General features: G+C 51.7%; 2 protein-coding genes and 2 non-coding genes across 14 annotated transcripts in view; 3 read left to right on the top strand and 1 right to left on the bottom strand.

Annotated features, from left to right (window-relative positions):
- Positions 1–823, bottom strand: part of SIRT4 (sirtuin 4) — a 12,680-nt gene extending 11,857 nt beyond the window's left edge. For 2 of the 3 annotated variants that reach the window (XM_035017140.1, XM_035017138.1), the window contains exon 1: positions 796–823. The gene's annotated coding sequence lies outside the window, so the exon portion shown is untranslated. The other variant, XM_035017139.1, reaches the window with a different exon arrangement.
- A 3,476-nt stretch (positions 824–4,299) lies between these two features.
- On the top strand, positions 4,300–4,440 carry LOC118018709. Its single transcript, XR_004681460.1, has one exon. It is a non-coding gene; the product is annotated as a U4 spliceosomal RNA (small nuclear RNA).
- A 610-nt stretch (positions 4,441–5,050) lies between these two features.
- Positions 5,051–5,191, top strand: LOC118018708. Its single transcript, XR_004681459.1, has one exon. It is a non-coding gene; the product is annotated as a U4 spliceosomal RNA (small nuclear RNA).
- Positions 5,192–20,998: 15,807 nt separating this feature from the next.
- Positions 20,999–68,717, top strand: PXN (paxillin). Of its 9 annotated transcripts, none has more exons than XM_035017132.1 (16): positions 20,999–21,140; positions 53,836–53,862; positions 56,377–56,603; positions 56,912–57,027; positions 57,386–57,522; positions 57,611–57,812; positions 58,664–58,799; positions 60,493–61,368; positions 62,527–62,802; positions 63,050–63,364; positions 63,994–64,092; positions 64,406–64,576; positions 64,701–64,874; positions 65,460–65,541; positions 65,685–65,833; positions 66,568–68,717. In XM_035017132.1, the coding sequence occupies exons 1-16, from the start codon at positions 21,128–21,130 to the stop codon at positions 66,832–66,834; spliced, it is 3,267 nt and encodes a 1,088-aa protein (XP_034873023.1). In that variant the 5' UTR covers positions 20,999–21,127; the 3' UTR covers positions 66,835–68,717. The 9 variants fall into 9 exon arrangements, with proteins under 9 accessions (XP_034873023.1, XP_034873021.1, XP_034873024.1 ...); XM_035017130.1 differs by having other exon boundaries at positions 53,836–53,928; XM_035017133.1 differs by lacking the exon at positions 53,836–53,862.
- The last annotated feature ends 658 nt before the right edge of the window (positions 68,718–69,375 follow it).

Raw genomic sequence — 69,375 nt, 5'->3', positions numbered from 1 at the left:
TAAAATATTTTTAAAAAATAAATCAAAAAATCAAAAATTTCTTATAAAATTCAAAATATTAATGGTCTACTCCCAGTATCTTTTAAATCCCTTAATAGCTCATTGTTATTCTATGACTACATCTATTGACGTCTCCATTGGAGGACTGCCTTTATAATTTTAGTTACTACCATCCCTTGGGAGACCGTGTGTTCCATAAACCTACTTCCCATTTTATAAATCAGAAGTATTTCTTCATAAACTGAAGAGCACATTTGAATTCTGGTATGCCAGGTGTTGATGAAGTCGTTGCTCAGACATTTCAGACTTATGATTTTTATGGCTTTTTATTTATTAATGTAACTAAGCACATGCACATCTTTTATTCTATCTTTCCCATATTCTTTTAGTTTACCCTCAATCGCAAACACTGCTACTTGGACACAGCAGAAGAGGCCTGATACAACATTCTACCCCAGCTTTCTAGCTGTAAAAACAAGGCTTTGCCATATTACTTAACATAACGCAGAAATTCTCTAGTGATACGCACCCCTTATGTAAACATTATCTTATGCTTGGCTTTCCAGATCTAGGTTAGGACCCCGATGTCTCTAGACCTTTCACAGCAACACCTGAACCGCTAAAAATAGACTGGACTCCTGAGACAAAAGGGCTAGGGACACCCCGCTGAAAACACGCTCTATTGGAACAGCAGCTCTCTGCCAGGTACCACCAAACGGTAAAGAGTTAATACGCTATCTCTTACAGCAAATCCACAACTTCTAGAAACCCCGCAGCCCACACAGAGCAACTCACCTGTCACAGCTTAAACGACACTTTACGACTGACGGTGCAACCGACTGGCTGCTTTTGCATTTTGGGAAATGTAGTTCACGAGGCTGAAATGATGCATGAAAAACTACAAGTCCCACAATCCTCTGGGCTTCACAGTTGAGGGGCCCAGATTGTCTGGTAGCGCCACCTGTTTGCCTTTCATGGTCAGAAGTTTTGAACCTTGGTTGGAGATGGGTCGCTGTCTTCTAAACTCACATGCCCTGTCCATTTGAGAGAAGTGGTTGGAGTTTCCACACCAGTGTGCTCAGTGCAAATAGTACATCCAAACAGCACTAAGTTAGGAATTCATTGTTAAGAGAGAAGCTTTAATAATGGATCTAGAATAGGCTCATACTCAACTTCACTGATTATGATCCTTTGCACTCACCATGAGGAAATCAAGTTCCCACCTTGCAGTGGGTTGTGAACAAACATCTGAAATATTGATGTTTTTGGAGTTTATGTGAACAACTAACGCCACATATAATATACAGGGAATAATGTGTTTACCCACTTGGCTTCTCCAATTTTATTTCTCATTTTGTGTTTTTATTAAATTAACCAACACAATGCCTTCCCAGACATTCTGACTTAATTGGTCTGGGAAGATGCCTGGGCATCAAGTCGGTTTACAAACTTCCCAGTTGTTTCTAATATGTAGTCAAAGAGAAACTTTGCTCTCTAGCCTCATCTAAATAAGATATCAATTTGTGTTTAGAACATAACCAAAGGCCAGCTAACCCAGACCTTGAAGAACACCTAAGGAACCACTTCCCCCATTTTAAGATAAACTGAAGACCAGAAGTACTGTAGTATAGAAGCTGGAGTCAAAGTTGGACTCCTGGTCCTCTCATTGAATGTGTGGAGGTAAATATTGGTAAAGTCACCCAGTTTAGTAGTTGTGGGTAGGACACCCAGCAACAGCTCAGATAGGGCACCCTGCTGGGATAATCACCTAACATGATAGCTTTTTGTGCCTTAGTTAACCTGACCACACTGGCCGAAAGAAAGGACCAAAATGTAGACTGGAAATTTTTACTAAGTCAAAAGAATTGTAATCAGGAACATTTTCTGCACTTATGGGTATTTGACCAAAACCTATTAAAACGACAAAACATTGACATTCCCCAGCCAAATTTTATTATGAAAAATATCCAGCCTGTATTGTTTTTTCAGTTTGCCAAGTGGAATGAGCATCATTAATTGAGAGACTGCCTAATACAGGGCTATTGTGCTTTTAGGCCCCAAAGAATCTCATGTTCCGGGGAGAAGTTAGCTGACTTTTCAATTTTTCTTAGTGCTGGAAAGTCATCCGTGGAGAATGAAGTCATCCAAGGCAGTTAGTGAAACACACAATTTCACCACACCAGGAATCAATGACTAAGTCTTTGATTGGACCAAAGTAAAATAATCTAAAATAAATCAAGTTGCTAATCTTTTTTTCCGCTAATTTTTCTTACCCTGTGGGAAAAAAATTAGCTACACATCAGCATCAAACAGGACTTTTAAAGATGTCATTTTTGCATCTAGATGATGACTATGTTCACTGAATAACACTTTGAACATTTTTGAATTTTTTGAAATTTTGAAAAAATTTTTTTAAAGATTTTATTTTTAGGGGTGCCTGGGTGGCTCGGTCGGTTAAGTGGCCAACTCTTGATCTCAGCTCAGGTCTTGATCTCAGGGTTGTGGGTTTAAGCCCTGTGTTGGGCTCCATGCTGGGCGTGGAGCCTACTTTAAAAAAAGGGTGGGGGATGCCTGGGTGGCTCAGTACTTAAGTGTCTGCCTTCAGCTCAGGTCATGATCCCAGAGTCCTGGGATCGAGTCCTAGGATTGAGTTCTGCATTGGGCACTCTGCTCAGCGGGAAGCCTGCTTCTCCTTCTCCCACTCCCCCTGCTTGTGTTCCCTCTCTCGCTGTCTCTCTCTGTATCAAATAAATAAATAAATAAAATCTTTAATAAAAGGGGCACCTGGGTGGCTCAGTCGTTAAGCATCTGCCTTAGGCTCAGGTCATGATCCTAGGGTCCTGGGATAGAGCCCCGCATCAGGCTCCCTGCTGGGGGTGGGGGCTGCTTCTCCCTCTCCCACTCCCCCTGCTTGTGTTCCCTCTCTCGCTGTGTCTCTCTGTCAAATAAATAAATAAAATCTTTAAAAAAAACAAAACTTGCTTTAAAAAAATCTTAAAAAAAAAAGTCTCATGCTACAGCAACTGAGCCAACCAGGCACCTCTCATATTTGAAATTTTTTATAATAAAACGTTCGGGAGCGCCTGGGTGGCTCAGTCAGTGAAACATCTGCCTTCGGCTTGGGTCATGATCTCAGGGTCCTGGGCATGGGAAGAACATGCAACTCTTGATCTTGAGGTCAGGAATTCGAGCCCCACATTGGGTGTAGAGATTACTTAAATAAATAAACTTAAAAAAAAAAAAAAGCCAGGGTCACCTGAGTCACTCAGTTGATTAAGTCTCTGCCTTTGGCTCGGGTCATGATTCTGGGGTCCTGGGATCGAGCCCCATGTCGGGCTCCCTGCTCAGCTGGGAGCCTGCTTCTCCCTCTCTCTTGCCCCCCCAACCCCCCTCTTGTGCTCTCTCGCGGGTGCTCTTTCTCTCAAATAAATAAATAAAATCTTCAAAAAAAAAAAGAAGCCAGACACAAAATATTATATGATTCTGCTTATATGAGGTACTGAGAGGAGTCAAATTCGTAGAAACAGAAAGTAGAATAGAAGTTGCCAGGGGCTGGGAGAGGGAGGAATGGGGAAGGGGAGTTAGTGTTTAATGGGTACAGAGTTTCAGTTTGGGATGATGAAAAAGTTTTGGAGAGGTAGAAGTGATGATGGTTCCAAAGAATAAATGTACTTAATGCTACTGAACTGTATAGTTAAAAATGGTTAAAAGGAGGGGCACCTGGGTGGCTCAGTTGGTTAAGCGACTGCCTTCGGCTCAGGTCATGATCCCGGAGTCCCAGGATCGAGTCCCGCATCGGGCTCCCTGCTCAGCAGGGAGTCTGCTTCTCCCTCTGACCCTCTACCCTCTCATGTGCTCTCTCTTTCTCTCATTCTCGCTCTCTCAAATGAATAAATAAATAAAATCTTAAAAAAATGGTTAAAAGGTAAATCTTATGTTATATATAGTTTATTCCAATTAAAAAAAAACTATTTTGGAGATAATAGTTACGCTGTGAATCAGCAGCCAAGTGAACAGCATGCTGACACAGCCCACTTTTCATCGGCCCCAATCACTCTATGAATGAAGTATTAGCATGTTCCCTCCCATAATGCTTTGCTTCATTCTCCATCCAAATTTAGTTAAGGAAATCAAGAAACAAACCTTCAGAAATAGCTTATGCATCTTCGAGAGATCTTCATACGTTAGTATAATTTTCAACCAAAGAATAATTGATGGTTTTTCCATGAGACTCAAACTCGCCTTTCTGTAATAGGAACCTTGCCTATTGGGGATGATGAATAGGGGGCGTTGGTGTTTAGCTTTGCGCAGTGGCAGTATCGTAGCCAATGAGGTTTATCCGAGGCGCGATTATTGCTAATTGAAAACTTTTCCCAATACCCCGCCGTGACGACTTGAAATATAGTCGGCATTGGCAATTTTTGACAGTCTCTACGGAGACTGATGTATCTTGGTTCTGAAGGAAAGATTCTTATTCTAGCTTTGTTTACATAGTTTAGGTGTAAATGTTAAAGTCTGAAATCACTGCTGACCGCGTTCTTTGAAAAAATTGTGCTTTTCCTTATTTGCTAAGAGTCGGGCTTAGGTAACAGATTTTTTTCTACAATACGTTTTTCTTTATTGCTTTTTATCCCGGTGACGTTGACCGGTGTACAAATATACCTGCTGTCGGTGGCCTTTGTCCAGTTGGTCATTTGCACCTCCGCCCGCAGCTACTCGTCTTCCTTCGGATGGTTCACACTCGCTTTCCCTGCTTTCCCGCCGCTCAGGTTTTTTAGTCAAAATTCAAGTGTACGCCGGTCATCTCTGTGATGTCATCAATATTTGCATAAGATTACCCAGCATGCCCAGCGAATGTACTCTCGTTTCCAAAATCTGAATGTTCGACTCGAGATGATCCAACAGCAAGAAGCCTCCCGTGCAGGCGGATCTTAAGTATAACGGCTGGAAGCAGAACGCGTCATATCCACGAACTCGGTGGCAGTCGCTCACCCTCACTGAAAAGGTAGTTGTCATACGTGGGGGAGCAGGGTGCGTGCTCACGTTCTTCAGCTTTGCGCAGTGGCAGTATCGTAGCCAATGAGGTTTATCCGAGGCGCGATTATTGCTAATTGAAAACTTTTCCCAATACCCCGCCATGACGACTTGAAATATAGTCGGCATTGGCAATTTTTGACAGTCTCTACGGAGACTGAGTTTTGTTGTGTTAAAAAGAAAGTGTGTTATTTGTGGAGTAGCGTTTTAGTGGTTGTTTTCCGTGCTTTTTATGGAGTTGTTTTGTCTTTTTTTGGTTATAGGTTGGGCTTAATTTAGGTGCGAAGCTCTTGGGCGGGGTTCTCCTAAAACTTGAAAAGGATCTAATCTTCCGTTACAAAAATGGGAGAAAATATGAAGGTTTTTCTATCCAGATGGTTTTTAAAGCAACCGGGAGACAAACGGACACATAGTACACTTAGTTATTCAGGTTCCATTGTGGAGTACCAGGCAGAGCTGTGCTTGAAACCAAGTCCCCTTATCTCTAGCATCGGCTGCCTCTAGTCTCGTTCTATGTTAAGCAGGCCATGAGTGTCCCCGGACAGAAGCCTTCGGAAGTCCTACCCTTGAGCATGGCAGATCCAGCTGGACATGCATGGGCCACCACCCATCAAACACTTCTCTGGTCTGTAAACAAAAGGATGTGGTTATTCAGGGCGAAGGTGGTGAACAGTCATCTATTGCTTCAAGGCGGCCCTGGGGAAAACCGCCCTGGAGGTAAATTTAGACCCGGTCCCTGCTTCAGGGAGCTCACAGTATTGAGACAGACCACAAACAAGTAAACGAACAGATAAGCTCGAAAATTACAGATTATTTCAGTGCAATGAAGGAAATAAGCAGGGAGATGTGATGGAGCCATCCAGAAGATCAGCCAAGTTCCAACAGCAGCTATTGAGCACTTAACTGTGTACCAGACTACACAAAAAGTGCATAATATGCTTCGTTTCATTTAGTTCTCACAGAAACATTCTCCCATTCCTTTTTTTTTTTTTTTACAAACAGCTCTATTTAGTTATAATTGACATTCAGTAAACCACACATATTCAAAGCACACAATTTTATGTTTTGAGACATGTACACCCATAACACCATTACTGCAATCCAGATAGTGAACACATTCATCACTCCCCCCAAATTTCTGGTGTTCCTTTGTAATCCATCCCCACCTCCTATCTTTTCCCACTCCTTTGTGTCAGTATAATTTGCATTTTCCAGAGCTCTACATAAATGGAATCATAGGGTATGTGATTTTTTGAGATTGACTTTTTCACCAAATATAATGTCCTTGAGGTCCACCCAGGTTGTTGCATGTATCAATAGTTCATTCCTTTCTCTCGCTGAGTAGTATTCTTTTATGGAAGTACCAGAGTTTGTTCAACCATTCACCCATTGAAGGACATGTGGGGTGCTGTCACCAGTAAAGCTCCTAAGAAAATTCCTGTTATCCTTAGTTTTGGTGAGCAAGGGCCCCTGGCCTATCCAAGTTTTGGTGAGCAAGGGCCCCTGGCTGGCTCAGTAGAGCATGTGACTCTGGATCTCGGGGTTGTGAGTTCAAGCCCCAAGTTGGGCATAGAACTTCCTAAAGAAGAAGAAAAAGAAGAAGAAGGAAAAAACAACTCCAAGGTCTGTGTGAGCATAAATTTTTAATTCTCTGGGCCATCTGGGAAATTGCATGTTTAGTTTTGTAACAAATTGCCAGATTTTTTTCCAGGGTGGCTGCATCACTTTACTTTCCATGTGCAGTCTTTTAAAATCTAGACAAGCCTCCCAGCCTTTTCTCTTTCCTTCATGACACTGATTTGTTTTTTGAAGAGCCCAAGACAGGCATCTTGTAGAAGTCCCACATTCTGACTTCATCTGATTGTGTCCCAAGGAGGTGTTTTGTTTTGTTTTGTTTAAAGATTTTATTTATTTATTTGGCAGAGAGAGACACAGCAAGAGAGGGAACATAAGCAGGGGGAGAGGAAGAAGGGGAAGCAAGCTTCCCGCGGAGCAGGGAGCCTGATGTGGGGCTCGATCCCAGGGCCCCGGGATCATGACCTGAGCCGAAGGCAGACGCCCAACGACTAAGCCACCCAGGCACCCCCCAAGGAGGTGTTGACAAACATATTCCTTTGTCACCCTATATTTCCTGTAACCAGGACTTCCCAGCTTGATTAGATTCAAGAGAAGTTCAAGGGCGGCTCTGTGAACTTTGTACTGCATCTTCCACTGTCAGTGATGCTGAATTTAAGCACCTGGTTAAGGCAGTAACTGCTCTGTCTCTAGTGTAAAAATAATAAGTAATCTGTGGAATGAACACTTGCTATAGGAACCATTTGAGACTAAAAGCCCTTTGCTTTCCATGACCACCCTCTTAAACTACCTCCTGATCAGTCATCCAATCTGGCTAAGATAAATTAATGTCACTCCTTCTTTGGAACCCCAAATCGGTTTCCTGGGACTGGGGGATGCCCTGCAATCAGGACCTGTGGTCCCAGGAAGTCAAGATTCCCCTAAGAAGCCAATGTATCAGCACTGAGCAAACATGATGGAAAGAAGAGGTCAGTGAACATTGCTCAAAGGGGCATTCTGGGGACAAAAAGGGGGGGTGGGGTGCCTGGATGGCTCAGTCGGTTAAGTGTCTGCCCTCGGCTCAGGTCATGATCCCAGTGGCATCGGGCTCCCTGCTCAGCGGGAAGCCTGTTTCTCTTTCTTCCTCTGCCTGCAGCTCCCCCTACTTGGGCTCGCTCACTCTCTCCCTCTCTGTCAGATAAATAAGATCTTAAAAAAAAAAGTACATACCTTAAATAAAAAAATACTTTGGAAAAAAAGAAAAAGGGGGGTATCCTGGAGACCCCACATTGATTAAGAACTTCAAGAGGAGCTAGGCATGCTACCCAGAGGCTGAAATGTCAATATAAATATACTTGATGGTGTGGTCTGGAAATGCACCCCCAACCATTTCTTTCCTTCTTAGCTGGTTGCCAAGATGGCTAATCAGGGTATTGAACCAGGTCTGGAGGAAATAGAAGATGGTGCTCCCATGGCAAATTTTGTATTGATCAGAATGTCAGCTGACGCTCTGGTAAACACTGACCTATGTGATGTTGGGTGTGTGTGTGTGTGTGTGTATGTGGGTATGTGATTTTCTTAGAATTTCTAATAGCAAGTAAGTGAAATAATGACTAATTTGTGGGTAAACAAGACAAAAGCATGGGAAAACCACTGAAAAGATGAACAAATAACTTAAGGAAAACAAAATAATGTTTTTATTTTATTTTATTTTATTTATTTTTTAAGATTTTATTTATTTATTTGACAGAGAGACAGATAGTGAGAGCAGGAACAGAAGCAGGGGCAGTGGGAGAGGGAGAAGCAGGCTTCCTGCCAAGCAGGGAGCCCGATGCGGGTTTGATCCCAGGACCCTGGGACCATGACACGAGCCGAAGGCAGACGCCTAACGACTGAGCCACCCAGGCGCCCCTGTCAACATTATTACTAACATACATTGGATTATACTATACTTACAGTTCTATTTCCTTTTTCTTTCTGCTAAATACTATAATGGTGGCATATTACCCATGTCAGTACATAGCTCCCTTCTTCCTGCATGGATATATCTCACTTCAGGTAACCAATCCCCTGTGGATGGACATTTCAGATATTTTCAGTTTTTCCTGATTATAAGCAACGCTCCGATGAACATTCTTGGTTGTGAATCTTTGCCTATTCGTGGGGTATTTCTAGGGAAAATTTCTGTAGATCTGATTGCCTGCACAAAGGCCATGCTTATTTTGCATTTGAGAGGTGCCCCCAAGTCAGGTCCCCCAAGGCTCTTCCAGTGTATTTGCCCACAAAGCTATGTAGGGAGAGCACCTGGAGAATGTTTGATGTCTATGTTTGGACATGCCCTGCAGCTTTCTCAGGACTCTACCCGGTTAGGGAAGGGAAGAAGGAGGGGTGTGAATTCACACCCAGTTCCCACACTCGTTTGTTCTCCAGCTCCTTTCCAGACAGAGAGCAAGAAGAGGCTGGGTTGGGTGAAGTAATCCTGACCCTCTCCCCCTCCACCATGTAGGGAAATATCTTTGGAAACATCGACTCCCCATGGAGCCAACAGTCACTCCACCCTCCCATCCTGTTGCCCCAGCCAACCTGGACTCTTAGCTCCAGGTGACAGAGAGCCTGAGGACTATCTCAGCAAGGAAATGACCCACCAACCCCCAAATTATCTTCTTAGTGTTCAAGTCACTTCAGGATGTCTGCAAGAATCCGCTGGGAGCTTTTAAAATTTCTGGTGCCCAGGCTGCATTCTAAGCCAATTAAATCAGAATTTCTGAGGGTTAGTTCTGGGTATATATATATATATAAGTTTCCCAAATGATTCTGATGTGCCACCAAGGATGAGACTCACTGCCATAGAGTTCTTGTGAGTCTTAAATGATATAGGAAAAGTGCTTCTGATGGTGCCTGACACAGAGTTAAATGCTTTGGTGGGGGTTATGGGACCAATTATCCAAGCCTGGGCAGTGGTCAGGGAAGGCTTCCTGGAGGAGGGGGTAGCTGAGCTGTGAAGTAAAAGAGAGCGGTTAACCAGGACAGAGAGGAGAGGATGAATTTTTGCAGTAGTAACAGCACCTACAGGGGTCTGGAGCCAGAGGAATTGAAAGTCATCCCCTGTGACTGGAGCTGAGAAGGGAGAAAGTAGCCACACTGGGTCTTCTAATGGGGTTAGAGGTTGTGGAAAACCACTGGGTTTTGTTCTGGTGTTCTGAAGGATTTCAGCCGGACAGTGGGAGACCCAGACCATGCCTTCCTTCCCAACTCAGAGGCAGCAAGGCCTTCCTAAGGCCCTGTGTCCAAGCCAGCTGGGGAGCTCCAACTTGCCAAGAAGTGGCAACACGACCCCCATGCTCCCATTCATGAGCCAGGCCGTGGACTCTCAAGTCAGACAGTCCTGGCTTTGAATCCTGACTTCACACTTTGTACCCGTGTGGCCTCCGGCTGGTACCTTTATTCATGAGCCTCAGTTTCCTGGCCTATAAAATAGGCATGAACCTCCCCCTTGGATCGCAAGGATTAAATGAGATAATGCAAAAGACTTAACATGGTGCATCCCACACTTCAAACAATAAATGTTCCGAATAATAATTATTATTCTAATAATGATTATATAATGATGATAACTATTCATATACTAGTTATAATAGATAATAATATATATAGATAATAGTCACGATCTTTTTTTTTTTTTTTAAAGATTTTGTTTATTTATTTGACAGAGAACACAAGCAGGGGGAGTGGGAGAGGGAGAAGCAGGCTTCCCGCAGAGCAGGGAGCCCGATGCGGGGCTTGATCCCAGGACCCCAGGATCATGACCTGAGCCGAAGGCAGACGCTTAACGACTGAGCCACCCAGGCGCCACCAATAGTCACGATCTTGATTCTGCAACCCTTTGGTAACTGGATAGATCCCTAAATCTTTTTCTCTCCCAGCCCTAAAGTCCCACTCCAGTCCTCCCATGATAATTAAAGCTTCAAATTCTCAGCCCCTTTCCTGCATTTTTCTTGATGTTAAATCCACATAACAACCTTAGGAGGCATATGTTTTAGTATCCAGATTTTACTTATGGTAACAGAGGCTCAGAGGATCCACAGAGGTGACTCGTGAAGTGAGATCTCAATGATAAGCAGGAACAGCAGTGCCAAGATCTGGGAAGAACCCACCCAGGCGCCCCTGCAGTGTCATTTTTACAATGTAATTGTATTTTATTTTAAAAATATCAATTCATTGGGGCGCCTGGGTGGCTCAGTTGGTTAAGCAACTGCCTTTGGCTCAGGTCATGATCCTGGAGTCCCGGAATCGAGTCCCGCATCGGGCTCCCTGCTCGGCGGGGAGTCTGCTTCTCCCTCTGACCCTCCCCCTCTCATGCTCTCTGTCTCCCATTCTCTCTCTCAGATAAATAAATAAAAAATCTTAAAAAAAAAAAATCAATTCATTATGGGAATAGGTAAAATGGCATATGTGGTTTAAAATTCAAAAGATTCGGGGCACCTGGGTGGCTCAGTCATTAAGCGTCTGCCTTCGGCTCAGGTCATGATCCCAGGGTCCTGGGATAGAGCCCCACATTGGGCTCCCTGCTCGGCAGGAAGCCTGCTTCTCCCTCTCCCGTCCCCCTGCTTGTGTTCCCTCTCTCACTGTCTCTCTCTGTCAAATAAATAAATAAAATCTTTAAAAAATAAATAAATAAAGTTCAAAAGATTCAAAGGGGTATTTAGTAAAATCGCCTTCCCACTCCTGACCCCCAGCCACTTTGCTGAGGGGTATTTAGTAAAATCGCCTTCCCACTCCTGACCCCCACCCCCTGGAGTTAACAGGAGTGTTTATGTATTCTTCCAGATCTCTCCAGCATATAGGAGCATCTCATAAACAAATATATTGTTTTCCACTTTTCCCCACAAATGATACACATGTTACACATACTGTTCAGTTTTGGTTTTTTTTAGATCTTGGAGACTGTTTCATATTAGTACATAATGATCTTCCTGGATCTCTTCTGTGGCTACACAGTTTTCCATTGTAGGATATTTTGTAGTTTATTTAACCATTACTCTGTCCATGGACATTTGGGTTGTTTCCAGTCTTTTGCTCTTAAAAACAGCACTGCAGGGGCGTCTGCCTGTCTCAGTCCATAGAGCGTGTGACTCTTGACCTTGGGGTCATGTGTTTGAGCCCCAAGTGGGGTGTAGAGATTATTTAACAATAAAATCTTAAAACAAAACAAAACAGCAGTGCAGCTAAGGCCCGGGTACTTGAGACTTTGTTGTCAGTCCTGGGAAAGCCTGTGAATGGTCTGTGATGAAGGAGAGAGGCTGGGCCCGGGGTTCTCAGCCTGATCATGCAACTAACCCCACAGCCCAGGCAACATATCTCTTTATGCCTCAGTGTCCCAGCCTTTCCTTCTTTCAAATAATATTTACCAAACACTGTCATTCTAGACACTGGTGGAGAAGAGAAGCCCAGCCCCTCTTCTCATAGTGCTGACATTTTAGTGCGGGAGGGAGGGAAAGACAAATAATCAACAGGTAAACAAATAAATACAGAACATAATGTTAAAAGGTGCAAGTAAATAAAATACACCGGCATAAAGGGTTATAGGGTCTGATGAGGGGGTTGGGGGGGTTGTGAATAATATGCCCAGGATCCGCAGAGGTGACTCGTGAAATGAGATCTCAATGATAAGCAGGAACAGCAGTGCCAAGATCTGGGAAGAACATTCCAGGAAGAGGCTCGCAACTTCGAGAGCTCCAAAGTCAGAACGAGTTTGCTGCGTTCGAGGGACATAAATGGAGGCCAGTGTGGCCAGAGTGAAAAGAACAGGGGAGACTGGAAGACAACGAGATCCGGGCTGTGGCCTTGGAGATCCTCTTGAGGATTCTGGATTTATTCTCAGTGCAACAGGAAACCACTGAACTGGTGAAGTTGGTGAAGGATAATGGGACAACGTACATTTTTTGAACATTACTTTGTGACCCGGCCATTCCACTCCTAGGTATTTACCTAAGAGAGATGAAAACATATGTCTGCACAAAGACTTCTCTCTGAATATTCATAGCAGCTTTATTCACAGTCTCCCAAACCGGGGGAACAACCCAAATATCCATCAACGGAACAGTAGAGAACCAAAGTGTGCTACATCCATACACAAGAGTTCTACTCAGCAATAAAAAGGATCAAACTCTTGATGCACATGACGTGGATGAATCTCATGAACATGCTGGGGCCAAGAAGCCAGATGTCCCCACACCCTGCAAAAAAAGAGAGAGAATACGTATTGTATGGTTCCATTTATATAAATGCATTATAAAGAAAATGCAGGGGCACCTGGGTGGCTCAGTTGGTTAAGTGTCTGCCTTGGGCTCAGGTCATGACCCCGGGGGCTCCCTGCTCAGCCGGGAATCTGCTTCTCCCTCTTCCTCTGCCCCTTCCTACCCCCCGACTTGTTATCTCTCTCGCTCACTCTCTCAAATAAATAAAATCTTAAAAAAAAAAGAAAGAAAGAAAGAAAGAAAATGCAAAGTAATCTATAGTCACAGAAAGCAAATCAGTGGTTACCTGGGGCCAGCAGTCAGGGGACAGGGGATCAAAAATAAGAACAGTGGAGTGTTCTGTATCTTGATTGAGGTGGGGGTTACATGGGTATATCCATCTGTCAAAGCCCATTGAACTTTTTTTTTTAAAATATTTTATTTAGGGGCGCCTGGGTGGCTCAGTTGGTTAAGCAACTGCCTTCGGCTCAGGTCATGATCCTGGAGTCCCGGGATCGAGTCCCGCATCGGGCTACCTGCTCAGCGAGGAGCCTGCTTCTCCCTCTGACCCTCCTCCCTCTCATGCTCTCTGTCTCTCATTCTCTCTCTCTCAAATAAATAAATAAAATCTTTAAAAAATATATTTTATTTATTTATTTGAGAGAGAGAGAGAGCCCACATGAGCAGGGGAGGGACAGAGGGAGAGAGAGAGAATCTCAAGCAGACTTCCTGCTGAGCAGGGAGCCTGACACGGGACTCGATTCTAGGACCTGACAACATGAACTGAGCCGAAGGCAGAAGTTTAACCAACTGAGCCACCCAGGTGTCCCTAGCACACTTGAAATAGGTATGTCTTATTAGGTATAAAGGAGGACAGAGAGGACTGGGAATGACTTCCCAGTGTGCCCCTGTCAACATGTGGGCCCTAGCTGACATCAGGACACTGAGGGTGGAGCAGCTTTGGAGGAAAATCCTTCACCCACAGAAGGACCGGACAGTCTCTTGAGATCCTTTCTGCCCCTACAATTCTTGGTATAAAATGGTAAAATCCCTCCCTTCCCAGGCAGGTGTGGAGTGTCAGTCACCGAGAAGAATCCTCACCATTGCCACCTTATGGAGGAGACTGGTAACAGTAAGTTCGGGATTCCAGCTGAGGTCTCACATTCTGCTCTATTGTCCGGTTTTTCCTGAGTGCTTCTCTGCCCCAGCTCAACTCCTTCAACCACACAGTGCCCTTGAGCAGCGGCTGTGCATCAGGAAGTGTCACAGTTTTGTTTTTTTCTTTTCTTTTTTTTTTTTAAAGAGAGAATCTTTTTTTTTTTTTTTTAAGATTTTTATTTATTTATTCATGAGAGACAGAGAGCGAGGCAGAGGGAGAAGCAGGCTCCCAAGGAGCAGAGAGCCCGATGCGGGACTCGATCCCAGGACCCTGGGATCATGACCTGAGCCGAAGGCAGACGCTCAACCATCTGAGCCACCCAGGCGCCCTTGTTTTTTTCTTTTAAAGATTTTATTTATTTGTTTGACAGAGAGAAACACAGCGAGAGAGGGAACACAAGCAGTGGGAGTGGCAGAGGGAGAAGCAGGCTTCCCGCTGGGCAGGGAGCCCGATGCGGGGCTGGATCCCAGGACCCTGGGATCATGACCTGAGCTGAAGGCAGACACTTAACGACTGAGCCACCCAGGCTCCCCTCCATCGCGAGTTTTGCTGTCACTGAGAACCCACTGGGCTGTAACTTACTACATATTTCTCTGTAAATGACCCGCTTTTTAATTTAATTTAGCCTCATCCTAATTTATAATATTGTATTTATTCAAAAACATCCACATGTCAGTGCACCTGCCCACTGCAAACCTGTGTTGTTCAAGAGTCAACTGTATTGTTTTTATGGGCTGATTAGGTATTTTTCTAACACACGTGAGTACATAACTATTAAAATAAGGAATCTCTGGGGCGCCTGGGTGGCTCAGTTGGTTAAGCGACTGCCTTCGTCTCAGGTCATGATCCTGGAGTCCCAGGATCGAGTCCCATATCGGGCTCCCTGCTCGGCAGGGAGTCTGCTTCTCCCTCTGACCCTCCTCCCTCTCATGCTCTCTGTCTCTCATTCTCTCTGTCTCAAATAAATGAATAAAATCTTAAAAAAAATAAATAAATAAAAAATAAGGAATCTCTGCATATGTACCATTTACACATTTTCTCATTCCACTTGTGGTACTTGTACCACATCTGGGGTAGATTTCTTCATGGGGTCACCGTAAAGTATTGTGTGCAAGTTGGTGCTCATGAAATATCAGTTATCCATTTATCTGGACACAGCTGGGTGCGAGCTGTGGGGCAGCTTGTCAACACCCAGCAAAAGAACTGACAACAACAGTGAACTTAACCTCTGATACAAGGCTTCCACTCCAGGAACTGATCTTCGGGAAATAACTAAGAATGCACTCCAGGGGTCCCTGGGTGGCTCAGTCGTTTAAGTGTCTGCCTTCAGCTCAGGTCATGATCTTAGGGTCCTGGGATCAAGCCCCACATCGGGCTCCCTGCTCAGTGGGGAGACTGATTCTCCCTCTGCCTCTCCCCCTGCTCATGCTCTCTCTTGCTCTCACTCTCTCTCGAATAGATAAGTAAAATTAAAAAAAAAAAAAAAAGATGCACGCTAAGATTTTTTTTTTTTTTTTTTTGGATTATGGACACTCAATTTTAATCTTTTAGTTGATCTGTTTTTTTCTAAATTTCTTCCTACTGTGAACAACTACTGTAAAGAAAACTTCCAGGGGCGCCTGGGTGGCTCAGATGGTTAAGTGTTTGCCTTCAACTCAGCTCATGGTCTCGGGGTCCTGAGATTGAGCCCCACATGGGGCTCCTGGCTCAGCGGGGAGCCTGCTTCTCCCTCTCTCTCTGCCTCTCCCCCTGCTCATGCTCTCTATCTCTCTGTATCTCTGTGTCTCAAATGAATAAATAAAATCTTAAAAAAAAAAAGAAAACGTCCACATCTATATTGTAAGCTCTGGAATTTACTCTTTTAAATATTTTTTCCCCCTTCATCCCTTCTTTCTTGCCAAAGTCAATCAGTGCACTGTTAAGACATGGTCTGCCTTCCTGAAGTCTAGAGTCTAGTAGGAGACAGAGAGTTGCAAACGAGTGCACAGGAACTGTTTAATTATAATTGTCAGGAGTGTATTCCAGGGTGCTAAAAAAAGATCTTAATAACAGGGGTCCTGCAGGTCAGGGCATGGTTTTCTAAGGAAATGGCTTTTAGGTTGAAATCCCCAAAAATAATGATGCCAACTCCCATTTAAAGCTGCATTGTCCCTTAGGTAGCCACTGACCACATGTGGCTGCTGAGCACTTGAAATGTGGCTGGTCAAACGGAGACGTGTTCTACGTGTAAAATAGACACTGGATTTCACAGACTTCATATAGAAAAAAAGTAAGAAATTTCTGATACTTTTCATACTGATTAAAAGTTGAGGGCGCCTGGGTGGCTCAGTTGGTTAAGCGACTGCCTTCGGCTCAGGTCATGATCCTGGAGTCCCGGGATCGAGTCCCGCATCGGGCTCCCTGCTCGGTGGGGAGTCTGCTTCTCCCTCTCCCACTCTCCGTTTGTGTTCCCTCTCTCGCTGTGTCTTTCTCTGTCAAATAAATAAATAAAATCTTTAAAAAAAAAAAAAAAGTTGAAATGAGAGGGGCACCTGGGTGGCTCAGTTGGTTAAGCGACTGCCTTCGGCTCAGGTCGTGATCCTGGAGTCCCGGGATCGAGTCCCACATGGGGCTCCCTGCTCGGCAGGGAGTCTGCTTCTCCCTCTGACCCTCCCCCTTCTCATGCTCTCTCTCTCATTCTCTCTCTCTCAAATGAATAAATAAAATCTTTAATAATAAAAAAAAAAAAGTTGAAATGAGAGGGGTGCCTGGGTGGCTCAGTCGGTTCGGCTTCTGACCCTTGGTTTTGGCTCAGGTCATGATCTCAGGGTCCAGATCTCAGGGCTGTGAGATCCAGCCCCATGGGGGCTGCACACTGTGCTGGGTCTGCTTAATACTCTCTCTCCCTCTGCCCCTCCCCTTGTGCAGTCTCCCTCTCTCTCTCTCTCTCAGATTAGTAAGTAAATAAATAAATAAAATAAAGTTTGAAATGAGAACATTTAGGATATATTGGATTAGATTAAGTATATTAAGATTCATTTTACCTGTTGTTTTCTACCTGTTCATTTATTTATTTATTTTTAAAGATTTTATTTATTCATTTGAGACACAGAGATACAGAGAGAGAGCACACGTAGGGGGAGAGGCAGGGGGAGAGGCAGAGGGAAAGGGAGAAGCAGGCCTCCCACAGAGCAGGGAGCCCAACGCGGGGCTCCATCCCAGGACCCTGGGATCATGACCCGAGCCGAAGGCAGACGCTTAACGACTGAGCCACCCAGGCGCCCCTGTTCATTTATTTAAAAAAAAAAAAAGATTTCATTTGTTTATTTGAGAGAGAGAGAGCACAAGCTGAGGGAAGAGCAGAGGGAGAGGGACAAGCAGGTTCTGCGCTGAGCGTGGAGCCTGATGGGGGGCTTGATACCAGGACCCTGAGATTGTGACCTGAGCGGAAATCAAGAGTCTGAGGCTTAACTGATTGAGCCACCCAGGCATCCCTCTACCTTTTTAAATGTGGCTATTAAAAAGTCTTAAATTACGTATGTGGCTTGTATTTTGTTTCTAGTGGGTAGGGCTGGGCCAGAGCGCTTATTGATAGTAAGGATCATTCCAAGTGCTAAATGTGTAGTATCTCATTTAATCCTACAATGACTCTGAGATGTGGCTAGTAATCATCTTTTTGCAGAGGTGGAAATCTGAGGTGCAGAGAGTAAATGGCCAGAGATTCACCACCAGCAAGGAGCATAGTGGGGGTTTGAACCTGGGTGGAGTCCCTCTGCCTAACCAATGAGCACTTAATCTCTACCCCACACTACTGAGCGCAGGCACCGCTGTGCTGGGGCATCCATAGCCATCAGGGCAGAAGGAGCAACACAGAGATATTCCAGGGACTAGATGGGCTTATGTGCATTTGGCCATGGGGTGACCCCACCAGAGGATCTGCTTTCTCGGTGGCTGTTTCCTTACCCTGGGGACTCTGAATTCAGTTTTAGCAGGGCTGTCTGTCTGCCTTGTCAATGCAAGTTAATCTTTAGGAAGCATACTTAATAACGGTCCACTAAGCACTCTCTGACCCAGCCCTGGATTCCACTAGAAACAAAATGCAAGCCATGTATGTAATTTACAATTTTCTAGTAACCACATTTAAGAAAAGGTAAAAAGAGGGGCACCTGGGTGGCTCAGTTGGTTGGGCGTCTGCCTTCAGCTTAAGTCATGATCCCAGGGTCCTGGGATTGAACCCTGCTTCTCTCTCTCCCTCTGTTGCTCCCCCTGCTTGTGCTCTCTCACTCTCCCTGTCAAATAAATAAATAAAATCTTTTTTAAAAATAAAAAAAATTAAATTAAATTAAAAAGGTAAAAAGAAACAAGTAAAATTAATGTTTTATCTACTCCAGTATATCTTAAATGTTACTGTATCAACCTGTAATCAATATAAGAAAATATGGCCTTGCTGACCCTTTTGCCTCCCCATTTTCATTCCCCACCTCATATTTCATGCTGCAAATTCCTTCCAGTCCTTCCAGTGCACCATGGCTTCTGTCTTGCCCATAGGCCTTTGCATATGCTGTTCTAGGCAGCTGGGAATGGTGTGAGGCTATTCATTCTTCATACAGGCCTATTTGCTCTTCTGCCTGCTCTTTTGGACTGTAACCCCGAAGAAGGCAGGCACCATATCAGTTTTATTCATCATTGTACGTCCAGTCTGAGCACGGCTCTTGGTACAGCACAGGCACTGTTAAATATCTCACCGAGTGAATTAATGAGTGACTTCACTACTTCTCTTCTGCGTCTTCAATTAAACCATGAACTTTCTGAGGAAAGGGACTATGGTTTGCTTCATTCCAAGTGTTGGGCATAATGCCCACCAGTCATTCAGCAAATATATATTGAGCAACACCTTCTATATGCTGCGCACATAGCAATGGACATGGTTCCTGCCCTCATGTGCTTTTCCTCTAATAGGATGAGGGACATTTATCAAATAATCCTACCACTACATGTAAATTGCAGGAGTAAGAAGTGCCTACAAAACAGAGGTACATTAAAGGTGTTGGAAGGGCATGAGATAGCGTGACTGCCTGGCTGGGGAGCAGTCTTGACTCCTTGAGTTTTAATATAGGCAGCCAAAGGTGAGGCACGTGGTTCTGCCTTCAAAAAAGAGCTTGTCACCGAGATCAAGAAATGGCGGCTTCCAGATGCAGGGTTTTCAGGGCAAGACTGAGCTCTTCTTCCAGGGCATCCCATAGCCAGTGGCTAAACATGGTGGGGGGGACTGGGGCCAGAACACTTCTGCCCAGTGGGGCTCCTCCAATGAGTTTTTGTTCTGGCGCTTCCTGTTAGGTTATTTATCTTTGTCAGATCTGAGTCCTTGCGGGATCCTGCTTCTTCCCCTTTCTTTCATGGGCGTTACACCCCCACCCCCACCCCCAACCCCCAACTCCATCTCAGCATCTGCTTCCTGGAGGACCTGACTTGACCCAGAGGGTCTTGGGGGCTGGATTCTGATGGGCAAGGGAACTCAAAGTTATGCTTACAGGGCATTTTTATATAGAATCGACAAACTACCCTTGCCCTTTGCAAAGAGTAGGGAAGGGCTGATAGTCATAGGAGCCTCTATGAGAATTAACTTCAGTAGTAGCTACATAGTATCCGGCACTCAATGAATGGCAGCTGTTACTATTACCTGGTTTCTTTTTTTTCTTTTTTAATTTAATTTTATTATGTTATGTTAATCACCATACATTACATCATTAGTTTTTGATGTAGTGTTCCATGATTCATTGTTTGCATATAACACCCAGTGCTCCATGCAATACGTGCCCTCCTTAATACCCATCACTGGGCTAGCCCATCCCCCCACCCCCCTCCCCTCTAAAACCCTCAGTTTGTTTCTCAGAGTACATAGTCTCTCATGGTTTGTCTCCCCCTCCGATTCCCCCCCTTTCATTTTTCCCTTCCTACTATCTTTTTTTTTTAAACATAAAATGTATTATTTGTTTCAGAGGTACAGGTCTGTGATTCATCAGTCTTACACAATTCACAGCACTCAGCATAGCACATACCCTCCCCAATGTCCATCACCCAGCCACCCCATCCCTCCCACCCCCTCCCCTCCAGCAACCCTCAGTTTCTTTCCTGAGATTAAGAATTCCTCATATCAGTGAGATCATATGATACATGTCTTTCTCTGATGGACTTATTTTGCTTAGCATAATACCCTCTAGTTCCATCCATGTCATTGCAAATGGCAAGATTTTGGGGTTTTTTTGATGGCTGCATAATAATTCCATTGTGTATATATACCACATCTTCTTTATCCATTCATCTGTACCTGGTTTCTACTCATTTCCTCTGGGCTCTGGGGTGGCAGTGGGTGTTTCAGGAAACTATGCCTGGCACTGGGTGTAATCTTGAAGTTTTTCCTTTAATGTCTAAGTTGGGGTCCCCTCTGCTCCATGCAGAGTTTTGGAAAAGTCTCCCTTTAGGGAGGGTAGACATGTGGAAGATTAAGGGATATATAACCACGGAAGTACTGAATCTGGCCCCAAAGTCCGGATTGCAAGCTGCACTGCCATCGGTCCAGAGGACGACCCTAAGAAAGGCCCTCCAAATGTTCCCTGCTTTGCCTGGTACTGATTTAGGGTCCTCCTGGGAGATGACCTACTGGGAGACAGACAGACGGGTGGACAAATCTGACTCTCCAGTGGATGGACATCTGATGAGTGAGTGACTGATGGATTGTCAGACGCAGGTCAGACTGTGAGATGTCAACACAGGAGATGGATCTGTCAGCCAGACGGTCAGGCATGTGACTTTGAGACCGACTGACCGCAGGGCCTGAAGGCCTGGGAGCCTGACACTTGCCGACTCGGCCGCGAGGGGGCGCCGCCACCCTGTCCGGCGTGGCCCACCGCTGCCTGGGCGCGCGCTCGCGGCCCGGCGGCGGGGCGGGGCTAGCGTGCGCACGGGGCGGGGCCAGCTTGCTCCCGGGGGCGACCGCGGGCGGGGGCGGGGCGCGCGTGCTCGCGGGGGCGGGGCGCGCGCGGCGGCGGCGCGTTCTGTTCCCGGCGGAGGCTCGCGGCGGAAAAGTTGTGGGGCTGAGAGGAGCGGCCCCGGGACGGGCGGAGAGCGGGACGCCGAGCCGGCTCCCGGCGCCCGCGGTCCCGCCATGGACGACCTCGGTGAGTGAGCGGGAGGCCGAGGGAGGAGGCTGCGAGGGGCGCGCGGCCCCGGGCCGGGCGGGCGCGAGCGAGCGGCGGGGGCCGCGGGATCCCGCCCCCGGCGACCCGGGTCCCGGCTTTGCTCGTTGAATACTGGGGTTCCGCGGGGCCGGGATCCCCGGCTGGGCCTGAGTCCCGGGCCAGGCCGGCCTCGCCGCCGTCCTCACAGCCGCCAGCCCCCGCCTCGGGGACGGCCCCACCTCCGGACCCCGGACCTCGGGGACCCACCCCCATCTCCCAGACCAGCCGTAGGGGCCAGCTTGCACCTCAGGGACCCGCCCGTCCGCCCCAGGGACGGACCCCCCACTGCCTGCACCACATCGCCTCCCCCACTGTGGGACCCTCCCCTCACAGACGGCTCCCCCAACCCCCCCACCTCACTGATCGGCCGCCCAACTCGGGGAACAACAGCTGCCGAAACTCGGTTGGTCCCTCTTTTCCAGGACCTGCTCCCACCCCTTTAAGGACCTCCGCTTCAGGGATAGCCCCTCCAAGGCCACCCCTTTCATTTCACAAGTTAAAGATGAGCCTCCAATGACCACACCCCACAAAGCCCAGTTTCCCTCTGGTCTCCCCCCCCCCCCCCCCCCCGCCCAACCCAGGTCTGGGCACCCTGTTCCATGGGCTGGTCACTCCACTTCCCGACTGCCCTGTCCACTCTGTGGACCAGCCCCTCCCCTTTCCTATCACAGATGAGCCTAATCCTCGAAGAGTAATTTGGGGAGACATGATTCTTCCCCCGCTCCCAGAGTCTGGTGCAGTGCCAGGGGAATGAGGTGGGAAGTGGGCCCCAAGGTATGGCCATCTCTGGACTTGTCCGGGCTGGCAGAGTTCCTCCCACCCCCCAGCATCCAGCCTTGCTGGAGGCCACACAGGTAAGGAGGACAGGATGCCCATAACAGAGTTTTACTGTTTTCATGTTATCAGAGCTCCCAAACTACTCTTTTCAGTCCAGTCTTGACCTGGTGTTAGGACAGGGAAAAGTATCTCCTGAAACCCGACACTAAACCCAAGGGGGTTCATGCCAGGGTTCTAGGAATGCCTTCAGTGACCTGAACCCTGGAGTGAGAGGATTCACTCTTCACTCCTCTCTCCCTCCCCTTCATGCCTGTAGCCAGAGGGCCTCTGAGCTGGGGAGGTATTGGGGGGGGGGGGTTAGTTTCTTCTCTGTAGGAGCCTTGTCTTCCCTCTCTGGACTGTGGGTGGCTTGTGTGACCACTGATGCTTTCTCTGTCCCAGGCTCTGAGGAGCAGATTCATCAGACAGCTCTGACTGGCCGCCCCCAAGCGCACAGGGCGCTAAGTTAAGACTGGCTATTTGTAGGTGCTGGACTTCCAAGGGGTCAGGGAGGAGGACCGCCAGCTTCCTTTTGCAAAAGATCAGGGCGCCGCCGAGAGATCCTGGTGCTGGGGATGGTGTGCAGTCCTGCCTGTTTTGCAGTGTGGTGGCTGCCAAGCATAGTTCTGCCTTTGGGTCAGCCTTGGCACCCATTTTTCTAACACACTTACGATTGGCGTGGCTTGCAGGCAGGTATTTTTTTCACATAAAAAATAAGCTGAGAGGAGACTGGGGGATGTTTTTTGAACCAGGATCTGAAAGTCTTGATGCTTTCCCAGCAGGAACTGAGGAGCAGAGTTACGGTTTCTAAAATGCTGATGTGTTTCTGTTGCTTTTCTACAGTCCCTTCCACACAGTAGTGTTTGAAGGTCTGAGAGAGTTTTGTAGAGTTTGCTGTTGGAGTCCAGAATTCCTCTTCTCTGACAGTCTTCCATTTAGGGCCAGGAAACTGAGTGAGTCTCGGGAAAAGAGTATACTGGCAGAGGGGACTGCAGGAATTGAAATTTGCTGTTTATGGAGTGCTTCCCCATACCTCAACTTGTCCCATCCTCCCTCACAGCAACCCTTTGTAAGAGCCCCTTACTTAGGGCCACTGCTCTCATTACTACCTGCCTTTTACAAATGGAGAAAACAGACTCAGAGAGGTTGATTCACTTGCCCAAGGCTGCACTGCCACGGAATGACCAAACCATGACTAGAAGCCCAGTCCTTGGCTCCTAGATCTGCAGCTCTCATGTACCAAGAGGTCTTTCTTCCCGAGGAGGGGGTGAGCAGCACGTGAAGGAGGGGTCGCAGGGGGTTGGTGGCTGCCGCCTGTAACTTCTGCCACCTTCCAGCACAGACTCTCCAGTTGTTCTGGGCTGCCTGACTTCCTTGGACCAAGCTCCCAGGAGGCCAGCCACGCCTGGCTGCCCCGGAGCCCCTGGGTGGGAGCAGTGGGGTGAGCAGGAAGGGGAGAGGAATTTGCCTCTGTGCTCAGGCCCCATCAGCTGCCTGGTTGGCTGCACCTCAGCTGTTTTCCTTAGTTAGGGTGGACACAAAGGCCAGGCCTCTTGTTTTTATTTTTCTCCTGAGAGTGCTCTCAGCTGTGAGCCTCCTGGTCCCTGAAACAGGGGAGAGTTTATGGTCTGTCCTGTGGCAAGGCTAGAGGCGGCAGAGTCTCTGCTGTGGCTTGGTTTTGGTTTTTTTTTTTTGGTCTTAAAAATTGGGGAACTCTTCCCTCCCCAAAGCGGCTAGTGACAGCCTCACTATGTGCTGTTTAATGAGTTACAAATTTATAGCTCTTTGGGCAGAAAAACAGAAACACTGCCCTTCTCTGTGTGTTCTCTCCTCTTTGTGCTGCAGGGGTGGTTGCTGGTGGCTTTTCCCATTACTGTTTAGATGCTGGTTTGGCCCAGAGTTCGCTCTGTTGAGTTCTGGCCGGAGTTTCCTGGACAGAGTTCCCACAACACTGAGATGCACTCTGATTACGGTTTCGGACCCAACTCCTCGCTCTCCCCTCGTTCATGTTCCTAGTGCTCTTGGGGGGGGGGGGGGCTGTGACCACAGCTGCGGTCCAATAAAGGTCACGTGTGCTTGATGGGAGACAGACATCGGACTCAGCACTTTAGGGGTATGATCACTGCCATTCCGAGAGGGAGGTGTTTTATCTCCGCTTTACACATGGGGAAATGAGCTCTGGGAGGTTCACTGGGGGAAGCTGGGGTTGGAACACAGACTGATCCAATTCCAGATCTAGTGAACTAAATCATAATAAGGTTAAGTGCTGGGTGAGGTGACTAACTGGGGGGTGAGCCATGGGCCTGCTGACTAATTGCTAGTTACCTTCAAAATTTGTGCCCTGGGGGGGGGGCCATCCCGAATAAACGGCCTCTATAGAGGTAAGGCGTGGGTCCAGTTCAGACCTTGATAGCTTTGCCTTCCCATCTCTTACAGGGGGAACAGCCAGCTGTTGGCAATGCCCAGTTGCTGCTAGAATCTGGACATGTCTTCTTTCGGCTTCTCAGCAGTCTTGACCCTCTGAAAAACAGTGCCTCATTGTCCTTAGGGGGAGTGCTAGGGGGGCAGGGGAGTTGCCTGGGGCATTCCGGGCTACGGAGCCTCCCTGTTTCCATGGAAAGTCCGGACTTTGGGCTTGCCTGTCTGTGGTGCCTCTGTGTGTTAGGCCAGGGTCAGGGCACCCAGCTGCTGGGCCCACGGCAGAGGCAGCCTGGGGAACGATGGTGCGTTCCGCGTCCGCGCCGGAGCTTCCCCTGGGCTATACACTAGCGAGGTGCAGAGCTGGGCTCCGAACCCGGGGTGTTTGGTTCTCAGGCAGGTGCGCTCTCCATTGTGCTAAGCTGCCTGCTGCTCCGTGTGGAGAGGTTCGGGTTGCTGGGGCCATAGCCCTGCCGCTGTGGGTTGGAGGTCTTCCAAGGGAGCCTCGCAGTATTCCCTCCAGTTTCCCCAGTGATGGCCATGCATTGAGAGGCTGGGTGGGTCTTTGGCTGGAGCGCCGCTCAGAAGGCCGGAGTTACTGCAGGGGTACTAAGCAGCGCCTGTCCCCCATATAACTCACCATGCGTGGAGTGTGCTGACCCTCCAAAGCTTCCTCGGGCCTTTACCTTGTTCCAAGGCCAGAGAGTTGAAAAACTCCTCCCGCCTCCACCTCATTGCAGCCCTTCCCTGGGTTGTCCTGGTCTCAGTGCTTCATTAATAATAACAAAGAGCTGTAGAACTCTTTCCCATAGTTTTTATTGAGCACTTAAACTGCGTACAGGCACTGTGCTGGGCACCTTACACGCATTGTTTCCCTGACTCATGTCGGCGATAGGAGGCACAGGTTCTATTATTATTACTACTGTCCATTTTACAGACGACGAAACTGAGGCACAGAGAGGGTTAGCCCCCTTACCCAAATTCTGTTAACTAGTGAGTGGCAGGGCTGGGGAGTGCAGAGTCGGGCTTGTAACCATTTTTACAGCTCTGTTCATGATGCTGGATTGGATCTCGCTTGCCTGTTGGTTTGGTTGTTTTCCATTTCTAGGATGCTAAAAATCTTTTCTGCCCCCTCCCCACAGTCTCCCCCATCCATCCTCTTCCTGTTCTCTGGGCTTCTTCCCTCTCCTTCGATCTTGCTCGGGATGGGCTGCTGGACACTGGTGGCAGAGGGCCTCCTGCTCAATGCCCTCCCATTCCCCATCCTCCCCCCCTTCAGTCACCTGTTCCCCTTGGGGCAGAGGGTAGTCCTCTGAGGTCCCTCTTCTACGCCTGGTTGGAATCGGAATCAAGCCCTCTATGCCCTTGGCCCATACAGATGTGCTCCTGTCTTCATTCAGGTGTTTGTATGTTGCCACCCCTGGAGCAGACCCATTTCCAGAGGAGGAAGTCTTTTAAGGTGGAGAATTGAGAGTGTCCTTTGGGAGGGAGAGAGGGCGAGAGAGAATTGGGCTGAGTTTTCCCAGAAACCTTGACAAAGCTCCTGATTAAAAGGGGTGTTCAGGAATTGTCTCCTCCCCAGGATAAGCCCAGAGCCTTCCCAGCCCCCAGGTCTACTTTGCCTCTTCAGTTGGGGGCCTGTTGGGAGTCACACATCTGGCCTGAAGCCTGCATTCACGTCCCGATAAAGCCTTCCAGCTAACGGATTGATTGCCTAACCAGTGGGACTCAGGGCTGGCCTCTCCAGGGAGGCCTTGGACGCTGGGCCGATGGCAGGCAGAACGTGTGGTTGGCCAGGCCCGGCAGAGCCCCCGGTGGCCAAGTTTTCCCTTAAAGATGGCCTTTTAATGCTTATTTCTTGTGTAATTGTGGTATTGTGGTTTTATGGGTGAATATTATCATTGTTAGGTGCAAGTTAAAAGTATTTGGGAGTAAAATGTCATGATGTCTGAAACTCAGTTTGAAATGATACAGTAAAAAAAAGGGGTGTATATATATATATATGGAGAGAGAGAGAGAAAGCCTGCAAACATGTGTGCCTGTTTATACAAAATGGCAAAATGTTAATGACTGAATCTAGGTAGAGGGTATGTGGGTGTTCATTGAAATGCTCTTTCAACTTCTCTGTGTGTTTAGACACTTTCATGATCAAAAGTTGGAAAAAAGTAAAACGTGGCTTATTCTAGAGCGGGCTCAGGGTTATTCAGCCAGGAGTGTACATAAGTGTCCACCTGTGACCCTCGGCCTCCTGGGACGCTGCGCCCCCGGTGGAAAGACTGGGTGGGCCGGCAGGAGCCAAGCAGGCCAGGGATGGTTAGGATCTATAACTCTCAGCTCGGGTTGGGGCACACAGCCACAATGACCCATGCAGTAAAAAGGACAGGGCCAGCCAGAGACAGCGAGCTTCCACAGTGCGGAGGCAGCCTCCGGGGTTATTTTGGGTGTGGTGACATTAATCAGACCAGGGTCAAGGCAAGGGAGATGCTGGGCTCTGGGCAGAGTTTGGAGAGGGTTGCCTGGGTGGGATGCGGAGCAAGGCTTTACAAAAGAATAGCCTCTGGGCAGCTGGAGCCTGGGGGAGGGGACGAAATGCCATTTGCCTCACATCATGAACCTCTTATCTGTGGCCAAAAGAACACCACTAGCCTGTGGGCAGCGTGGGCCAGAGTGGCCCCCAGGCTCTTGCTTGCAGCTCAGGTCTGGCCATCCAGCCTTCAGGCTCCCTCTCCTGGAATCCCCACTCCCAGGTCCCTCTTGTCTTGTTTTGTGCTGACTCAAAGCTGGGCCACTTGGGTCTCCCATCTGTTTGGGAGAAATAGCTGGATTCTGGCACCAGTGGCCCCCTTGGCTTTGAGGGCCTCGTGCCTACTAGGAACATTTTGGGCAGCCAGCAGGCTCTTTCTTGTAAGGGGAGCACTTCACGCGAGGGTCTGCTTTGAGACCCACGTCTGTCCGTCGGCCTGCAAGGACACAGAGGCTGGCCGCTTGGTGGGGATCAAGGGATCTTCCTAGTGCGGGCTCAGAGTGGTGTGCCATGGCCTTTCTCTGCCTGTTTGAAATGCAGCATGATGTGTGTTTTATGGGGGGGGAGGGGCGGTGCTGTGAGGAAGCTGTATGTAATTCTTGGCTGGGACTCAGGTAATTGTTTTAATGAAATGGAATGCAGCTTATTCAGAACTCACTTGGCAGAGACAGCCATGTTCTGTTCTGTTTTCTTGTTGGGGAGAGCAGGGCGCACATTTGCAGCTGTTTGAATAGTAGAGCCCTGGGTGAGCGTGAAGGTGGGCGGAAGGTTCTGGGGAGCTCTTTTCGGTTTAGCTCATGGATCCTCAGGCTGCTTGAGACACCTCTGGATAGCAGTCTGTGTATCCTTTTGAATAAGCCCTGGAGGGCCTTGCTCTCGACAAAAAATCCTGTTGAAACCAGGCTGTAAGATGGGCCTGCAACCTGCCCCCTGCATCGTTGGGAGTCCGCGGGCAACGAGGGGTGTGGGAGCTCCTGGCACACAGTGGATAGACCCTCCAAGGCTGTTCACCCACCCCACACGTCCCTCCACCTCAGCACCTTTTATGAGTGTCCCCCCTACCCCACCCCCCGTATATCCCATCAGCATAGACCTGACGTGGCCATCAGTGGGTCCCTTTTTCTTTTGGTTCCCTCTCTTTACCCATCTGCCCCTTCTAACTTCTTTGTCACGTCTTTACTTTGCTCCTTTTCTGTTTTTAACACAGCCTGGGCCATTCTTCCACGTTTTTTCTTTTGCTAAAAATGCATCCCACTCTTTAGTGGCCTATTTCCCCCTCCCTCCCTTGAGATCTGCTTCTCCACAGACCCCCCCCCCCCCCGCCCCAGCTTCCTTCCCCACTTCCTTCTTGAATCCCTCTGTGGGGGCCCACCTCTGTGTTATTCCAAAGGCTTCTGCTGGCTCCCTGTTTTGCTCCTAGGTACCTAGGTCAATTTATCTACTTGCGTGATCTCTTTTTTCACTTGTGTGCCTGCGACTCCTAAATTTATATTTCCACCCCTGACGTGGATTCTATTGTCCAGATTCTTCCGGCCTGCACGCCAGCAAAGACCCAGCTCATTTCCTCCTCACTCTCTCTTCGTGGCCTCAGGCATTGTCTGCTCTCTCTGATTGTCCCCTCTCTTCTCTTGGCCTATGTGACATCATGGGCCTTTGCTCAACACTTTGAGATTTAGACAACATTTTCTTGTGCTTCATCATTGTTGATATGATTCTGACCACAATTCTTTGGGTTGGGTGCTAGTTTACCCCATTTTGCAGATGAGGAAGCTAAACTGCAGCTCCAGGGACTTAGGGACACACCCGGTGTCACCCAGATCCTGATGCAAGAGCTTGACCTGAGTGTCACCTTAGACCCTCTGGCACCAAACCCATTCTCTTTTTGGTTCTTCATACTGGAACCACAGGTTGGATTTGGCCTGAAGACCCATGTTGCTTGGCCTTCATGGTATTTAAAAATATTCCAAATTACTGTTGGATCCTTAAACAACAAGGGTTTCAACTGTGTGGGTCCACTTATATGTGGTTTTTTAAAAAAATAAATACAGTATAGGGCGCCTGGGTGGCTCAGTCGTTAAGCATCTGCCTTCGGCTCGGGTCATGATCCCAGGGTCCTGGGATCGAGCCCTGCATCGGGCTCCCTGCTCAGCGGGAAGCCTGCTTCTCCCTCTCCCACTCCCCCAGCTTGTGCTCCCTCTCTCGCTGTCTCTCTCTCTGTCAAATAAATAAATAAAAATCTTAAAAAAAAAATAAATAAATACACTATAGTTTTGTCAATGCATTTTCTGTTCCTTATGATTTCCTTAACGTTTTCTTTTCTCTAGCTTACTCTGTTCTAAGAATATAATATGTAATATACAAAATATGTGCATAAAATATAATATACATACAAAATACGTTTTCATCGACTGTTTATATTATCAGTAAGTCTTCTGGTCAACAGCAAGCTATTAGCCGCTACATTTTGGGGGACTCAAAAGTTATATGTGGATTTTCATAACTTGACTGACAGAAGCCACTTATTAAAATGTTGATATTATTAAAAAAAAGAAGTTGGGAGTGACTGGGTGGCTCAGTCGTTGGGCGTCTGCCTTCAGCTCAGGTCATGATCAAGCCCCGCCTTGGGCTCCCTGCTCGGCAGGAAGCCTGCTTCTCCCTCTCCCACTCCCCCTGCTTTGCGTTCCCTCTCTCTGTCAAAATAAATAAAAAAATAAAATAAAATAAAATAAAATAAGTTATATGTAGATCTTCAACTTCTCAGGGAGTCAGTGCCCTTAACCCCTGTGTTGTTCAACGGTCAACCGTGGTTGCCGACATTTAAAACATTAGGAGTTACACATATAAATCCGTACGGTGTCTCTTTTGAAGAAATCAGTTGGCTGCCTTGGCTGCTCGTCCTCCAAGGCACCACTGGGTTGGCCTCAATAGCTCTAGCCCTCTCGTTGGTCATCTCCGTTGGCCTGCAGTGGGCCTGCTTGGGGAGGTTCTTAGAATGCTCTCTCTCTGCCCCATGTTTATGGCAAATACATACTTGCTAAATCTAGGGGATTTCTTTTCAAGATTTTCAGGATTTTATTTATTTATTTATTTATTAAAAAAGTAATCTTTACACCCAATGTGGGGCTCGAACTCACAACCCCGAGACCCAAGTGTTGCATACTCCACTGGCTGAGCCAGCCAGGCGTCCCATCTAGGGGCTTTCCTAAGCTTCATTCTCTGTGTTAGATATGACTTCTGACCACTCCAAGCACTTAGCTTTGCCTAGAGTCTGGATCTTTTTTTTTTTTTTTTTAAAGATTTATTTATTTATTTGACAGAGAGAGAGAGAGAGAGAGAGAGGCAGACACAGAGAAAGCACAAGCAGGGGAAGCAGCAGAGGGAGAAGCAGGCTCTCCGCTGAGCAGGGAGCCTGATACTGGGCTCGATCCCAGGACCCTGAGATCATGACCTGAGCCGAAGGCAGACGCTTATCGACTGAGCCACCCAGGTGCCCCTAGAGTCTGGATCTTGGTCAAAGTTGCCGAAAATTGCCTCCTTCCGTGTCTGTCTCCCCTCCCCCTCCTCCTCTAAGATCTCTGCAGCGGCTGCCTTGAGGCGGCTTTTTTCTGGTTCAAACCAGCCAACCTCTTGACCCTCCCACTTCAGTATAATGTAAATTGGGCTTCTTTCCTTTTGTCTCCCCCTCTGCCCTGTAGGCCCCTTGAAGACAGGGGTCTTATCTGCCTTTCAAGCTTCCCTAAGTGCCAAGTTCAGCTCAGTTCTCTGCAGTTGCTTAATACATATTTGATGGTGGTTGATGATTAAGTGGGTTTGAACTGCGGACACCCACCATGATGCCAGACCTCCAGCAAACCTCTTCCTCTGCTGGAGAATCCAAGCAGGCGACCGTTTGGGTTATAGGTTGGTGGGGAGGCCGCATAGTGCTGCGGACAGAACACAGGCTCTGACATCAGCCCTCCTGGGTCTGTATCATTGCTGCCACTTGCTGACTGCATGACCCTGGCAGGTCACCTTACACCCTTAGCCTCAGTGAAACAGGCACACTTCTAGAAGTGCTTTAAAGTACTCAATAAGGGGGTGGGCCCCTGGGTGGCTCAGTTGGTTAAGTGTCTGACTTTTGCTTTTGGCTCCGGTCATGATCTCAGGGTTGTGAGATTGAGCCCCGTGTCAGGCTCTGTGCTCAGCGGGGAATCTGCTTGAGATTCCCACCCCCCTCAAATAAATCAATCTTAAAAATAAAGTACCCAATAAATGTTGATGGTTGTTATTATCATTCCTGCTTGGAATAATCGAAACACTGCTTGGGGGCCTTGGCTTTCTCTACATTTGATCTTAGCCAAAAGGCCAAGAAGCGATGGCCTTGGCCTTCTCTGTCACCTCTCCACTTGACCAGTCTGCTGCCTGTGTTTGCTGTGGCCTTGGTGGCAAACATGTGTTTATTTTTAATTTTTAATTTTTTTTTACTTTTCCCCAGTGTTGAATAGTAGTGGGTAAAGAGGACAGGTGGCAAACATTTAGTGCACATGAGCCTGGTTGACCATTTAGCTGAGCCTGAGGGAGGAATCAGACTTGGGTTATCTCCTGGGAGGATGTGATTTGGGACTCTCATGGCCCTGTGGGGTAGAGAGTTTGGGGGTGCAACTCTGCAGATGAAATGGTTGTCCCCTAGTGCTGGTGTTATTAAGTTGGGTTTTGGTTGTAAGATGTTGCATTTCCCCAGAGCCTCTTTGGTGGCTTTGAGGAGGAAGTGACTGGGGAAAGAGGTCTCTCAGTGGCTTGGTTTATACCAACTGCTCATCTAACACTAACGTATGAGAGTTGCCACAGAGAGCGGCCCTGGGATCCACTTCCGGTTCAGTACTGGGCTTCTCCCAGAACCCACAGGCCTTCCTCTGGTCAAGGAAGGCTGTGAACGATGCTCCATGACATCTCTAAAGCCTCACGGGATGGGTCTAGGCCACTGAGGCTCCTAGTAGCAGGAAGGAAAGGGAGAGTTTGGTTTTCTGGACCATAAACTGAGGTTTTTGTCAGTTGAGTGAACCCAGCTAATAGCAAGAAGCTGGCCCAGTGGCTGGGCTGCCCTGCCTGCCTCTGGGACTTTTTAGGGGCAGTGAATCTGTTAGGTCAGCCCTCAACTTCGTGGGGAGGTAGAAGTGGTTCAGAGAGTCCTGGCCAGGCTTTTCCTCGCTCTCTGTTTCCAGGAACATTCCTCTTCCTTAGGTGGAAATGGGAGTGTCCCATGGCCTGCACTTGGTTTCCTCTGGATTTGCCATCCTCCACCCCTGGACTCCTGGCCTGGCTGACCCACTAGGGTGGTTTCTCATCACTGCTGAAGTCCAGGACAGCCAAGTCGGCCTGGCTCTTCTGGGGTGGGCTTGAAGGAGAGGCCGTGCCTCAGAGACCCGACGTGGCTACCCTGCTGGGCTTGCTTGGTCACATGTTGCCTGTCTTGGCGCCGTGAGTGATGTGTGGCTTCCTCACCCTTCCTTAGTAGAGTCAGCCTAGCTGCACCCTTGGGGTGAGCTGCTGGGTAGCGTGGTGGCCTCATTTCCTCCCTGCCTCACCAGCTCAGATGGCCTCTTCTGTGTCCTGAACTTTCCAAGAATTTCTGCCCCTTTTTTCTCTTCGGAAGTCAGTACTTGAAGTCTTTTTGCCTGCCTGAGGCATCCACGCCGGAAACAAGCTGGGGAAAGAAGAGAAGTGTCACCTGGAGGCGGTTGTCACAGCTTCCTGTGGTCACTTGTGGTCATCTGCTTCCAAACATCCTGTTTGCGCCCCGAGAGCAGCAGGAATGCTGACCTGGAGATAGCTGTTCTCTGCCTGACCTCGTTCAGAGGCATGGGGGCCAGGGGTGTCACAGTCCATCTGTCCCCCTGGGACCCTTGGTTTGCTGGTCACTGGCTGTTGATGGTGTTGCTGGTTGCAGCTCCTTTTGGCATCTCTGGCTTGGACATCATCTCTACTCTGCCCTTCCTCTCCTCCCTTGCTGCTTCTGCCTGTGAGATTTGTCCTCTGAATGTTCTGTTGGGTGTGATGAGTCAGCGCTCCCCTTTCTGTGGTTCTGGACCCATCTAGTCTTCCTTAGACGCCTCCCTACACTGACAGAGCTGGAAGAAGTCTTAGGATATCCCCTACGGGTGTGTGTGTGTGGGGGGTCTCCAGCCCATTACCTTCCTCAGTCAGAGTGACGCACTTCTTATCAGTTTCTATATTGGATTTTTATCAAAGACTGCAATTGCACAAGGAGCTTTGAGGCTTTTTAAAACATTGAAAATAACAGTGTAAAAACATTTGAAAATCACAAGGTTCAATCCACGCCTGTTATAGGTGGGCAAGCCCGAAGCCCTCTGAGGAGAAAGCACTTGCCCAGAACACTCCGTAGTAGAGCAGAACTGTGTTTTTTCCTCTTTCTTACCCTTTTTGAGGAATATGTAGGGTCCTGGTTTTCTTCATTTCTAGAACTACACACCTGCCACAGTGTAGCCTGAAGCTTGTTTTTCTCTAGGGACCTTTCTCCTGTCATTTTGTATCTGATACTGTTACTTTTGTAAAAAGTTTTTATGTCAAAAAGATACATGCTTATTACAAAAATTTTAAACTTTTTTTTTTTTTTAAAGATTTTATTTAACAGAGGCAGAGATAGCGAGAGCAGGAACACAAGCAGGGGTAGTGGGCGAGGGAGAAGCAGGCTTCCCTTGGAGCAGGGAGCCCGATGCGGGGCTCGATCATGACCCGAGCCGAAGGCAGACGCTTAACGACTGAGCCACCCAGGCGCCCTACAAAAATTTTAAAAAGGCATAAGAGAGAAAATGTTTGCCCTTTCCCCAGCAGGGGTAACTAGTAATATTGTTAACAGTTTGGTGTGTATCTTTCCCAACCATTTTCTGTACATTTATAAATGCGTAAGCACCCAGATGATATACATACCCTTCACTGTGTTGTTGTTTTTTTTTTAAATAAAGTGAAACTCATGAAATGCCTGGGTGGCTCAGTCGGTTAAGTGGCTGCCTTCGGCTCAGGTCATGATCCCAGCGTCCCGGGATCGAGTCCCACATCGGGTTCCTTGCTCAGCAGGGAGCCTGCTTCTCCCTCTGCCTGCCTCTCTCCCTGCTCGTGTTCTCTCTCTCTCTGACAAATAAATAAATAAAATCTTTAAAAAAAAAAAAAGTGAAATTCACATAACATACAAGTGACCATTTTATTTTATTATTTTTTAAATTAAAGGTTTTATTTATATTTTGGAGAGAGAGAGCACAGGTGGGGAAGGCATGGCAGAGGGAGAGGGAGAAGCAGACTCCTCACTGAGCGTGGAGCCCGATGGGGGGGCTTGACGACCCTGAGATCATGATCAAGAGTTAACCCACTGAGCCACCCAGCTGCCCCTAGAATATTTTCATCACCCCCAGAGGAGTCCCCGTACCCATTCAGCAGTCTTTCCCCCTTGCCACCTCCCCCAACTCCTGGTGATCACTAATCTGCTTTCTGTCTCTATGGATTTGCCTATTCTGGATGTTTCATATAAGTGGAATTTTATGGTATGTGGCCTTTTGTGATTGGCTTCTTTCATTCAGCATACTGTTTTTGAGGTTCATCCATGTTCTAGCATAAATCAGTACTTCATTCCTTTTTATGGCTGCATAATATTACATTGTATGTCTGTATACTGCAGTTTGTTTATTCATTTGTCAATGGATGGATGTTTGGGTGGTTTCCACATTTTGGCTGTTGTGAATAGTATTGCTGTGACCATTTGTGTTCAAGTTTTTATTTGCATACCTGTTTTCAGTTTTTTGTTGTTCTTTATGTCTCTTCACTGCTTGTAAAGTTTATTTTTCTATATTGTTGTAAATGCCTAATAAAAGACTAATCATATTCATGTTTTTTTTTTTTTTGAGGGGAAAGAGAGGGAGAATCTTTTTTTTTTTTTTTCCTGAGAGAGAGTGTGTGAGGGGGGCGGGAGGGGCAGAGGGAGAGAGAATTTTAACAGGCTTCACACCCAGGGCAGAACCCCACACAGGCTCAATCTTATGACCCTGAGATCATGACCTGAGCGGAAATCAAGAGTCAGCCGCTTAACCGACTGAGCCACCCAGGCGCCCCATTTTACTTTTAATATTTAACTGTCTTTTTCCTGATTATCAATGTTATTATACATGTTCATTGTAGAAAACTTGAAAACTGCAAGGGTGCCTGGCTGGCTCAGTCAGTAGAGCATGTGACCCTTGATCTCAGGGTTGTGAATTTGAGCCCCACGTTGGGTGTGGAGCCTACTTTAAAAAAAAAAAGGCTACAGAGATGCAAAGAAGGAAATGATGAAAACTCACAGAGATAATCCGAGAGAACCACAATTAATATTTTAGTGCATTTCTGTAAAATCTTCTCAGCGCATATATATTTACATAATTGAATAATTGCCACCATTACTATAATGTTTACCCTGTGCTAGACATTGTTCTAAGTGCCTTACTTGCATTATTTCCCCTTCATAATGACCTTACAAAGTAGGTATTCTTGTGGATGCCAGTGACGCACAGTGAAGGTAAGGGATTTGCCTGAGGGGAACTCAGCGTCCCGGGATCGGTATGTGGTGGAGCCAGGGTTGGAATCTGGAGGCTGCTTTAGCCCACTGTGTCCCATCCAGGCCCTTTGGTTAGACTTTCTTTCTTTCTTTCTTTTCTTTTTTTTTTTTTTTTAGATTTATTTATTTGAGAGAGCATGAGCAGGAGGAGCAGAGGGAGAGGGAGAGAGAATCTCAAGCAGACTCCACGCTGAGCTGGGCTCACAACCATGAGATCAGGCCCTGAGCCTAAACCAAGAGTCAGAGGCTGAGCCACCCTGCACCCTTAGACTCCATTCTGATTCCTACTCAGTGATGCCACTGAGGGCCACTAGAGAGGTAGGAGGAAAGGAGTCAGGCTGGTGTGCACGTACGTGTGCTTTCCTGCACGTGTGCGTGTGTATCCTGTATATGTGGATCACAGTGTGCTTTGGAGTGTGGTAACTGAGAAAATGATCAACCAGTTGCATGGGGGGTGGTGGTGTTGAACCCTGACCCCCATCAGATTTGTCAGGGATTGAAAGCCACTGGGGAGTGTGATGTGAACTGAAGTGCCTCCCTCCCTCTGGGGGAGGTTTGTGGACCCAGCAAAAGGAGGGGAGCCTTTCCTACTCTATGGCCACCCCTCCACCCTTTTGCTGTGGTGAGCAAAGGCCTGGGATCTCTTGTGCTCCTCAGACCAGCACTTTGTTGGCTCTATGTCTTGGTACTTTTCAGCTCTTGGATCATTTTCTTAGGTCTTCCTCTGGCTTCCTTTTGAAGGGCTTTTTCTCAATTATTGGTCTTTCTCAGTTAAAGAATTGAAATCTCCATGCACAATTGTGGATTTGTTTCTTTTTCCTTTCAGTTCTTTTTTTTTAAATTAAGATTTTATTTATTTATTTATTTATTTATTTATTTATTTATTTATTTATTTATTTATCAGGGACAGAGAGAGAGCTCACAAACATAAGCAGGGGGAGCGGCAGGCAGAGGGAGAAACAGGCTCTCCACTGATCAAGGACCCTGATTCGGGAGTCAGTCCCAGGACCCTGGGATCATGACCTGAGCTGAAGGCAGATGTTTAACCGACTGAGCCACTGAGACGTCCCCTTTTTCCTTTCCATTCTGTCCATTTTCCCTTCATCTAGTTTGAAGGTCTGTATGCATTTAGGACTGTTACATGTTCATGATGAATTAACCTTTTATCATTATGAAATGTCCTTTTTTATCTCTGGTAGTATTCTTGCTTAGAAGTCTACCTCATCTGATAGTAACAGAACCAATCCAACTTTCTTGGTATTAGTGTGGTATATTTTCTCCATTGTTTTGTGCATAGCAAACTGGTAAGAACTGTTTATCTGTGTCTTTATAATTAAAGTGTTTCATATAGATAGCATATATGGAATCTTGCATTTTTATCCAGTCGTACAATCTCTACTTTTTAATTGAGGTAGAGATTTAATTGATCTAATTATATGGAATTTTCTGACATTTACAGTAATTATCAACATGATTGGGTTTATTGTTTCTTTTGGTTTTTTTTGTTTTTGTTTTTGTTTGTTTTTTTTCTTGGTGGGCAGCAAAGCAAGGTTTACGAGTAATAGCAAAGTGATAGAACAAAGCTCCCAAGGAGGGAGGGGACCTGAGAGGGTTGCCCAATATGCTTGGGTTTAAATCTATCATTTTGCCATGTTTTCTATTTATACCATCTGTTTGTTTGTTTATTTATTTATTTCAAGTAAGCTCTGTGCCAGCGTGGGGCTTGAACTCACAACCCCAAGATCAAGAATCAGATGCTCTACCTGCTGAGCCATCCAGTTGCCCCTCTACCATCTGTTCTTTATTCTTCTTTTCCTGTCTTCTTTTGGATTCACTGAGTATTTGTTAGGATTCCGTTGACTCTCCACTGTTGGCTTATTTCGCCATACTTCACTGGTTTGACCTTTTTAGTGGTTGCTGTTTGGTTTACAGGTACGGCTGGTCACCGTCTACCATCAGGTCGTGTAATACCATTTCACATACAACATAAGACCTGACAGCGGTTTATTTAATTAATTAATTAATTAATTTATTTATTTATTTTTAAAGATTTTATTTATTTTTTTGACAGAGAGAGACACAGTCAGAGAGGGAACACAAGCAGGGGGAGTGGGAGAGGGAGAAGCAGGCTTCCCGCGGAGCAAGGAGCCCGATGCGGGACTCGATCCCAGGACCCCGGGATCATGACCTGAGCCGAAGGCAGACGCTTAACCGATTGAGCCACTCAGGCGCCCCCTGACAGCGGTTTATTTCCACTTCCCTTTCTTGTCCTTTGTGTTACTGTTGTCCTAAGTTTTATTTCTATATGTATTATAGAGCTCACACTATATTGTTAGGCAAATTTATTTTCTGATTCTCTCTGTTCCTTTATAAACAGGGCCTTTTAAAACTGAAGGAAATTAATAAAAAATGTTTGCAAAACATTTCTTTTTTTCCCTCCCTCTCCCTTTTCAAAAACTTGTCTTTCTCTGGCTAGTTTTCCCTGCCCGTGGAGCTTCCCTCAGCATCGCTGTCTTCTGGGTATGCTTTGTGGTTCAGCTCCTCTGTGGCTCGGTCATGATAATCAATGATGCTATCAGCCACTCCAGGCTCCAGAGCCCGTGGCTGGTGTTGCTAACACGTTCCAGTGGCACCGTTTCAGAAAACCTCACATTCCAGCTTATGTCTCCTGCCTCCCCTGCCCCATGGGGAGAGGTGTGACAAGATGAGATCTGCGGGGCGCTAGGGCTGCCATTCTCCCTTTTCTTTCTTGCCCTGTCGCTTGCTAATGAATGCCCCTCCTCCTCTTCCTCCAGCACCAAGTGAAAGTGCCACCTAGTCCCAGGGCCTGGCTCTGCCTGGGTTATGCAGACTCCCTCTGGGTGCCTTCTTCCTGGGAGCAGCTCACATCACCGACTCGACCCCCCCCCCCACCATGGAAGAAGCTAGACAGGCATACAGTGAGTTTAAATCTTGGGTTATGCAGACTCCCTCTGGGTGCCTCCCTCCTGGGAGCAGATCACATCACCGACTCGAACCCCCCCCCCCCCCCCCCCCCACCCACCCCGGCATCCAGTGAGTTTAAATCTTAAGTACCCACAAAGGGCTGCTCTGCTCCGGCCACAAAATCTTGTGGCGTGTTCCTTTTTCTTTTTTTTTTAAGGGTGAGCGTGGTGCTGTTTGGGGAGGTGGTGGTAACTAGATCACTGTAGAGGGAAATTTCCTGGGTGAGAAGAATAGAGCGGCTTGGGCCCTGTGCGCATGTGTCGCTTACCCTTCCCATGCTTTGTGTGTAGTGAGTGCTCACTGGGGCCTGGAAGGAGCACAGACTGAAGTGGTGGGGCAGGTCTCTGCCAGGCATGGGCTTGGCAGGGTCATTCATTCGTTTAGCACTTGTCCGCAGAGCACCCGTTATGTCCTAGGCTCTGCTCAATGCGAGGAGGTGAAGATGGGTAAAGACACAGTTCTTGTCCTCATTGAGCTCTCACAGGCTGGTGGGACATGGACACTCAGGCAGATGGTTCTTACCAGTTGGAGGATACATGCTCTCATAGGGGAAGTGCATGGTGCTTTGGGAAATCAAAGGAGAGGGGCCTTGAACCCTGTGCAGGGAATGTGGTTGGGGAGGGCTTTTGGAGGAAATGGTACCCTAAGCTCACTCTTTGTTGTGTGTTTATTTTAATTGGAATGCTGACATTTATAAAAGGCCCAAACCTTCATCTTTTAAATAGATACCATTCCATAATAAGATTTGGGAATTTCTTACAGAAGAGGGCCCCATCATAAAAACCACACATCCCTTTTTTTTAGGTAGGCAAAGCAGATCTTTTTTATCCTCATGTTGTAGGAGAGGAAACTGAAGTGTGATGAGTCTCAAGGGATATGAAAGGATTGAGCATGGTAAAGAAGATAGGAGGGTGGTCTAGGTTCAGGGAACAGCGCGTGCAGAGGGCTGGAGGGAGGAGGCTTTTGTGTGTGTGTGCTAAGTTTGTTGGCTATGATTTGGCACCCTGTGCCCTCCCAGTTGATCTTACAAACTAATCAGTCTGAGCTGCAAGGCCCAGGACAGTCACTAGCCTTTGCTTCCTCAGTGGGATGATCTTTTGGGGTGGCTTTGGTATGACGGCTGAGGTGGGGCCATCTCTGGGGCTTCTTTTATCCTCAGGGCAGATGTTGAGCTCTTTCTGTGCTGGGGCCCTGGGCCAGTTTGGACGGGCATTTCCCCGAGAGTTTGGGGCCTGAGATTTCATCCTGGGCTCACTGGCCCCAGTGGTGAGCCCACGTGCTCACATGGCAGGAAGGACCTGGTTCCAATGATAACGCTCTTAGCCTGGTCCCTCTTCCGGAGGGAGGCTGTTGGGGGATGGAGCTACCTTTGTATTTGGATTTCAGGGCAGACTTCACCAAAAGAGTGGGCCAAGGAAGGGAGCCCATAGTATTCCTGGGCACTCTGAGGACCCCCAGAGCAGACTGCCTGTAGTTTACAGCTCCCGCGAGGCCCGGCGGGGAGAACTCCTTGATTTCAAAGGAAGAGCAAACTGGAGAGGCCATACTGTATCATTTCCTAAATAGCTACCTTCTGGGCCCCTATGAGACTCATAGGTGACGTGGCCAAGGGAAAAGTAAGTCCCTCGGGCCTGGCTCTGTGGCCCTGTGTCCTGCCTGTCTTCGATTGCTGACCCTTCCCTGCTCCTTCCTGACCTCGCCCTGCTCCTTCTCCTGACCTGCAGTCTCATCTGTTGGATGTTCCAGCCTCCCACAGGAAACAAATGTGGGATGCCTCTGTTCCTCCCTCTTTCTCAGCCACTCCATTGCCAGGTCTCGTTGATTTTACCTAGTTTTATCTAGAGCATTGCTCCAGTTGAGCCCCCCTCCCTCCCTTCTCTGCTACACATGCTGTCTGAGTGATCCAGAATGCAAGCCTGGTCCTGCCTTCCCTGTTCCCTGCCCATAGTCTTGCGTGGCTTGCCCTTCTAAGTCCAGATTCCACAACAGGCCCTGGGTCCTTGACTCCTCTTCCACCAAGCTGAGACTTGTACTCTGAGCTCCAGCCCCCTCTGTCTGCCAGGCTGTTTCTCACCTCTGCCTCTGCTCCTCCATCTGCCGGAAAGCCCCTCCTTCCTTCTCCCCCTGCTTGGATTATGATGGTCTCCCACCAGTTAGTGCTTCCCAGGGATAGACACCGTATCTTTGTCTCTCCAGTGCTCAGCATGGCACCTGTGCATAGTACTTGTTCGTGGACATTATTGGGGCCACCACTGGTAAAGATGAGGGATGGAGGAACTGGAGGAGGCAGGTGGGACTGGTATGCAGAGCTCACCCATTTTCAAGGTTAACCTTGGATACCCAAGTGGGGCTTCCCCTGCCTGTTTCGTGCCTTCTGACTGGTGGCATCTTTGCTGGAGAGGAGTGCGTGTGCTGCCTGGGTCAGGGCCCAGCAAGGCTCCTTCCGGAATCTGTACCTGGGATTGAGGTGGAGCTGAGGCTGCTTCAGCCCTGGCAGTCAGACTTGCCTTCCAAGGACCTGACAGTGAGTTGCAGGCATAGAGCGGCCACTCACTGGTATCACCTCAGTGGTATCACCTTTGTGGATTCCCGACCCCTTTGGACCATGACTATTATGAGCTGTCTCCCAAGAGTAATGCTGTGGGGACGCGCACAAGACGTTTTGTGTGTTATTTCAGGTGGTCTGCACATCCCTTGGAGGGTTATCCGTGGGCGTCAGGTTCAGAGGGAGCAAGGTTAAGCTCCTTTGCTGTGGGGGCTCTCTGCCTCTGTCACCCTGGAAGGGGGAACGAGAAGTCCCTTTGCCCCATAAGTGGGGTGCTGAAATGAGTCAGCAGGAGGAGGGGGGATGCGGGGCCAGGTGCAGGCCACACCGAGCAGGCAAGCACTTGTCATGCCTGACACTCAGGGTGCCTGGAGCAAGTCCAGGGCGGGCTTGTGTCGGTGCTTTTCCAAAGGCTGAGCTCTCTGGCTGAGTTAGAAGTTAGAGCCCTTAGATGGGCATGTGTAGCAGGGACTACCCCGGCCCGTCTCGGGCCTCCTTCCTCGGAGCTTGGATTGTGGGAGCAGATGGCACCGTGGGGCCGGAAGTTCGGACTTTGGACTGGACTCCCGGGAGGACCAGCAGTGAGTACCCTTCCTGCTGTTGGCTTTGTGCACTGAGCTCCCCATGCCCTGAGCACAGGGCACTCCAGGTGCTCCCACTTGGCAAGTCCTTGAACTCGGGGATGGCTCTGTAGCCAGGGAGAGAGATCACTGTTTTGGTTGGGTCCTGCACAAGCCTGTCAGCTTTTTAGCCAAGATCTCCTTGTTGGTAGAGACCAGTGATCGGTCCTGGTGTATTAACAACTGGATCTGGGGGCACTGTGTGGTGGAGTTGGGCTGCCCGCCTGACACCTTTCAGAGCACCTTCTCTGCGATTGCTCATGGCTTGTAGCGCTGGGTGCTATCTCTCACCTGCTCAGGTGGGGCAGTCAGGGATGTCAGCTTTATGGGTGGGACAGCCACTCGGCCCCCATCTGTCATCTGCTGTGACCTGGTGAGGTAGGCACAAAGGATATGTACTGACTGTGTGCTTGTGATATGCCAGATAGGCTTTCTATTCATTATCTAAGTTCTTCCTCCAAATGACTTGAGTGAGGCTTGGGGATTCCACATCCGCATGATGTAAGGGGCTGTGGTTACGCCGGTCCTATAGATAAGGGAACTGGGCTCAAAGAGGTGCCGGGCTAGCAAGGGGCAGAGCTGGGACTTGAACTGAAGTTGTTCAGCTGCAAAACCCACACTACGTTGTGTTGCAAACTCACATACCTGCTGAGGCCAGGTAGGTGCTGTGTGTGGATGAAGTGGGCCAAAGGAGAAAGCTAGATTTCATGCTGCAGCCAATGGTGACCCTGCAGGAGAGTAGACCGGTATTGCTAGCTCTTCTGACTCGCTCCCAGAAAGCCAGAAATCCTGGCTTTCAAGTGAAATCTCTGGATTTCTTAAGACAAACTTGGATTTCTTAAAAAGCATAACCACATTCATCGGCGAGTGGGGTGCAGCCTGCAGGCCCCGGGCTGGTGGCCTTCGCTGTATTCTCTGTTGTCTCCCTGAGCCCCCCTTCCCCCTCATCCTGGAAGGAGAAGAATCAGAGTTCATTGCTGAAAGAGATCTTGGAAGATTGATCTGGGCCAACCCTTAGCCCTTTATGATGCCTATTTCACCAGGAAGATAGGGAGGTCTGGAGAGGTAAGGAACTGTGAAATCTGGCTCCCGGCTCAGCAGGGAGTCTGCTTCTCCCTCAGACCCTCTCCCCTCTCATGCTCTCTCTCTCATGCTCTCTCTCAAAAAAAAAAATAAAATCTTTAAAAAAAGGAACTGAGGGGCGCCTGGGTGGCTCAGTCGTTAAGCGTCTGCCTTCAGCTCAGGTCATGGTCCCAGAGTCCTGGGATCGAGCCCCGTGTCGGGCTCCCTGCTCCGCAGGAAGCCTGCTTCTCCCTCTCCCACTCTCCCTGCTTGTGTTCCCTCTCTCGCTGTGTCTCTCTCTGTCAAATAAATAAAATCTTTAAAAAAAAAAAAAAAAAAGATTTGTCCCTGTCACGTGGAAGCTGGAGTTACTGTTCATAGTCCGTGAGATTTGACATCTCTCATCTCTCTTCGTACCTCAACTTGGTTTGGAGTAAGAACGTGGAATGGGGCCAGGCACCCCCTTTGTTTGCAGGCAACCCCCACCCCAACCAAGGGACAGTGCCCATGGAGGAAGACACTGCAGTCTGGGGCACAACAGGGCGGGGTGGGTGGGGACCGAGGCTTCCACTTTTGGAAAGGAGAAACAGTGGTGTGAGAGAGGGCAGTGCGAGGGTGGTGTTTGATCACTCGCTGACTTGCTCGGTGACCAGTTCCTTTCTGGTTACCGAGGTAGACAGGAGGAAGGGCAGCAGCCTTCACTGGCAGGCTTGTTCAGGTCAGAGGGTGTCAGGTCAACCATGAGGCTCCCTGGTTCCCCAGACATTTGTTCGGGAACAGAAGCGCAGGATTTCTTGCCAGGTCCATCCTCGGGAAGTTTAGACCAAGGGCGTCTGGGGCAGCTGTACCCCCTGGTGCACGGCACACTGCCAGGCGCAGGGCAGGTACTGCGAGTAAAGAACGGCGGGGCTCGATGCTCCTGGGTCATGCTGGCCTGCCCCCTGCCCCAGGTGGGCCTTCCCTGTGGCCCCTCAGAGTGAGCAAGCATTCCCTGCCAACACTGTAGAGCCTGGCGTCCAGGGGAGTGAATGATAAAAATGGTCTACCTGAACAGTCCCCCAAATCTTCCCTTCAGACCGTTGTTTCTATTAGAAGACATTCCCTATGGTTCACATCCAGCTTCCAAGAAAACTTTTGGAATATAATGTGTATGTACACTGGAGACTTCCTGTGTGATGTTTTGGGCATTATGGCCGCCGGGCACTGCAGTTGCCATCTGCCCTGGCTCTGCTGGGTTGGATTCCCAGGGCTTCAGAGTGTCTCCTGCAATAAAATCCAAATCAGCACTGGGGTGGATACTTTCCCCTCGTCCGCATCAGTGTCCTGGTGTAACCACCTGGGCCTGGTGGAGGGAGGCCAGCCATGCCAAGTCAAGCTGGAGCCGTGGGACCCTTTGCTGCATGAGCCCCGGGGCACAGAGTCTTGGTGTTCACTTGGTCGTTGTCTCAGCTCTGGGGTTGGTGGGCTTCTTGCAGGCAGACTACAGGGTCTTACTTTGGTTCTGTTCCCACCCTGTCCTACTCTGCACCCTCATGTCCTTACATGTGAGCTCTGCCAGCGAGGCTGACAGCCCAGACGTCTCCCTGAATGCTTTTTGCTTCTGGCAAGTCCATCTTTCCTGCCTTCTTTTCTATTGTGGTTTCCCAGTGTGACTCTGGTTAGCCAAAGCCAGGAGGACTGTGGCCTGCATCTGCTCCCTCCCTGTCCAGGACGAGGCTGATTTCCTAATGTGGAGAGTTGGCAGGGATCTGGGCTTCCAGAGAAGTTCGTCTTGCCCTCCTCAGGATAATGGCTGGAGGCATCCTTCCTTTGAAGATCATTGACACCATCCCACCAAGCCACCTGCAAGTGTGGGGAGCTCTGGAGGGGCTAAGATAGGACTTAGGGCTTCTGTGGGTGTGATGGGCTCTCCCTCTTACTTAGGACGTGCCAACCATCAGTTGTGACACCAGCTGCCAAATGGCCTCTGGAGAGCTTTGTCTTGCCCAGAATGAAGCAGACGGCTTCCAGAATTTGTGAGACCAAGAGGCTGATCCCTCTAGGGAAGTGAAAGTGTCATTGGGGGTCAACTGGGGAACATGGGGGCGGCTGGCCCAGTCTCTCTCTCTCCCATCTGCCCCTTCTCAGAGCTCTTGACCATCTCAGAGAGTGGTTCCAACTTTTATTTCCACCAGGACATACCCTACAGGTGACACTTAGGACAGATGAGGATCACATGCTGCCCATCCTTCTTTCTGAGGGTGTGCCTGGGACTCTCTGCACTTCCCAGCAGAGCGAGGGGCGCCTGGGTGGCTCAGTCGGTTAAGCAGCTGCTTTTGGCTCAGATCATGATCTTGGGGTCCTGGGATCGAGCACTGCATCTGGCTCCCTGCTTAGCGGGGAGCCTGCTTCTCCCTCTCCCTCTGCGTTTCCCCTGCTTGTGCTCTCTTGCTCTCTCTGTCAAATAAATAAGTAAAATCTTAAAAAAAAAAAAAAAGAAAGCAGATTGAACACATGTGGGTGGGACTGACAGTCATGGAGTAGTCTTGAACCCACTTGAGTTTATTTTCTAAAATTAAAAGCAAATCAGTTGCAAATGTCAGTAGTTTATGAGGGTTAGCCGAGGAGGGCTGGTGGCACCCCTCACAGCTAAGAGCCAGCGTGAGAACCGGTGTGAGGCCAGCTCCTGACTTGGGCTTGTGTTTCCCCCGGGGTGCTAGTGCACTCCACACCCTCTTGCCCCCAGTGGGAGGTGGGAAGAACATTTACAGAGGATGGACGGATGGATGGGATGGATGGATGGAAGCCAGGGCCTGCCACTTTTTTGCTGGGAAGAGTTAAATGCCTGGGTGAGACGTGGGGCTATCTATTAAAGGAAGACCTAGGGGTGCCTGGGTGGCTCAGTCGATTAGGCGCCTGACTCTAGGTTTCGGCTCAGGTCGAGATCTCTGGGTCATGGGATCGGGCCCCGTATGGGGCTCTGCGCTCAGTGCGGAGTCTGCTTGAGATTCTCTCTCTCTCCCTTTGCCCCTCCCCCCACTTGCACGCACACTCTCTTTCCCTTTATTTCAAATAAATCTTTTTTAAAAAGTTTTTTAAATGTATTTATTAGAGAGAAAAAATGAGTTGGGGGGGCAGAGGGAGAAGCAGGCTCTCTGCTGAGCAGGGAGACCAACATGGGGCTCGATCCCAGGACCCCGGGATCATGACCCGAACCAAAGGCAGACGCTTCACTGACAGAGCCACCCAGGCGCACCTCAAAAAAATAAAATCTTAAAGGAAGACCTAGGTTGACTCTGGGTTGCAGAGTGTAGGCCAGTTGTCAGCCAACTCAGTTGGCTGTTCAGCGAGTTCAGTGGAGCCCTGATGATTCTCGTGCTGCCTTTGCCTGTTTCTGGTGGGGGCTGAGGAGCCACTGATCTGTCTGTGCCCTCCAGACAGATGGCCCAGGGCCCTCCCTCTCATCCAGGTAAGAAGGCAGCCTGGCAGAGAGGTCAGAGGTCAGTGCGCGGGCCAGCCCCGTCTTGTGTCATGCCACTCAGATCTGGCAGTGCTCGGTGCGGCCCGGGAGGGAAACACTCAGGCGGGTCAGCCCAGCAGCGCGTTAGCCTGGACCGCGGCCCTCCCGCCTTCTCTGAGTTCTTGAGCTCTGAGGGCCACCACCAGGGGCTCAGCAGTGGCTCAGGACCCTGCCTGAGACGGGGTGGGGGTGGGGGGACCAAGAGCAAGGGGCTCATGAGGAGGCAGCGGTGGGGCAGCACCCCGTGGCCAGCCTTTTTGGATTGCAAGAGGGGCTCCGGAGACTGCTTTGGACACAGGACGGTGGCAACAGGCAGAACAAGGGATGGCTACGGGAAGCAATCGCGCCTCTCCTGGTGGGGTGTCATGGAAAGAACGAGGATGAGCTTCTGGAGTCAGGCCGAGCTGCCCTCACGGGGACTCCGCTTGCCTGTAGAGTACGCTCACTGGACATCTCTGAGCCTCTTTGTCCTTATCTGTAAGATGGGGCGGTGAGGCCCGTAAGGATTACTCCTCTCCCCCTCCCCCTGTCTGAGCTTCTTCCTGTCCCTGTGGCCCTGTCTTTGGGTCCCTTTGTGGCACTCTGCTGGGTTTGGAGCCTCGGTGGCCTGAGCAGAGGCTGCTCTGTCCTGGGCTCGCTCCTCTGGGAGTTCAGAGGCTGAGAGCTTCTGTGGAGCTTGGGCAGCTCCTTCTGTTGTCGCTATTCCAGGTTCAAAGCCACAGGGCTGTCAGACAGCTGTGACTTCCCGGCAGGCAGTAGAACTGGCCTGCCTGCCGTTGCGGGGTTGGGGGGGAGGTGCTGGAGCCCTGCAGCTTCTCTCTTGCCTCTGTCCTTGCTAGGGAGTGAGTTGGAGGCTTCTGGGCTCAGCTGATGTACTCTGAGGAGGACTTGGACTGAACCCCAGGCACTGAGGGGTGAGGTCAGTGGTTTGCTCAGCAAGGAGGCCTGAGTTAGGGACGGGCCTGTCATAGCTCCCAAGATTCTGGCAGCTGTCCCTGGCTCCACCTCCGCCCCTCCCATCCTTAAGGGAGATGAAAACCAGTGATGTGGGTTTATCTACCGAGTGTCTCCTCTGTGTCACAGTGGGAGGGCCCAGGAGGTCCTCCCCAGCCACCATGGTGGCTTTTGCATGCTTTTGTCACTGATTCCTCACCGTGTGTTCTCTGAGTTACGGAGTAGCTGAAGCCCAGAATGATCTAGCTAAATTGCCCACCCAGGCTGGTGAGTGGTGGAGCTCCAACCTATCTGCCTCACTAGTCTACTGGGGGGTTGGGGGGGCTTCTCTCCCCTCTGCCACACTGCCCGGTGGGTGGGATGCCAGGGGTGTACAGAGAGCTATGTGACTGTCCCCACTCCCAGTGCCACTAGAGCAGCCAAATTTGTGGTATGGACAGGGGTGGCTTTGTGGTCCTGCTTAAAATTGTTCACCAAAGTCCCCAAGTGCATGTGCAAAGAGTCTCTTTGAAGCCTTACTTTTTATCTTACAATTCATTTGCCTTTCACCTTTGGCTTCATAAGGTAGCTTTGCTTGTTTTAGGGCAGTGGTTTAAATTTCTTTCTCCTGAGTAAATTTGATCCTCAGAATATATTTATCCTGAGGTGGTTCCTGTGCCCCTTGGCCTCCATGTGTCCCCTGGGGGTACGGATAGCCCGATAGAAGATGCGGGGGAGGCATGTTTAGTATCGTGAATATTGGCACACAGCTGGGGAAAGGGAAGAGGGGGCCCAGTTTGTCTAGAGAGGCAGGTTCCAGTGAGTATGCTCCAGGAGGAGGTGAAAGCTCGTTTGGGGCCAACCCCGGGGCTTCTGATTTTATCCTCCAGGCAGAGAGGGCCATCCGTGTCTGAGCATTATGACTCCCCCCTTGCCTGGCACACATCCACTCACTGTAGGAGAGGTTCATGAGGGTATTTGTGCTGTGGATCTAGCGAAAGGGAAGGGAGTTTCTGCCCCAGGAACATAGGGTGTGTGGTCTAGTGGGCAAGGTGACACACACGAAAAAGGGAGTTCCCAGAATTTCATACCGCTGGTGTCTGCTGAAAAGGTCAGAGTTGGGGAACCTGGGCAGGGGCTGCAGGTAAGGCTGAGAAGGGGCTGAGCCTGGATTTGGATACTGGTCTCAGCTGTCGATGAAAAGAAAGGAAGCCAGTAATGAGAGAAGCACCCGGAAGGGAAGAATTAATGCGCCAGTGAAGTGTGGGAGCCAGGGAGGGCCGCAGCTCTTAGGGTTGCTGTCAGAAAACCCGAAAGGCAGGAGGGAGAGAGCTGAATTCGGGACATGGCCCAATTGCCCGAGATCAGGAAGCACTGGCCCGTTCTGTGGCCACCTCGGGCTGTGTTCATTGATCAGAACTTGACTGGCAACGAGTGGGTAACTATGGCTGTCAAATCCACAAACATTGCAAAAACCGTGGCTCATCCCTGCAACAGGCAAACTTTTGAACTTTCTGTTCGGGTCTCTGTAGGGCAGATGACTCATTCTGAGCCCCTCCTAACCTCTGGTGGTGATTAGCGGGGCTGAGAGGCCCAAGGAGCCGCCCTGCCCTGCAACGGAAACCGACTGACTGGCCTCTGAGAGCCTGATTGCAGGAGTGGATTGGAGTGGGTGTGGAAGAGCTAAGAAAATTTCCAGCACCTGAGCCTCTTGGGTTTGAGGCTCTTTTTGTATGTAAATCGGCGTTAAAGGAACTGTAGCATGGGCCTGGAGTTGGGCCCTAGCTTGACCTTAAAAAGCGCAGTCTTCTGGATGACCCGAAGAGGTGAATGAAATCTGACCAATGGAATGCTTCCACGGTGATTCTGGGACCGCTGGGGGAGGGCGGGGCCTCCTGATTCCGGACGGAGGGATGAGTTACGACAGAAAAGAGACTGCAGTCTGGCCAGCTCGTACCTGCTGCTGGGCTTGCTGGGAGGTGTGCCGGGTAAATCTGGGCGCCTCCTCCCATTTGCTACTGCCTGGGGAAGGCTCAGTAGCAGCCAGGGGCCTGATCAGTGCGGGGGGGCCCCTGTGTGGGGGCCTGGTGCAGATGGGGCCTGGTGCCCTTGGGCTTCTGCCGGGAGCTCAGGGTGACTTCTGGAATTGCCTTTCGGCCTTTATTCTCTCGAGTCTCCGGTTACCTGTGCTCTGTGACCTTGGGCACAAGCCAGGCACCCAATAAAGGTGACCCAGCCGGCACACTCATGTTCTATCAGTCCCGCAAGGAAGGGCTCCTCGGCAGACAGGAAACCACCCTCCTCTGGCATGTGGGAAGCCCAGGGTAGAAGTGCCTTACCCTAAGGGCCACCTCCCAGCTTTCCCGGCAGCAGATTGGAAGACTCTGGCCTGTCCCCCTGGTTTCCCGTGTGTCACCCCCGGCCCACACTTCCTCTAGAGCTGAGACAGTAAAATGGCAGTTCCTGTTGAGTGAGGCATGAGTCAGCGAAGGAGAATGGTGGCTAAGTCTTCATAACCTCCAGGCATGGCTATGAAATATTTAAATGACACTAAGTATTGATTGTTTCTCATCCATCCCCTTAGGGAGAGCAGTTCCTGTCTGGGATTCAGATAATGGCAATTCCTTGGATTTAGACAAACTCCAAAGAGCTCGGAGATGCTATATAAGTCTTACCTGAAGTTGTGTTTTCTCCTCCCTAGAGCTTGCTCCCAAGGAATTGGGTTCTGCCCATTTTACAGACAGAGAAGAGAGGATGACCCATGTGGGTGGTTCGACGTGCTGCCAGGCACTGGGCCTGAAACCCTTGCATCCTGGCTCCTACTCTGCATTGGCTTTTCTCTGCTCACTGCTCTCTCCCCATCTTCCTCTTCCTCCTCACAGCCTGCATCATTCCCGCTTCTGGGGAGAGGCATCAAGCAATATAGACAAGGCCCTTGCTCTCCAGGACTTAATTCTTGGAGAGGAGACAGTGGACAAGCACCCAAATTGGAAGGAAAGGCCCCTCCAGGAGATTGACCTCCTAGTCAGTGTCCAGACCCTGGGTCCCTGGGCCCAGTGGGGGCAGAGCGGGTTGGGCCTAATTGTGGCTTGCCCCTTACTGGTCACAGATCTGCTTTTCCTCCGAGGACAGTTATCAGGATAAATATACCCAGCTCCCCATTCCTGGGGAGTTACTCACCAAGTAAAAGTACCCCGCTGTGGATTAGATTACCTCTGCTCTGACTGCTCATGTGCTCAGGGCTGGGGGGAAGGGGGACCCACCTTCTTATCCTGCTTCCTTACTAATCTGGAAGAGTCTCAGCAAAGGGGCTGAGATGAGACCATCTCTGAGCTGCTGGTTTACATAGCTCCTTCCTTAGGAAGGGCCAAGCCTGCTCACTGCAGGCAGCTTCTTCTCTGACACTTGAGGCCCAGAGCAGGTGGTCAGCAGGGGGAGGGGGGAGACTGAAATTTCCCTTGCCCCGAGTTCTGAACCCAGCAGGGTAGACAGGCCTGAGACGGGGCCTCTCTAGGACTTGTGGGAAAGGGACTTGCTGAGCCGCTGCTGTCTCTCAGAGTCCAATCTCATACTAAATGGCAGGGGTGGACAGCTGGCTGTGGACTGTGGGGAAGGGCCTTGTGCTGTGGCAGCCCCTTGCCTCCTGTGCTGGAGCTTTCGGGGTGGTGCTCGCTGCTCCTTCCTTCCGCTTGTCAGCTCCTAAGGAAACTGTGTCAGGCCCTGCCCTGGGGTGATGAAAGCTGAGTTAAGGCCCGCGGAAAGAAGGTTGGGGGAGTGGAGTCTTGAAAAGATTGAGTTCTAAGGGCGGGCTCTCCTGGGTCAAGCCTCAAGAATACAAGGCATTTTGAGGTGGGCTCTTACTGAAGGCTAAAGGACCCTTCCTCTTCTAGTTCAGCGCTGCGCTGCTGGTGGAGGAGTGGGAGTGTACCTGCCCCGTCCGTGGAGACCTGGTGCGGAACCTTCTCCAGGGTGGCTTCCTTTTCCCCAGGGTGGCTTCCTTTTCCCCAGCGTGGTGCCCCTAACTGCTCATCCTTTGCCTCAGGACTGGGATAGGTAGGGGAGGCGCCTTCTCTTCCCTTCCAGCGCTCACCATCTCTCTGGGAGCCAGCTCCTCTCAGGTTAGCAAGTTACTGAGAGTGTGCTCTCTTCCAGGGACAGTGCTAAGCAAGCACTGTGTATCCATTTTTTCATGATATTCCTTGCTCCTGTGAGTAAAATGGTGGAATTCCCATCAGACAGACAAGGAACTGGGGCACAAGAACCGTTAAGCAGCCCAGCTGAGCAGCTTGGCCGCCGAGCAGCTTGTTCACTGAGCAGAATCTGTGTGACTCAGAATCCCCCTGTGCGCGTTCTAACATCTAGTGTTTTTAGAGCCTGGGAGGAGAGAATGGAGTAGTCCTGGGTCCTCCCTCCCCCACTAGAGGGGTCCTGGTGGATGATAGACCTTTATCTCTTGGCATCTGCCCAACTCTGGTCTTGGCAGTCTTTTTTTTTTTTTTAAAGATTTTATTTATTTGACAGAGAGAGACAGTGAGAGCAGGAACACAAGCAGGGGGAGTGGGAGAGGGAGAAGCAGGCCTCCCGCTGAGCAGGGAGCCCAATGTGGGACTCGATCCCGGGACCCTGGGATCATGACCTGAGCTGAAGGCAGATGCTTAACGACTGAGCCACCCAGGCGCCCTGGTCTTGGCAGTCTTTATCACACACTCAAGAATGGCCAGGGCTTGGGTAGGAGGAAGCCAGGCTTGTGAGAGTCTAACTTGTTTTTATACTTCATTGGAGGTGGACGTGGAAGGGGTTCATTGCGTCTCTTTAGCTTATTATAGGGTGTCATGTGTCAGTGGGTCAGCCTAGGTCCCCCAGAGCCACAGTCTGGGGGACATGAGGAGGGCCGCGGCTGCCCCTGTCCTGCATCCCCGGGCTGGTTTGGGAATGTGAGGGGTGCAGCTGCGGCTTGCATCCTGGAATGCAGGCAGACCGGCCCCTCTGTCCCCTCCCTCCCTGGGCAGCCAGCCGGGGACGTCTGCGTCTTAACTCCCTCAACCCCCTCGGGGCTGCAGACCCCGAGGCTCCCGCTCCCCTTCCCGCCTGCCCACCTGCCCGCCCGCCCGCCAGGCCCGCAGGATTACGTTCGGCGGGTCGCTGGGGCCCGGGAAAGGGCCTCTTCGTCTCGGCCTGGCCGGGTGCGCCCTGCCCGCCCCGTCCGCCTGCCCCCGAGCGGCCTGCCGGTCCGAAGGCGCCCCTGATCTGAGCGGCTGCTTGGGCCCAGGCCCGGCCGCGGGGTGGCGACGGGGGCGCCCGCCGGCGCTGCGTCTGTGGAGGGGCACGCGTCCCTGTGGGTCTCCGGACCCCATGGGGCTGCGTCACTCTTCGGTCATGCCTTCAAATGTTCGTGTGCCCCAGACATGGGTGGGAGGTTTGGCATCTCCTTGTGCTCCTCCCGTAGCTGCTCCGTCCCTCCAGCTCACTGAGCTTTCTCGGGATTGAAATTTCCCCAGGGAGCCCATGGCCGGGGGCTACCCGGTCTTCCCCGGCTCGAAAATTCCGTGGTTGCGCGAGTTTACCTTCGGTTACGGTGCCTGCCGCTGGGAGCCGACGGGCCAATGGCGCCCTCTGGCGGGAAGCAGCGGATGGGCCGCACGCCTTCCTCGCCGGGGCCGAGCTGGGTGTCCTTTGCCCCCAGCCTGCCATCCCCTCCCCCATCTACCTGGAGAGGAGAACCCCTCCCCCTGGCACACACACATCGGACGGTCTCACCCAAGGACTTCCACTTTCCCTCTTGTGTGGGTAGAAGTGTCAGGACATGCATCAGCTGGCCCAGAGAGGCAAAAAGCCTGCAGCATCTAGGGTGGTTTCTTCCAGAAAAGGGATGGGAAGCCCCAGGGAGAGCTTCCTTCCACAGGGTGGCTTGGGTGGTCCTGGTGGCTCTGACTTGTCCGCAAGGTTTCAGGCTTGGACCCAGAAACTTAATGGAGAAATGCTCAGGATGTTTGGAGCCTTCTTAGCCTGGAAGAAGGAGCCCCCCCACCCCGCTTCTGGTACTGCCTCTGTGTATCTGGAGCGGATCCTACAAACATTGGTAGGGGGATGGTGTTCCACCTTCTTTGGGGTCTGGGTAGAAGGACTCTGACCCCGGCCGTCGGGTATTTAGAGCTAGGTACCAGGCAGTAGGTGTCGCTGAAAACTGGAGGACCCACCCCACCCATCGAGTACTGCTTGCAAGTGGACCCCCCTGAGCACTCTTCCCTCTGCTGCCTTTGTTAACTAAAGCAGGGGAGGAGTTTGCTGAGCTTGCAAGGAGACTTTGGCCCGTAACCATTTTGCAGGCTTTGGGAACATAGTGGCCTTCTGAACCCATAGGAATCCAAAGTAGAGGCCAGAGGCCTCCTTGGCTGCCTCCTATATTCCTGGCTCCCTTACCCTGAGGCATTTGTGGGGAGCTCTGGGGAGACAGTGACACCACGTCCTGTGTAGTCACTGAGCAACGGCTAAGGGTGCAGAGAGAGAAGAAGTGCCTCATGCATGTGCTCTCTCCCACTCAGGCAGATACACGTTTGATGTGCTTTTCCCCTGGCATCCACACACGCTTCACTCTGAATGTTACTTTATTACTTCGCTTTTCTCATGAGGGTTGCCCTTGTCATGTCTTGTCCAGATTCTACCCATAGAAGATGTAGGAGTGGTGAGTACTTTGCATCCTACCCTGACCTCCTTGGAGGAAGATGTTTTTCAGAATTTCACAAAACAAGTAAGATCTGATGTTTGCAGCTTCTCATGAACTGTAGCATCTGCTATCCCATGTAGACCTCACACCAATACTGTGAGGTAGGAATTATGAACCCCAGCTTGCCAGGGCAGCTGAGGCTCAGGGAAGCGAAGGGATTGGCTGTGTGGCCGCGGAGATTAGATAGAGGAGCTAGGACTTGAACTCCTGGGACGTTTTGTTTCTGTCCCCCTAGGACTGTTCCTTCTGACCAACAGATGCATCAGTGTGTAAAAGACCCCAGTGAAATTGTAAACCAGACTTAGAGTCAGGGGGAGGGGGAGGGGATTCGAGGCAGAGGGTGTCGTAGGCCCTCCCTTGAGGGTCTGATGGGATAGGTTAACCATTTGTCTTCTGTTGAGTGGAGCCTGAGAGCCCCGAGTTTAGATCCTGGCCGGGTCCCGTCAGCCCGCGTTGGCAGCCTGGGCACGTGACTCTGCCTCTCTGTGCCTCACTTTTACCCTCCGCACTGGTGTTGCTGTGAGGAGGAAGGGAAGGAACACGGGGTAAAGCTCCTGGGGGGCAGTCAGGCCCGGCAGCCCCTTCTGTTACTCCCATTGGGGCTGCACGTGGTGCCTGCTCCGGGGAGCCCTGTGGGGTTTTCCAGCTGGCTCTGCCTTTGATGGAAAAGGGGAGACCCTGCCCCTGCTGAATCAGGCCCAGGGGAAGTGGGGATGCCGTGTGAAGCCAAGGCAGCAGGTGCGGCCATTCAGAGGCCACTGAGATTGGCCCTGGACACCGGTTCCTTTTCTGTCATTACCTAGGCACACTGACAGCCTCTAGTTCTGCTTTGCTAGAGACAGGAAGCCAGACTCTTCTAGAGGATCTGGAGGGGGAGGGGGCCGCAGGAACTGACTTTCCTCGGAAGTCAGGAGACCCTTTTGCCAGGCTGCTGGCCCCAGGGTCCTGGGCCTTGTGACAAGCTCCCCTTCTGTCCCTCTGGGTAAGAGCTGGGGGTAGATGGGGCCAGCCTTGGGGGTGGGAAGGCAGGGCAGGCAGCTGGGAGGTGTGGGCCTCCCTTGCTTCCCTCTACTGAGCAGGGGTAGGGCTGAGGACAGGGCGTAAGGAAGGATCAGCCTGGGCCCCGACAGTCAGGAAGTTGTACCGTTTAAATACGGCATCATGTTGTGATCACAGCAGACTCTTGCGGGCCAGATTTTTGGGGCTTGGGGCTGCTGAAGAGCCAGACAGTCCTGTCTCTCACTGGCTTTGTTATCTGGGCAGGTTCCACCACTTCTTGAAGCCTCTTTCCCCATCTGTAAAGGGAGGATCAGAGTTCTAGCCTTATCCAGTATTTTAGGATTAACGGAGAGACCCCATACACACAGTGCCTAGCGTGGTGCCTGTTCTTAGGGATTGGCAGTAGATACAGCCGTTGCTTTCTGATAAATAATATCCTCAGGGCCAGGGACTGAGCATTTCTGACCCCCAGCAGGTCGGCATGGAAAGTGAGAGTGAGCAAGTCCTTGAATATGGTAGGAATGAGGGTGTGGTGTTGGGGCCAGGCTCTCTGGGCTGTGGGGCTGTTGAGGGTCTCAGGAGGGGAGGATTGAAGTTGAGGGGTTGTCGGCCGTTTCTACTCTTGCCCCTCCAGCTGTTCTCTTGTCTGGAGACTGGGGAGATCCAGGGCCCCCCTGCTGGCCGTCCAGTGCCAGGGTAATGGAAGCTTGCACTCGATTCGGCTCCCTTCTGCTGTTAAAAGCAGAGTAGCGGGGCCCTGGAGCCTCTGGGGCCAGGCTGCTTGCCAGGCTTCCGCAGAAACAGCCTACAGAGCAGTCCTGCCCCCTGCTCAGCTGAGGGGGTGGGGAACACTGCACCAGCCTCGACCCAGCCCCCACCTCCCCACGTACCTTACCCTGTAGCCCAGGGTCTTGGGAGGAGCACGGAGCCTGGGGTTTTGCTTCTACCTGGTCAGAAAGGCAGGTACCATACCCCAGGGACCACTCCAGTTGGTGGGGGGGTTTGCTGAGAAAGCCCAAACTCCTGGAATTTAAGTGGGACCTGGCACTGCCTGGGCCCCTCCCCGTGACGCGGGGCCCCTCCCGCCCATTCTCCCCGCCTTACCCTGTGGAGTCAGAGTGCGGAGTTCCAGGCAGGCATTTCTGACTTCAGCCAGCCAGCTGTACAGCCCTGTCGGGGGGAACGCAGGTGCCCGAGTGCCAGAGGTAGGAGAGCCTCAAGGGCAGCCCAGGAGCCTCCACAGCCCCTTCAGCCTTGGGCTGGGGAGAAGAGGGTCAGTTTTAGAAGCTGGTTCTTAGCTAGGCTGGTCTGGGCTGATAGCTTCCTGCCCCGAGGCTTCCTTCTCCCAGGGGTGGGGCAGGTGCTCAGAAGTCATTAACTCTTGGGTGCAGCAGGCCAGGAGGGCACTGCCACTGGCTGGTGTGTTCCCAGGATCCCTGGTTCCTACCAGCTCTCGGCATGTTCTCTCTGCAGACGCCCTGCTGGCAGACTTGGAGTCCACCACCTCCCACATCTCCAAACGGCCTGTGTTCTTGTCCGAGGAGACCCCCTACTCATACCCAACTGGAAACCACACATACCAGGAGATTGCCGTGCCACCCCCTGTCCCGCCACCCCCGTCCAGTGAAGCCCTCAATGGCACGGTTCTTGACCCCCTAGACCAGTGGCAGCCCAGTGCCTCCCGATTCATCCACCAGCAGGTAAGGTGGGGACAGGGGCCGGGTAGACAGGGAACCGAGGCTTTGGGGCAGTAGGAGCTTGTCTGGCAGCAGCTTGGGGAGCTAGGGGACGAATGGGATCAGGGCGATGGGGAGAGGGGCCAGGAAACGGCCGGGTCTCCCAGAGGCCACGTGAGGGGGCAAGTGACCAAGTATTAATCACCTTTCTCCCGGCCGGAGTGTGGGAATTCCCTGGTGAGATGGTCTGTGAGCAGGAGCCTTCTGGGGGTGACTCGGGCTGTTCCTTTTCCTCTTCTCGGGGGAGGCTCTGAGCATTCTGTTCCCTGCAGCCTCAGTCCCCGTCACCCGTGTACGGCTCCAGTGCCAACACTTGCAGCACCTCCGTCCCCCAGGACGGCGCCGGCCCCCCGTGTTCCCGAGCCGCCGAGGAAGAGCACGTCTACAGGTACTGACGCAGCCCTCCGTGCGCTCCTTCCCCTCCAGGGCCAGGGATCCGGCCTGGCAGCAGCCTGCACAAGGCCCCGGGGCTGCTGGCCAGCTCATTCTGCCTTGGGCTGTCCTGGTGGCCTTAGCGCTGCCATCCCCATACAGTAGCAGGGCTGGGCTGTCACGTCACCGTGTGTCGTTGAGGAACTGAGGCAGGACTTCCTTCCTCCCCTCTTCTCAGCACATCCCTTCCCCACTGTCCTATCTCTTGCTGGGGGAGACTTCACTCTTGCTCCACCTTAATCTGCTGGAGTCTTGGGGGGCTGCCAAAGCTGGGGGGGCGCCTCTCACGGTGGCCTCCCCTCTGCCTCTCTCAGTTTCCCCAACAAGCAGAAGTCGGCCGAGCCTTCACCCACGGTGATGAGCTCCTCCCTGGGCAGCAACCTTTCTGAACTCGACCGCCTGCTGCTGGAACTGAACGCGGTGCAGCATAACCCCCCGGGCTTCCCTGCAGGTAGGACTGGCCCCCTGGGCCCACCTGCTGGCCTCTGGATCCCCGGAGGGGTCAGGGCTGAGCAGCCTTTCTCTCTCGCTCTTCCAAGATGAGGCCAACTCAAGTCCCCCGCTGCCCGGGGCTCTGAGCCCCCACTATGGCATCCCAGAGAATAACAGCCCACTGGGAGGCAAAGCCGGGCCCCTGACAAAAGAGAAGCCCAAGCGGAATGGGGGCCGCGGCCTGGAGGATGTGCGGCCCAGTGTGGAGAGTCTCTTGGATGAACTGGAGAGCTCCGTGCCCAGCCCCGTGTGAGTATCACTGGGCTCTCCCAGGCAGGGGAGGTGTCGCCCAGCCAGCGCTGGGCTCCGGTGTCTGTCCGCTTGGCCCAGTTGTCACGCATTCCCTCTGCGAGGGCCTGTTGTTTGCCAGGCCCTGGCCAGGCACTGGGGGGTTCGTGGAGTCCCGTGGACACCCTCCCTGCCTTCAGTGAGCCCCCACCCGTCAGAAAAGATGACATCGTGCATGCCGAGGGTGCCAGTAGCTTAGTGGCTATCTGTGCAGGCTCTGGAGCCATGCTGTATGGGTTCGGATCTTGGCTCTGTCCTTACTGAGTGTTGTCTCTCAAGCCTTAGTTTTCCTGTCTATAAAATGGGATAAAAAGATATAGGATAATGGCGGTAAGGCCACCTGCCTTGATGGGATGAGACCCAATAATACACGTAAAGTTTCTGGAATGGTTTCTGGCTCAGAGCACATAACGCACATGGTTGGTGGTTACTAAATGTTACCCCTTCTTGGGGTTACTGTGTTGTTGGAACAATCTCACAGGTACATGCGGTGTTGTGGGGGGATACACACGGTGCTTGGGCTTGTTTAACAGGCGGGCTTGTTTAACAGGCGAGCTTGAACTCGGGCTGGGAGGGCCAGAGCTGTCCTCCTGAGAAAGGGGCCCGTCGAGCTGTCCTCTTCTCCCACCTCCCACCTCTCACTTCAGCTCTGTTCCCACGGCTGAGATCGGGCGCTGGTGGGCTTCTCTGGAGTTGGGCGGGGGGGCCCATGTGAGAGCTGAGATGTTGAGACCCTGAAGAAGAGAGGGCCACTCTGGGGGAACACGGAGCTGGCCTCTGGGGTCCCCGCTGACGCCGTGCCCACCCTGCAGCCCTGCCATCACTGTGAACCAGGGTGAGATGAGCAGTCCTCAGCGAGTGACCTCCAGCCAGCAGCAGACACGCATCTCAGCCTCCTCAGCCACCAGGGAGCTGGACGAGCTGATGGCCTCCCTTTCGGATTTCAAGGTGCCCCGAGACCCCTCCTCTTCCCTGCCCCCACATTCTTCTTCCCCTCTACCTCAGCGCGTGAGCAGCTGGAACTCGGGCCCTCAGTGTTTGGGTGCCTCACCCTGAGCCAGGGATCCTGCGGGGCTCTGGCCTCACCAGGATGCTGGGGAGGGAGGGTCAGACCGGGCTTCATGGGGACTGGGCTGCCTCACGGCCTCTGAGGGCAGAGAAGCACTTAGCAGGGAAATTCCTTCCTCCCGGGTTGCTCCCAGCTCCCAGCCACCCAGGCGAGGGGATCAAGAGGCTGGGACAAAGGGTTCTGTGTTGATGGTTGTTCTTTGGGGGGGAGGGCATTCTCTGCTGGGCCGTGTGGGACTGGGATCCTGTGCCTGAGAGGTCATTTGCCCTGGAGCCCCATCTCCCACGCTGGCTGTCTCTCCTCAGTACATCCCTTTTCTGTCTGCCTCTGGCTCCCAAATGCACAGGCCTCCTTTACCAGCCTCCCTCCATCCTTCCCCACACCTTCCACAGGCCCAAGTCCCCACAGGTTCTGTCTGTGGGAAACCGAAACCCCTCAGGCTCCTGGGCCAGTCCCACATGAGGCATCCTTCCCCTCCCGTCCTGGGACTCCCAGGCCTGCCAGACCCAGGATGTTTTATTTAGAAGATGCAGTGCCTGACTGATCTCCAGCAGTTGCTGACTTCACCCTTCCACGTGGGTCTGCCTGAGACCTTTGGGGCACGAAGTAGGGAATCTGAGAAGGGGAGCAAGCCATCTGAGTGCTCTTGGCCCTGAGGGTACTTCCAAGAGTCCCTCCAGCTGGGGTTTCACAGTGGGGGATGGGAACTGCCTGGGCTTGTGACCCTCACGTGCAAGTGGTTGTGGGTGGTGAGTGGCCACCATCAGAAACAAATCCCTTGGGCTTTGGTGTTGGCCTTGGGGAGCCCTGCGCTACCACCCTTTAGGCTGTTTTTACCTTTTTTTTTTTTTTAGATTATTTGAGAGAGAGAATATGAGCAGGGGGAGGGGCAGAGGGAGAAAGAGAGAGAGAGACTTTCTGCTGAGCGGGAGCCTGATGTGGGGCTTGATCCCAGGACCCTGAGATCACAACCCGATCAGAAATCAAGAGTCGGACGCTTAACCGACTAAGCCACAAGGCGCCCCTGTTTTTACTTTCTGAGACAGACAGTGTTGCAGTGCCCACAAGAAGCTGCGCTGGTTCTAGCTGTGCCCCAAGATGAAGGTCTTGGGGGATGCAGGAAGGCTGGGATTGTCTGGGGGAGACAGCCAGGTTGAGCCAAGTTTGGAGGAAGCAGAGCAGCTGCCTGCGGCCGACTCTCCCTCGATTAGTGCTTGGGCTGCCGTTCCTGGTCACTGTCCCCCATGGTCCACCCTCTGTAGCCTTTTCTCCCTTGTCCCTACTCTGACTGGGGTGGCCCCGCAGGCGTGTCTCAGTGGAGGCTTTCTACTGCCTGGGTTTGATGGGGGCCAGGGATGTGGAGCCCAGGAAAACCTTTGTGGGGTCTGGGTCTTTTTCGCAGGCCAGTCCCCATGCTTCAGGTTCTCAGCTACCTCGGTCTGGTCTTGGTCAGTGTAGATGGTGGCTCTCAGAGCCCTCAGGCCAAGCCCACCCTTTGCAGATAGAACCTCTCCTCACCTCTTCCATCTCTCTCTCCTCTCCTTTCTGCCTTTTGTCTTTCTCCTCTTCCAGACCAGCTCCTCTGCTGTGGCCTTGAGCTCCCCGGGGCTGCCTCCCAAACCGGCTCCGTCCCCACACCACATACCTTCTCCTTCTCCTCCTCCTCCTGGGCCCTCTGTATTCTTGCCATCCACTACTGAGCTCCCTTCTGGAGGCTGTGCTCCCACCCAGGAGGTCCTCTGCTTGGAGGACCGGGATAATGGGTGGGGCCTTCTACCTCCTGTGGCCCCCAGCTGGCTTGATTTGGCTGGCCTCCAGGCGACACCTGACACTCCCGGCTCAAGGTCTCCCTCTGTGGAGGGTTCTCTGGGGCCGTTTGGTGCAGAGAGCCAGACTCAGGTTTGGAGAAACCTACCAAACCTCACAAATGAGCTTTCCAGGGCGCCCCCCTGCCACACACCACCCCGCCAAGCTGGGCGCACAGGTCCCCAGGAGCTGTTGGCCAACCCCTCGTACCCAGAGGAAGCCATGGCTGCCGCTTGGGAGCAGCTGTGGGCTTTGGAGGCGCCCAGGCCTGAGATCCCCAGCGGAGCCACGCCCAGCTTCCAGGAAGTACCTGAGCCGGCTGTCGTGGCCAGGGATCGGCGGGCTATCTTCCCAGACACCTGGAGTCTCACAAAGGAATGTGGACAGCGGGAGCAGAGGGCAGAGCCAGAGCCAGGGGAGCCGGAAAGCAGCCGCCCCGCCCCAGTTGACGAGGAGCAGTTAGGTGGACAGACACCCATGAGGGGAAGGCTGGTCAGGCCCACCCAGGGACCCGAGGCCCCCACGCGGCCAGAGGGTATCACCGAAGCTGCTGCCGAGGCCAAGAGGGGACAGCCGGAGCTTCCACCTGCCATGGTCATGGACACGCCCAGCACGACTGAGAGGATTTGCACCTCTGGCCAGGCAGGCGCGAGCTCGCACGGCTGCGGGGCATGGCTATCCGGCGGGCCTGAGTGTGGGCCATGCCTGGCTAACCGCATGTAGCCTCCCGCTCTGTGCATGTCTGCTTGGGTGGCAAACCCAAGATAGCGTGGCCTGTGACCCTGATGACCAGTGTTCAGCAGTGGGCTCTGTGGGGCCAGTGGAGCCTCTGGGCCCTGGAAATTCTCTTAGTGACAGTCCGCCTCCTGCTTGTTTGAAGGCTCTTTCCTCTAGATGGACTACCCCTGAGCTCCTGACGTGGTGTGTGTGAAATGGTTAAAAGCATGGGCTTTGGAACCAGATAGTACTGAATACAAACCACGCTTCCAGTACCTGCTGCCCTGTGTGACCTTGGGCAAACCCCCACCAGCCTCAGCTTTCTCATCTTTAAAATGGGGGTAATAGTAAGGAGGCCTGGCTGGCTCAGTCAGTAGAGCGTACGACTCTTGATCTCTGGGCCGCGAGTTCGGGCCCCATGTTGGGTGTGGAGCCTGCTTAAAAAATAGAAAATGGGGTTATAATAGACCATTTCCCCCCATCGTTGTCCAAGGATTAAATGAGGTAATGCCTGTAAAGTGCTGAGAACACAGCACGTGGTCCTCAATAAGGCATGGCTGATGTTATTGTTCTTATTTGCTTCTTGCTTGATTAAAATTTTATGTCCTTTCCAAAAAGCAGACTAGAGCAACAACAAAAAATCCAAAACCACTACAAATGAGCAGGTTATAAAATACACCAGGAAAAAAAACTAATTAAAAGATTTACTGGCAGGAAAGATCACATTTTTCTACGACAGATCAAACAAAGAGCCTTATGCCTTTTCAAGAATATCCACTTACATCCTTTCAAAGAATCTTGGAATAACCCCGTAAGGCAGCCAAGAAAATACTTCAACCCCATTTCAAGGATAGAGAAGCTGAGGCCCCTGGAGGTGAAGTCCTGCCCAAGGTCATTGGTGACTTGGAGGTGAGCGCTGGGTGGAGGGTCTGCTCTGCCCCCTGCCTCCACCTCACCTCTGCTTGGCTCTTCTCTGGCAGTCTTGTTCTGCCCTCTCCTCCTGCCCGGGGCACCTGAGTGTGGACTGAGCAGCCTGGGCTGAGCCCAGAGTGGGACAGTGACAGCTTCCCCTCCCTCCCCCAGATCCGCTCTGTGATCAGGAGGAGCCGGGAGACGGGCCACGCACACCCCATGTCCCGGGAGCCCTCCCCTCGCCGCCGGCTGGACCCCGCCACCCTGAGCAGAACCCCCTCCCAGGAGCGGCTCATCGCAGAGCTGCAGGGTCGGCTGGGCATCCAGCCGGAGGCAACCGGGGCAGTGGGGGCAGCGGGGGCCCCCGCCGAGGACTGGCTGACCGAGGGTGTCATCATCACTGTGAAGCCTCGTGGGAGGCAGGCTGGGGGGCAGCTTGTAGAGAAGGTAGCGAGGAGGTGCCCAGGGCTGGGCCAGGGCCAGGGCCAGACCAGGAGGCTCTTGCCCAGGATGGCTGGAGGGGAGATGTGGTGTGTGACGGAGGGCGGGGGAAGGGGTCCTGCAGCCTGTGGCCTGGTGAGGCTGGCCTCACTCTGGGTGCCAGGGTGGGAAGGCCCAGGGGGAGCCTGGGGGATGGCGCCATTCCCCGCTCCTCCACTCTGTTTCATCTCTCTCCCTCCTTTCTTCTTCCCAGGTCGTCTTCCCTCCCGGCTCCCCCGTTCCCCTAAGAAGAACCTTCTCTGTTCTGGCTTCTTCTCCTCCTCCTGTCCCTTTGCTCCGGCAGCACAAAGACGCCTCAGCCAGCAGCCCTTCTCCCTCGCCCAGCCTGCCCGCCCCCTCCTCCCTGGGGCCCTCCGCTCTTGCCCGAGGTTCCCCTGGGGTCCCGAATGCTGCAGCAGGGCTTCGGGAGGAGGGTGTGCGGGGCCCCACCCCTCCCCCTCCTGCACCCCACACTTGGAGGTCCGTGGGCTGCCAGACCGACGAGGACCCGCTCTTCCCCCTGATGCAGGCAGGCCTCCCTGTCCCCGTCCCACTGCCTGGGCCATGTCCCTACTCTGCACACTTGCGGGCACATAGACACACACACACACACACCCTCTGGCCCTCCGTCCACAAGTCAGGACAGTACCACAGTCCTTCCTTAGACCTTGCCTTGACGCTGGACCCTCTCAACCTGCTGTCTGCGCTCCCAGCCCCTTGATACCAGCTGTCTTCCTGCTTCCCAGTGGGGCTTCTCTCTGCCTGCCCCTTCCCCATGGCCCTTGGTCCTGCTGCAGGTTCCTCTGAGGAAGCCGTTCCCAGAAGGGAAACCAAACCTACTCCCCCCTCCAGCCCCCAGGCCAGTACCCGGAAGGCCTCTGTGCTCTCAGCCCCACTTAACCTTCCTTTCCTGTGTCCATGCCTTTAGTTGGCTCCCCTTCTTCCCCTTCTTCATCTCTCCCTGGGCCACTCTCTCTGGGTCATTTTTCTCTAGACTTTTCCTCCTAATTCTGGTACTGCCGGTGGTGGGGGTGTGTGGGGGATCCTCTTATCTCATCCTAGATTCCCTTTTGTGAAATGGTCCGATACCAAGGTCTCTTTCTCTTTCTTTCTTAATTAAAAACAGTTTTCTTGTCCTCGTTTCCTCCCCTATCCAAGATCCAGGGCCTGGAGCAAATGGTGGATGGAGAAGCGTGGGCGGCCGGCTGGCCTCTGAGCGACAGGCAGAGCAGCCCCGAAGGGCAGGACCAGGGAGGGGTCAGTGCCGAGGCTGGGGGCCTAGGGTCCTGCTTGCCTGTGTTCTGGGCCTTGGTCAGGCCAGTGGGGTGCCTCAAGCCCCTCTGACCGCCAGGATGTCTTGTGGATGCCACTCCCACCCTCCGGGTTCCGGGCTCTGGGTTCTGGGCTCCGGGCTCCTGGCTGCGGGCTCCAACGGCCCTGGAGGAGGTTGTACTGCTTGCCTCCCTCAGCCCCTCTGGCCAGGAGGGACAAAAGCCCCTGGTGCCGCGGTGCTGCGAGACCTCATCCCCAAGTCTGGAAGTCCTGACCACCTCTCTCCCTGTCTCCGCAGTTCATGGCCCAGGGGAAGACGGGGAGCAGCTCTCCCCCTGGGGGGCCCCCGAAGCCTGGGAGCCAGCTGGATAGTATGCTGGGGAGCCTGCAGTCTGACCTGAACAAACTGGGGGTCGCCACGGTTGCCAAAGGGGTCTGCGGGGCCTGCAAGAAGCCCATTGCCGGGCAGGTGATGAAGGTGGAGGTGGAGCAGGGGAGGGAGCTGCAGGTGGCCGGAACTTGGCTCCGCCGGGAGGGTGCTCCGTGGCAGGCCAGGGCCCTGCGCCTCAAGCCTCGTGCTGCCTCCTCCCCAGGTTGTGACCGCCATGGGAAAGACGTGGCACCCGGAGCACTTCGTCTGCACCCATTGCCAAGAGGAGATCGGGTCCCGGAACTTCTTTGAGCGGGATGGACAGCCCTACTGTGAAAAGGACTATCACAACCTCTTCTCTCCACGCTGCTACTACTGCAACGGCCCCATCCTGGATGTGAGTCCCTGCGGCCTGGCGGGCGGCCAGGGGTACCGCCGGTTCCTCACCGTGGCTCTGGCCGTCTCATGCTAGGGGGGCCACTCAAGCTCGAGCTCACACAGCCAGGAAATGGTGGGGCTGGGATCCAAACCCAGGCTGGGTGCAGGACCCCCTGCCTCTGCCTCCCTTCCACCTCCCATCCCAGATTCCTTGCTGCGGACACTCCAGGGCTTAGGAGCCCTGCGCTGGTGAGTGGAGTGGAGTGCTGGTTCCCTCCCTCTCCTGCCGTGTGATGTTGAGAGAAACGCTTAGCCTCTCGGAGCCTGTTTCTCCACTCATATAAGATGGGAGTCACAATAGAACCTATGACCTGAACCGCATGGGAAGATTCAGGAGAGAGCGTGTGTCTGGCATGTCACATCCTGCTATAAACTGGAATTCCCGGTGGTAGTCAGAGCACAGTGAGCAGAGAATTGATCTCTGGTGGCGGGGGGGTGGGGGGGTGGGGGGGGTGGGAAGGACCGTCCTGCCGATGAGTCTCTGCTGTGGGATCTGGCCAGTAGGCCGGCACCTGGCCTCTGATCCCACACTTTGCTCTCACAGAAAGTGGTGACAGCCCTTGACCGGACGTGGCACCCCGAGCACTTCTTCTGCGCCCAGTGTGGAGCCTTCTTTGGTCCCGAAGGTATGACTGGCAGGCGGACCACCTTGCTGCCCCCCCACCCCCAGCACTTGGGAGGCAGGGGCAGGAGACTTCGCTGCTGTTAGAGTCAGGATGGCTCCATCTGTAGAGGCCCTCACTCGGCCCCCCAAACCCCTGCTTCTCAGGGTTCCATGAGAAGGACGGCAAGGCCTACTGCCGGAAGGATTACTTTGACATGTTCGCGCCCAAGTGTGGCGGCTGTGCCCGGGCCATCCTGGAGAACTACATCTCGGCCCTCAGCACTCTCTGGCATCCGGAATGCTTTGTGTGCCGGGTAAGGAGCTCCCTCATCTGGAGGGAGCTGGCAGTGGGCAGCTGGGAGAGAAGGTTCCCCCCACCCCCTTGTGCTCTCTGGATCTAACTTAGGGGTTATTGAAGGGGTGAGCGGGTAGGGGGTACAGTTCTTCAAGTCTAGTGGGTTCTGGGCCAGGGCTCACAGTGAGGCTAGGAGAAACCAAGGGGAAGGTAGGCACGTTCCCCAGCCTTGTCCTGTGTGGCAGCCCTGGGACCCGTCATGTTTAGCAGAAGGGCATGTGAGAATGAAATGAGATAATGCAGTACCAGCTTCAGTGGAAACAGGCAGTGGTCTCCAGACTGTATTCTGGGGGTAATGGGAGTCCACAGACGTTAGGGATCCAACAAGGGCTCTCGGACCAGATAACTTTGGGAAACACTGCTCACCTCAGGACTCCTCAGTGCCTTTTATACCCAAGTATGCAGGTTGGTTTCTGGGCACAGTGTTCAGCCACCTGCCCAGGAGTCAGACCTCTCTTTGAATCCAGGCTGTGCAGCTTATTAGTAGCTGTGTGACCTCAGGTAAGTCACTGGACTTCCAGGCCTCAGTTGCCTCCTCTGTTGGGAGAATGCAGTAAGTGTTTAGTGCAGCACTTGGCACATAGGAAGTACTTAGCCAGTGGGAGTCGTGAGCCTGATGGTGGCGGCTGTCTCAGCCTGGAGCCCTGGCCTGAGCCCCCCGCCCTCCGCCCCGCCCCCTCTTCTGCCTGGCAGGAGTGCTTCACGCCCTTTGTCAACGGCAGCTTCTTTGAGCACGACGGGCAGCCCTACTGTGAGGTGCACTACCACGAACGTCGAGGCTCACTCTGCTCGGGCTGCCAGAAGCCCATCACGGGCCGCTGCATCACCGCCATGGCCAAGAAGTTCCACCCAGAGCACTTCGTCTGTGCCTTCTGCCTCAAGCAGCTCAACAAGGGCACCTTCAAGGAGCAGAACGACAAGCCTTACTGTCAGAACTGCTTCCTCAAGCTCTTCTGCTAGGCGCCCTTCATGGCCCCCCCTGCCCTGGCCCAGCCTCCCCAACTGCTACTGTGACCCAGAGGCCTTGCCCGGGGGTGAAGGGGCAAACCCGACCGAAACTGGAACCCGTACCCTCGGCTGGTGCAGGATGGCGAGAGGCCCTGCTCTTCTTTCCCCTGCCAGAGCCTCTGGGCCTTCCTCCTCCTGCAGCCCTCCTCAGGCCGGCAGCTCTTCGTCCTCCCCGGAGTGGAGGCTGGAGGGCCCCGCCCTGCGCCATGTGTGTCCCTGCCAACCCGCCTGGCCAGGCCAGCACCCCACACTGGAGCCATCTCTTACTCATACTTTGGCAGTGGAGCCAGGGGCAAGGGCAGGCAGGGTCAGATGGGGTCTTTTTTTATCCTTCTTCCCCGATCCTGACCTAATTGTCCTTGTCCTGAGAGTATTGGGGGATACCGGCTCCCTTCAGACAATGCCAGCATAAATTCATCTATCCAAGGGTGGAAGTGTTTGAGGGGCCGCGGAAGGTTTCTTGTGCTCCTGCCCTTCCGGTCTCCCCAGGCCTGGGCCACTGCCCCCCTGAACCCCCATAACTGCTCTGGTTCTACTGAGAAAGGCCTCTCCAGCAATAATGTTTTATAGTCACTTCCTCCGTCTCTGGGATGGCGTGAGGTGGGGAGTTTTCCCCCCGTGCCTGGACACTGTACCGACTTTGATAGATTTCTACACTGAGGTTTGAATTCATATCGTCTGAGTTGCTTTTACTTCTCTATACAAAATGATTTTGAAGAGATTTTAAAGATATCCCCTTTTGTACTCTCCTCATCCATGGCCACTGGTCCTGTTGTGACAATGGCTGTGGTGTGGGGTTTGCCTTGTACTGAGGGCTTGGGGGTGGGGAAGCAATTTGTTATTTTATTTTTTCTTAGCATAAGCAGGTGAACGGGGAGCAGCTCTCTGACTCCCCTTCCTTAACTTCACAGCTCACCAGGACCGTTTTATAAACTGCTGTATTTTAAAACCCCTTCCTGGATACTACCTGGGCCAGCAAGCTCTTAACTGAAACTGGTCTCAGGGTGTCTTGCCCTTTGGGGCCTAGAATTCTGAACCTCATCTGTCCTATTCCTGAGGGAGGAGAAGGGGAAAGTACACTTTGGGGGTGCTGATTCCTGTCTGAGTAAGCCATCAGGAGCATTTGCTCCCCTGTGAACTTTTTGGCAGCAAAGAGAACCCACCGAATATTCTCAGCCTCCTCATCGCTTTTCTGTGGCTCTTCTGTCTTCTGAGGAAAGCTGGTATCTGGTGTTGACCGTGGGTCTTGTTGATTCCACTGGGCCCGTCATTTCCCCAATCTTCCTGCCCTTCCTGGAGACGGGAGGTCTGGGGAAAAGGGCCCAGGGGTTTGCAAGGGGGCCCGATAGGACTCTGGGCAGAGGGACAGGATCCTGCTAAAAGTAGTGGGACGCCTCCAGAGCTCTGGATCCCATGGATGAAACAGGAGCAGGCAAGCCTGGGGTTCTGGGTCAGCAGAAAGGGGCCCCAATGGGGTCTAAAGTGAGGAAGATCCAGACCACTCCACTAGCCTCATAGCAGAGGCTGAGCATGCGGGGGTCTCAGGAGAGGGTTACCTCCTTTGAGGTGGAACGGGGAGCAGCCCCGGTCTGAGGAGGTCAACCAGGCCCCTCCAAAGGTCTGAAGTCTCCACTTCTACCCATAGGCCTTATTGCTCTGTTTACAGTGACCTGCCCCAGGCCCCTCCCCTAGGGGGACTGGGGTTTCTGGGGTCCACCCTCTGGGTCAATGGTTATTTGATGATTTTATTTTTTTCCTCTGTAAACTTCTAACCTGGCTTTTCCCCATGTCAGTTCCTGTGATTTATGCCAATAAAGTTTGCCATTATTTTCACCCATGCCTAGTTCCTTTTCTTGGTACCAGAAGAGAGAGACCAGACCCTCCCCAGACTCATGGGGACCATATTAAAGGTAACGCAGTGATGTTCCCTTACTTGAGGTTAGAAAGCGCCCCCGCCCCCCCCCCCCCCCCCATGATGGTATCCCTTCATGAGCTTTGCTCTTCCCTCAGCAATTGGTGAGGAAAAGCAGGGGGCAGTGTTGGGACCTGTGTGGGTCAGGCCCTGCCCTTGTGCTCTGCTGTAGATTCGCTGAGGGAATCATGTGCGCCTGTGGGTGGCCTCACACAGAACCGGAAAAAGGTTCAGAGAAGAGAACTGACATGCACATCACAGTCCTCTTAGTGAGCACAGAGGCAGGCTGTGAACGCAGGGCTTGCCTCTGCCTGTGTTCCTGCTTTGACCAGACACCCCCACCCCCACGTGTTGGCACCACACCTTGGGTGTGGAACCTTCCCAGCGGAAGTTGGCGAACTTACAGTGGAGGATGGGTCTCTACTGCCCCCCAGGGGTCGTGTCCATATTTGCATGCTTCTTGTCTGAGCCAGAACTCCAGTCCTGGGCCCCAGGACCTTCCTGAATAGCATTGTTCCCCTTTGAGATGTTTCACAATTTCCCTGTTCTCTGGAATGGTTTTCCAAAAGCAGCATGTTGAA

The sequence above is a fragment of the Mirounga leonina genome, unplaced genomic scaffold (genome assembly GCF_011800145.1).
Source record: "Mirounga leonina isolate KUSES-001 unplaced genomic scaffold, KU_Mleo_1.0 Mir_171, whole genome shotgun sequence".
NCBI lineage: Eukaryota > Metazoa > Chordata > Mammalia > Carnivora > Phocidae > Mirounga > Mirounga leonina.
This window is presented reverse-complemented; position numbering and strand designations above follow the sequence as displayed.

Coding starts and splice junctions, on each gene's coding strand:
- PXN (XM_035017129.1), top strand. CDS start 53,778: ATGTTACTTTATTACTTCGCTTTTCTCATGAGGGTTGCCCTTGTCATG. Junction 57,813..58,663: donor AGCTCCGTGCCCAGCCCCGT/GTGAGTATCACT, acceptor CCCACCCTGCAG/CCCTGCCATCACTGTGAACC. Junction 63,365..63,993: donor CGCTCTTCCCCCTGATGCAG/GCAGGCCTCCCT, acceptor CCCCTATCCAAG/ATCCAGGGCCTGGAGCAAAT.